The sequence below is a fragment of the Sturnira hondurensis genome, unplaced genomic scaffold (genome assembly GCF_014824575.4).
Source record: "Sturnira hondurensis isolate 20B ecotype Veracruz unplaced genomic scaffold, ASM1482457v3 Scaffold0012488, whole genome shotgun sequence".
Taxonomy (NCBI): Eukaryota; Metazoa; Chordata; class Mammalia; order Chiroptera; family Phyllostomidae; genus Sturnira; species Sturnira hondurensis.
The window spans coordinates 2,281,251-2,353,339 of NW_028085119.1; positions in this window are offsets into that span (position 1 = coordinate 2,281,251).

A 72,089-nucleotide genomic window follows, 5' to 3' on the forward strand; every position below is an offset into this window, starting at 1 on the left:
GCCCATTTTTAAAAATCTTTATAATTATGGCTATTCACAAAATTAATCCTCATTAATTCTGTTCTATTTTATGTATACCTTTTTGTACATTAAAACCCATCTACATCAACAATTTAACCATGGGAATAATTTAGGGTCTATATCTGTAGTCAAGTTCCATCTCCTGAATTTCAGTCCTGGATGATCTACTGGCCATTTTACCTGGTTGGCTCCCCTTGACCTCAACCTCAGAATATTTCAATTAGAATTCACTTTCTTCCCCTAGCCCTTAAACTGGATCATCCCTATTTCTATATTTCTGCCAGTATTTTTTTTATCAGTTTGCTTGGTGCACAGGCTATCTAACCCCACAGATATTTGTGTGTCTCTCTTTCTCTGCCAACATCAACTGGGTATCTTCCCTTCCAGTCATATGACTTCCATTAGAGTTCATTCACAGATTGGTTCTCCATGCCTGGGTTATTGCCATAGGCACCTAAGCAAGAAGTGGGTACTCTTCCACTTCTCTCAATATCACAAACTGAGAAGATTCTCATTTTCTTAAAAATAACACTTTGTCCCAGAACCAGCTCTTTTTAAAAGAATGTATGATTTCTTTATTTCCTGTACAAGAGGGACCTAGTGTGAAGGACCTTGAGTTACAAGATAAAATATATTAGAAGACCTTTAAGGTTATTAATTAGGGAACTATCTATAAAGGTAATAAAGAAGAATAAAGAAAATTAATTTGCTTTAATTATACTGTAGTGGACAAGTTAGTAGAATTGAGACTGGAGGCATCAATACCATTTTGCAGTTTTTGCAGTAACTGTCAAATGAAATGATGGATAAGAAAGACCTGTATGCAGAAAACTACACAACACTGAAGAAAGAAATCAAGGAAGACACAAACAAATGGAAACATATACCGTGTTCATGAATTGGAAGAATTAACATCATCAAAATGTCCATACTACCCTAAGCAATTTACAGATTCAATGCAATACCTATTAAAGTACCAATGGCATATTTTACAGACATAGAACAAACACTTCAAAAATTTATATGGAACCATAAAAGACCCCGAATAGCAGCTGCAATTCTGAGAAAGAAGAACAAAGTAGGGGGCATCACAATACCTGATATCAAACTGTATTACAAGGCCACTGTAATCAGAACAGCCTGGTACTGGCATAAAAACAGGCACATAGACCAATGGAACAGAATAGAGAACCCAGAAATAAATCCAACTCTCTACAGTCAATTAATATTCGACAAAGGGGGCAGTAACATAAAATGGAGTAAAGATAGCCTCTTCAACAAATGGTGTTGGGAGAACTGGACAGCTACGTGCAAAAAAATGAAACTTGAGCACCAACTTACACCATACACCAAAATTAATTCAAGGTGGATAAAAGACTTAAATATAAGCCTGGAAACCATTAAAGTCCTAGAGGAGAACATTGGCAGGAAAATCTCAGATATTTCACGCAGCAACATTTTTACTGACATGTCCCCTAGAGCAAGGGACATAAAGGAAAGAATAAACAAATGGGATCTCATCAAAATTAAAAGCTTCTGCATGGCTAGGGAAAACAGTATTAAGATACAAAGAGAACCAACTGTTTGGGAAAGCATATTTGCCAAAGATACCTCAGACAAAGGTTTAATCTCCAAAATATACAAAGAACTCACATAACTCCACTCTAAGAAAACAAGCAACCCAATTAAAAAATGGGCAAAGGACTTGAACAGACACTTCTACAAGGAGGACATACAGAGGATCCAGAGATACATGAAAAGATGCTCAATATCGCTAGCGATCAGAGAGATGCAAATTGAAACCACAATGAAATACCACTTTACACCAGTCAGAATGGCTATCATAAACAAAGCAACAAACAACAAATGTTGGAGAGGTTGTGGGGAAAAGGGAACCCTAGTTCACTAGGGTTGGTGGGATTGCAGACTGGTGCAACCACTATGAAAAACAGTATGGAATTTTCTAAGAAAACTAAAAATGAACATGACTTTTGACCCAGCAATTCCACTGTTAGGAGTATATCCTAAGAACCCTGAAACACCAATCCAAAAGAACCTATGCACCCCAATGTTCATAGAAGCACAATTTACAATAGCCAAGAGTTGGAAGCAACCTAGGTGCCCATCAGTAAATGACTGGATCAAAAAACTATGGTACATATACACAATGGAATTCTATGCAGCATAAAGAAACAAGGAGCTCCTGCCCTTTGCAACAGCATGGATGGAAATGGAAAACATTATGCTAAGTAAAATAAGCCAGGTGTTGAAGGACAAATACCATATGATCTCACCTTTAACAGGAAGATAAACAACAAAACAAACAAGCAAGCAAAATATAACCAAAGACACTGAAATACAGAACAGGCTGACAGGGACCAGAAGGGAGAGGGGAGAGAATTTCAGAGGAAAAGAGGAAGGATTCACAAGAACAAGTATAAAGGACACATGGATAAAAACTAAGGGGGGTGTAAATGGAAGGGAGGTGAGGACACTGGGGGTGGCCTGGGATGGGAGTAAAAGACAGAAAACTGTACTTGAACCATAATTAAATTTTTAATAAAAGCTGTAGTACATTTACACATTGGAACACTACTCAGCTGTAAACAAACAAAGAAACAAACAAACAAAAAACAAATCTTTTTGTGACAGCATGCATGGGCCTTGAGAACATGATGGTAAGCAAAAGAAGCCAAATAGGCAAATAGACAAAGACCATGATTTCACTTACATGTGGAATCTAATGAACAAAATAAACTGACAAACAAAATAAATAAAGAGGCATGGATACATGGAACAAACTGACAGTTGCCCGAAGGGAAGGGGGTTGTGGACTAGATGAAATAAAGTGGAGGGATTAATAAAAAAGATAGATAGATAGATAGATAGACAGACAGACAGACAGATAGATAATGTAGACACACACGACAATGTGGTAATAGCCAGAAGGAAGGAGGGGCTAGGTGGAGGTGGGCAAACTGGGGGGAAATGGGGAAAGAAAGAGACTTTGCTTGAGGCAATGGGTGCACATGCAGTGTGAAGATGGTATTTTATCGTGTTATATACTTGCATCCTGTACGGTTTTTTGAACCAAAGTCACCCCAATAAATTCAATTTTAAAAAGTAAAATTTAGACCATTTTATACCTGCCCAACTCAAGCAGACTGGTTTCTATCTAGACCATCAGATCATTTCAGCCCCAAATCTAGACAAATAAAACTGTTAGAAATCTGATACAAGTACCTGATAGAAATTTAAGGTAGATCAGAAGAAAGTAAGGGCCAGGACCCAGGGTTTTATGCTAGTGTAACCATGCCACTGTACAGGAAACTTGCAAGCAGAAACCTATGGTTTAGACCTGAGTCCCACGAGTCTGGTCTTTCAGCCTAGGACTCAATGTCTAGGATCGACTGAGACTCATACGTAGAATTCTAAGACTCAAACATGTTCACTTCTAGGATCTGCCTATGAGCAGCAAAACTTTGAAGGATTTCAACGTCCCAAAGAGCATCAGTAAAGCCATCACATATTTCACTGCCCAAAGCAGGGTTCCCAACAAGAATGAGTTTTTTTGTTCACCAACCCCTTTGCCCAATGTCATTTGGAGACTTATCCTATGCACATGTTTGTCAATGGAGATATAGACACATGTGTGATCCCACACCTCACACATGGTATTTTCCACTTGCTTCCAGCACCGGCCTTACTTTTCTATTGTTTCTATAGTCTGCTTTCTGACTATGTAGAGATAGAGCATTTTGCATCTTATAGTACATTAAGGATAAAGATGAAAGAATTAATATGGCTCAACAGAAGTCATACTTCAATCTATACCAGTTCATCCAAATGTCCAAAGAGGAGAAAACATTCTGGAAATGCAAGTAATGTCATCTTTCAGCATAAGGTACAATTCTGCCTACTGCTCTGGGCCTGTCTTCAACAAGAATGAATATTATGCCAACCTCCCAAACATTTTCCTTTGTCAAAACTTATCCATTCTTTGTTCCAGCTCTCCAACTGCAACAAACCTAATAATTAAATAGCCCTAAGATATTCATAGCTAAAAATAATGTTATATTGATTCTTTGAAAACCTTCTTTCTCAATTTTAATAGAAGATCTCATCTCTTAATGAGGTGAGTAATATAGATGTTTGGGTGATTGCAAAAGATGTTTAGGTGCAAAGACCTTAAATGACTTTACAACTTAGTCAAAAACTCCTTCTAGAACAGTTTTATAAATATTATTGATCATGTTAAAGAACTGTCTTTTAGTTTCATTGATTTTTTTATCGTGTTTGTTTTTTATTTTATTGATATCAGCTCTGTTCTTTAAATACAGGTGTCCTCCTCACCTACATATAAGTGAGGCCTCACATTTGAAATTCTCTTATTCTCTTAAATTTTCCTGCTCCCCAATTCTAGGCTACAATCTGATGTGAAATATGTATACAAATACGAATATAAATATTGATAAAATGTAATGGATAAAACAGCACCAAAGCAACTACATTGTTCAGCCTCTCAGTGCCTTTCAATCTCCTTTCCTTAACTTTTCCTCTAACAAACCAGGGAGCTTTCAAATATGTCCATGAAAGATGACAGACTGTCTTACCTCTTTTCCCAGAGGTTATGCAAAAAGAATGTTATTGTGCACAATTAAGAAAATGGGTTTCTGCACATTCTTTCCTGAGCCTGTGTTACTGACAGTGAAATCTACAGTGGAAGTGGAGGTAACATGGAATAACTATGGTCTTACCTCACCCCTTGGACAGCCACCAGGATTTCAAATTACAGCAAGGCTTTTTCAGCATTAAGTTATCCCTCATTTCAAATTTAGCTGCAGATCTTTTTTTTATTACAATTGAATGAATGGAAAAAATTGACACTTCAGGCTATCTCTTGGCAGCTTTTTAAAAACAAACACTAATTACATATGAATTATGTGTCAGGTACTGCCCAACAATATGCATTATTTCCTCCACTTTTACAACTTTGGTGTGGGGAGGTTGAGTCATCAGAACCCACGTTTCATTGTCAAGGCCATTTGTGATCTTAGTAATTGAAAAGAAAGAGACCAATGTACCTGGAAATAACTAGGAAGGCTTTATTTCCTTTGAATAGCCAAAGAACCACCAGGGAGTCTGTAATGTTTTAGGTTTTAATAAGACTTAGGGACCACAAAACCTCTTTTGATAACAGTATTATGGAGGACTTTTGTTCTAATTGTAATTTCTGATATAGCTGAATTTCTTTTGTGTTTCCTATTTATCACATCTCTTCGTTCCTTTCATTTGGCATAATGATCAAGTTTTCCATCTGCCTTTGGTAAGCTGCATCCTAACAATGATAAGTCTAGATGTGGATCTATTTTTATTCATCATACTCGTCAATGTGAAGTTTCATGTCAGCCTCCAATTCTAGAAAACAATCATTTCCTGTTTGCCCCATTGCTCTATTCTGTCTTTGGGTAACGACTATCAGACTCATGTTGGGGCTTCTTACTCGGTCCTCCATGACTCTTAATCATCCGAACCATGGGAGTGCATTCTGCATAATATCCTCCAATATATGTTTCAAGTCATCAATTTTATAACTGTATCTCATCCATATTTACGTTTCTCTTTTTCAATGACTATTAACACCTAGCATTCTACATGTTCTTATGTACAAACCTCATTTGTCAAAGTGTCCTTGTCTATTATTGTAATGTCAATTTCTTAATGTCCTAAGTATTTTAAAAGTCCTTAAGTCTCTTTCAGATTATTTTTTCAAGTCCTTGGGATGTTAATTTTCTTGTTTGTTTTCAACTTGTCTGTGTCTGAGGGAATCCTTTGTTCTCAGGTTTACAGAAATGTCCCAACACAATGGTTTTACCTATGCTTCTGTCAGTGGCCCCAGAAAGTTCATTGATCCAGGACCCCTTACAGGTTAATTTCACAGCTTGAAATTCCTGAAATGTGAGGTCACTATAAATTCACACTTCACATCAGCCTAGGGGATTTCAATTCTGAGGGCACACTGACATCTTTTAAAAATATTTTAAAACATGTTATTTATTTACTTTTAGAGAGAAAGGAAAGGAGGAAGGAAGAGATGGAAAGGAAAAGCTGTTAAAAAGCTGTAAGTTGGTGAAACAGAGCCTCAGGGGATCTCCACAGTGGGGAAACAGGGTCAGCCAGGTTGATGGAGTCTCAGATATGGCACCACCCTGCCAACTCTGTGGCTCAGTGAGGGGAGGGTTCAGAAACAGGAAAATGGCCTCAGCCCGCCTCTCTGTCTGGGAGAAAACTGTCCCCCTGCTCTTGCCTTGATTTCAGACACTTCAGTTCCTTCCTGTATGCCACTGGTGCCTTTCACGCTGTTCCCCCAGTGCTAGACCTCAGAGGGAGTGAATCTCAGTAAGTTTGTGGGTTCTTTAAGAGAAACTGCTTGGGACTCCAGAAGTTTCTTCTACCTATACAATGCCCACTGGTTTTGCCAAAACTTATGGGGACTTATTCTCCTGGCACTGTAACCCTAGACTTGGGCACCTATTGGGGGGCTGGGATTCCTCACTCCCGAGCTGTCCCTCCTGAATTTTTATCCACCAAACATGGATGGGGGACCAACCCATTCTGTGTCTCCACCCCTTTAACCAGTCTGAACGGATGATATTTCTTTAATACCATAGTTGTCAGGCTTCTATTTAGCTCAATTTCTGACACTTCTGTGTGATGGTCATTCTATAATTTAGTTGTAATTTTGATGTGGTTGTTTGAAGAAGTAAGCTATGTTTACCTATGCTGCCATCTTGATCTTGTAAATTTTTATTTCTTAACATAGTCACATAGTTTTGTGATTTACCTTTCACCCCCAAATTAATTTTGTGATTATCCATAATGGTAACCATAGATTACTTTTGTCTTTTTTTTTTAACCATTGGCTGGTACATTTAAAATTTTATTTATTTATTTATTTATTTATTTAAATTTATTTATAGACAAAGGGGAAGGGAAGGAGAGAAACATTGATGTGTGAGAAACATCAATGGATTGTCTCTCACACTCCCCACCCCAAATGGGGACTGGCCCACAAAACACAGGCATGTGCCCTAATCAGGAGTCAAATCTGTGATCTTTTGCTTTGTGGGATGATGCTCAACAAATTGAGACATGTTGGTCAGGGCTGCTTTTGTCTTTTTAATGGCTGCATAATATCCCAATGTAAAAACATAAAATAATTCATATAACCACACATGGACTATTTCCAACAGCTTTTTAAAACAAAACCGTGCTTTTATTGAACTACATGTGGAAAAGATAAAACACATTGGTGCATATGTCTCTATCTCTTTTTCTTTCATACACTGAATTTTTTGTAAACTTATTGTATTATCTGACGAATTAAACTATCTTTTAAAAATAGTGAACGTATTTTATATCTTTAAATATTTTTTACTAACTACTATGACTATATATTAGTGCATTTTAAGTATACATAAATATTTAAACATATCATATTTAGACATTTGAGTTGTTCCAAACTATTCACTAATAAAATATCATGATATGCATTCTCACATGTCTAAATGTGAGAATGTAAATATAAATATTTTATATCTTTATTATTGCTAATTTAGAATTACTATAAATGATATAAGTTCAAAGGTATATTTTTATGACTTTTGATATGGATTTAAAAATGCCTTCTAAAATCATATTGCAAATTATTTAAAATCTTTCTTTTTGATATTTTCAGATTTTAAAGTTTTTGCAAATATGGTAGGCAAAATGTTGGCATTTTATTGTTTTAATTTACTTTTTCTTTAGTGAATCCAGGGAATTATTCATATGTTTACTTTTAGTTCTTCTATAAGTTGTCCATTTATCCCTTTTCCCATTTTTTGTTGGAATAACTTCCTTTGTCATACTCATTATTTGGTTGTCTATAATATACCATATTTTCTGGAAAGTTACATAGGCATTTCATTACAAACCCTTATAGGCCTTAGAATATCTTGCTATTTTTTATTATTCCTGATAGCTGACTAGGCATAGAATTCTTACATCTAACAGTGAAGCAAAAGTTCGTCCAGACCTGGGCCTTCCCACTTGGCAGACAATGGTGCGTTCCCTGAATACCCTCACAGTACACCCATCATGGTTATGATCAACCTTCAAGTCTTAAATTCCCAGGTTTATTAATGTAATTTTCAGTTTAATCACCACTCAGCCTGTGTGACTATGAATAACACCTATGGTATGCGAGCCCCAAGCAGAGGAGCATCACTGAGCAATTTTCCTTCCATGATTGTTACCAAACAAAACTGTTGGGCTGGTACTCAAATTTTCCCTGGACCTCCACAGTACCACTTCCCCACCTTCACTCACATGGTGCTTTGCCTACTTATGTCATGGTGTCTTCATGCACAGTGGACTTTCTGTGGGTCATTGCCATGGAAACAAGAATTCTCCACATGGGTGCTGTAGAATACAACTTACCCAAAGTGATAGGTGGGATTTCACACCCTACACTCTTGGATGTCAGCTTGTCTCCATGTCGGTGGGTATTAATGAGACTATGCTGTGACCTTTTTGCCTCCTTGCTTACCTCCTTGCTAATATTGTACTGCTTCTCTAGATGCTGAGAAACCTCTTTAATATCTAATGATTCTTATTTTCACACTATCTCACAAAAAAATCCTAGGAATTTTTGGCATAGGAATAAAATGCTTTTAGTTCTTCTTCACTCCTTTGGGCATTTGCTTCGGGATTTGAGAGGATGAAGTAGAAGTCAGATAACTGTAAATGTTATTATCTCACCAAGAAGTTCACTCTTTGATATTTTGAAAAGAAGCAATGTGGTTGCTACTGTGGTGTACAAACCTAGTTGTGTATAAAAGTTATTGAAGTAACTGTGTACAAGGGAGACACCAACATCATACCTCCAGAGATTCAGATTCAATAACTCCAACATATGCTAAATAGTCTATATTCCTAACAAGCAACACCTCTCCTAGGTGATTCTCATATAGGTCCCACTACATAACCAAAAATCCTAATGTAAAAAAAAAAACAAAGAAATCTAAATTAGTGTTTCTCTATATTTTCTATGTGTGGCCCAAGACTGCTGAGTAGAGCCCATAAATCAGAACTTGTTTAAAAGGCAAAATTTTGAGCCTCAACCTGGACCTACTGAATAAGAAACTCTGGGGGTGGTGCCCAGCAATCTATAATTTAACAAGCCCTGCAGAAATTTCTGATACATCCTCCAATTTGAGAACTGCTGAACTGGGGGGTGAGTCAGAATCCCACATTCTAATCTGAGCTCTGTCACCAGACAGCTCAGTGACCAGAGGAATGCTATTCACTCCCCCATAACTTTAACTTCTCTATTTATGATATAAGGATGAGAGACTATATCTCCAAGTGTTTTAAAGGCTTAATCTCAAACTATTAATCGTATCTTCCATGCTATATTGTATCTTTTCATAAAAGAAATTGCATTTGGTTGAGCCTTGAATACCCTTGTTTGTATTTCATAGGGATGCCCCAGGATCCAACAGTCAATATTTCTATGGAGCTAATCACTCAAACCCAGAACAATTTAAAGTATATGAATAAATGTTACCAGTAATCCTGAGTGTGGATCACCTATAAATCCTCTGAGTCATCCATTGGTAAACAGTTTTTTCTTTTTGTTTTTCAATAGAAAAAGGCTAAGCTCTATGGGCATGTGGTTCACCCAGCTCATCTTCTTCATCTGGCTCATCTGATCTTAATTGCTAGGGCTAGTTCTTGAATTGCAGCAGCTTGCTTTAAGGAGCGTATGGCAGAAGGTGCTAAGCACAGGCAGCAGACAATGTGTTACTAAAAGGAGAAGAAATTTTCTTTTACATAAGAAGCCATATGCAGCCCAAATTTATCCATACTGTATCACTGAAATGTGTATTTTAAAACTTAATCTATAATGTTTCACAGGTATTGGTTTCATCTTTTGCCTATTCAATACATGATCTTCAGAAAGACAAAACAAACAAACAAAAAACAGGCAAAGGCTTTAAGAGCCTATTTCAAAATATTCCCATACTATTCCTTTCAGTAACATTAGGGGCCACCATCCCTTGTCTCCTCTTGGAAGATTTCACTGAAAACTTAACACCCTTTTAGGGTGTCCTTCTCCTCAGTGTTCTCATCTCCCAAGGTCTTCGTGTCAAGGTGCTCTTCCCTTGAAAGCAACGAAACAGTGAAAGTTGCTACACTCCTGCTTTATGAGACAGGAAAGCACAGTTTGCTTTATCTCTGTCCTGCCTCCTTTGTCTCTCTCCTTGAGATATAGTGGGTCTCTGGAGCTTCTCCTTCTACAGCTTAGAGAACACCTGGGAAGCATCACAGCCATGAAATGTGGCACAGTGCCAGCCATCTGGACGTGGCCTTTTGCAAACTGTCTTCATCAACACACTTCTTTGAAATCTTGTCTTAAACTCCACATGCCTTTCCCCTCACCTGGCTTTATTTCCTGTCACCCTTTTTTAGCAGCAGGCCTCTGAGAGCACATGTTAGACACTCTCTCTTTACTGAGATTCTTCTCTTTTACAGAACTGCTTTGTCTCTTCATCCTTGGAACTTCAGATTCCCAACTGTGGCACCTCCAAAATCTAATTGCTTGGCACCGCATTTCTGACATCACAGTCTGTTACCATGGAAAGTGCCACCAATTCGGCATGATGACTTCCCTGCCAGAAGGAGAGGATGCACTGACAGGGAGACAACATTCGTTTAAGCATAAGTATCTTCGCTATTTAATAAAGAGGCAAGACACTATACAGAAGACAAGGGGCAAAGCAGAAATTCCAATCTATATGATGCTTTGCTTTGGGGGATCCTCTTTGGTAAAAATCAAGCACTCAACTTTCTCCAGGTCTGTGTATGATACAATTTCAGGGTGATAATTTGTTGACTTTTGGGTTCATTAGGAATAGTATTTGAGTTCAAAAGCATTTAGAGTTTGTGAAGCAGAATGTCCCTTCAAATGCCACATCTGCTTTTTCATGTTGCTATTGGGTGATTATCTTGGTGGAAAGATGAGCAGCAGCCGTTCTAAAAAGAATTGCTCATCTCAGCACAGCCTTTCCAATGAAGCCAGTTTACAGACAATTTAAGCTAGCTTCTCCCTCCTGCACTTTCACTAAGACTCCAACCCCCACCTCTGCCAGGAATAAACCCTCCTAATACTGCCCACTGCTGAATTCACAGGGTTTGTATGGACAGTTTTTGCAAGGGTCTCGCCAAACCTCAAAATTTGCTCTTATCATATGGCTGCAACTAATAAATAAAAAGTTGAAGACATTAAAAAATTACAGAAGTTCTAGTCCACATTTTACTGTGACCTAAAGGAAACTTGTAATTTGCTACTTAGGATTCTGGATAAAAAAGCAAATTTGAATGAATGTGTCTAACCCTTTTCCTACTCCCTTTTCTAAATTCCTATTAAAATGGAATTTTAAAGAAGAGAATAAAACTGTATTCTTTGCTAATTACTAGATACTCCAACTCTATACCAGGAGCTTGGAGAAATTTCTGCAAATGTAATTGGATCAAAGATTGAGACTATACTGAGCATCTACTATTTGCATGACAAGCAACAACTTGCCCAGGAAGCCCTGTGGTTGAACTCCACTGACACCCATTAGGTTAGACAAGCAAAGATTGCACATGGGTGTGGACCATGGGTCAATTAGGAAGTTCCTCGGAGTGTCACCAGGCCTGGGAAATGCAACAGGCACCTGTGGATACCTAAGAGGAAATCCAAATGATGATTACTCAATTTTTTTTGAATCTCCACTTGAGGATATGCTTACTGATTTTAGAGAGTGGTAAAGAGAGAGGGAGCAAGGGAGCAAGGGAGAGAGGGAGACACTGATGTTAGAAACATTGATCAGTTGCTTCCTGTATGCTCCCCAACAAGGGAACCAAGTCACAACCCAAGGCATGTGCCCTGACTAAGGATCATGCATGCAACCTTTTGGTGTATGGGATAATGCTCCAACCAACTGAACCACCCAGCCAGGACTACTACTCATTTTTTTTGGGTAGTAGAGACTCGTACTAGAGCGCTATAGTGGCCCTGAAAGAGGCAAGTGGGTTGAATGAAGATTGTCAGCTACCACATCAAATGTAGAAAAGGAAAACTTGAGCAGAGAAATGGAATCTTGGTTACAAACCTCTGTTCTCATGTCCCAATTTTCTCTGAAAGTTTCTGGATATCCTAATTGTAACACAACATAAAATGAACCCATAGGTCCTCTCTGTCATGGTCTACTAGGTGTGAAGTACTAGAACAAGGACCACAAGTTCTAAGAAAAACAATGTTGGCTGGCAGTACTAATCATGGATATATGTTAACCCAACAAGGATTAGAGAAAGAGATCACAGGGTATGTGAAAAGGTACTGATGTTAAAATGCAAGAAAACACTCTGAGGAATCCACACAAATGTCTTCTATTACATCATTAATACAGGGAGCAGGAAAAAAAATTAGATGTTTTCCAAATTAACTTTCCTAAGAAAATCCAGGAGAACTATTCACCTACTGCCAGGCAATGTAGAGGAGTAGTTAAGACTGGGCTTGGACAAGTTCAAGTCACAGCTTTGCTCATATGGGCTACTCATGATCATTGTTCAATTACCAAGACTATCTCATCTCAATCTTTCCATTTGCAAAATTGAATGGTATAGAATTTGCCTTATAGTGTTATTGCATATTTTAAATAAAACAAATCACTTATGCACTGGAAAATATATGTGGTACATATTAAGTATGCAATAAAAAAGTACTAAAAGCAATCAGACAATAATAAATAATAAGCAATCTAAAATTAGTAAAGACATCAGAAGATTTTTAAAAAATTATTGCTGTATTAAAAAATAAAGAAAAAGGCAAGAAACAGACTAGTGCAGTTGTGAATTAGTTGTGAATACAAAGTGATAAAATTCCTTCCAGAAGTCAGAGTAAAGGAATAAAAACAGATAAATGATGAGAATATTTAAATGATCATGAAAAAGGTGATATAAATTCAAATTTATCATATAGTAATGATTCCAATAAATAGCAAGTAGAAAAACAAACCCTAGTCAAAGAAATTACAAAATAAAAATAATTAATTTCTGGTTAGGGTTATGCACTGATTTTATGCTATATGCACTCCCCCAAATAAAGATAAAACAATAAATTTTAAAAAATAAGATAAAACCTAAAAGATAATATAGAAATAAAAATCTAGAAAATATCTAAATAAACACCAAATGGAGCAGAAATACTAAGTGGTGAGTAGCTTCTAGGTTGGAAGCAGGAAGTGGAAGCTGAGAGTTCAGCTTCTGAAGTATAAAGGTAAATAGATATATTCTATTAAAAATAGAGAACAGCCATTCTTTCAACCCATTTATATTGCAATGACACTTTTGGAATAATTGGGGACTCAGCAATGAACCAAACAAACCCCTCTTTGTTGGAGCTGACCTTCTACTGAAGAGACAGGGTCATTATAGGAAATCACAAGCTGAGTGCAATTTACCAGCTGCCCAGTGCACATGAGGGGACTTTATGGCTAAATAATAGGAAGGAAGAGTAAGAAGATGCTAATGGGTGGGTTCAGTATGTGAATACAAGACAAAAGTAGACAGCATCTGCTCTATTGAAGCTGTTGTCTTATTACGGTGAGGTATCATCTTAAACTCAATATCCATTAAGAGAGGCATCATCTTCCAGGATGCAATATGTCTTCCAGATAAAGGATTTTGTTTTGATTCTATGTCCCCAGTAGTTAGAAAGTACGGGTTAAGGAACAAAGAAGTGAAATGTGTAGTAGTTCAGTTTATCATCACTTCTAGTCCTATGCAGGAATTTGGACTTCCTTCTCCTGCAACTGTGGCCTCTGCATCGACAGAGGACCTGATTCTCAAAGGAAGACCCTGCTTCTCTTAAAGTGACAACTGAAATCTCACTGTGTTTAACATTACAACAGCTACCAGGGCACTTTAGATCTTTCACACCAAGATGTAATTGGCAAGAAGTTAAAATTTTATCAGCAATAACTGACTGAAATCATCAGAAAATCTTTGATGAAGTAAAACAAAGAAAAGGGTGTAAACGCGCACACACATCAGTAACAACAATATAAATGGATTAAATGAATCTGTTTTAAGACAGCTTCTCAGGATACATTTAAAAGCAAAACAGTTATCTGTTGTCCTTAGGAGGTACACCTAAAAGAAAACTACAGCCAAAAGTTTAAATACATGAAAATTGGTAAGACAGGGCAATTACTGTTAAGCAGTTTAAATCTTCTGAAAAGATACATAACTGAAAAATATCAAAATGACAAATTAAGTCTTACAAAGATTATTTAAAGTTATAGCATTCTCAACAATGTAAAAAAAAACCCCAAGATTAAAAGAAAAACCTATACATAACCTTTTCAATTTGAAACAATCCAATTAAAAAATGGGCAAAGGACCTGAATAGACACTGCTCAGAGGAGGACATACCAAAGGCTCATAGACATATGAAAAAATGCTCAACATCACTCACAGAGAGATGCAAATTAAAAGCACAATGAAATACCACCTTACACCTACTAAAATGACTATCGTTAATAAATAAACAAAAAACAACTGCTGGAGAGGATGTGGAGAAAAGTAAAACCTAGTGCACTGTCGGTGGGAATGCAGTCTGGTGCAACCACTCTGGAAAACAGAATGAAGTTTCCTCAGAATATTAAAAATGGGTCTGCCTTTTGAGCCAAAGATTCTACTTCTGGGGATATGCCCTAAGAATCCGGAAGCACCAGTTCAGAAGACCTTATACACCCCTATGTTTACAGCAGCATTGTTTACAATGGCCAAGATTGCAAACAGCTCAAGTGCTCACCAGTAGATGAGTAGATAAAAAAGCTGTGGTACATTTACATAATGGAATACTACTCATCAGTAAGAAAGAAGGAATTCTTACCATTTTTGACCCCATGGATGTGACTAGAGACTATTATGCTAAGTGAAATAAGCCAGGTGGTAAAAGACAAGTACCATATGGTCTCACATATAACTGGAATCTAAGGAACAAAGTAAACTACGAAGAAAAATAGAATCAGAGGCACAGAAACAAGGAACAGACTTGTAGCTATAAGAATGGGGAGGGAGGTTGGGATTACTTGAAAGAAGGTAAAGGAACTAGATTAAGAGCATATAAGTACCATCCATGCACCTGAACAAGAGTTTGGAGATTGACTCTAGGAAGAGGAGGCTGGGGAGAGGGGGAAAAGGGAGAAAATTGCAACACCTGTAATAGCATAAATAATAAAAATTTTTAAATACAATTTTTGTCATTGTCCAAGTACAGCTGTCTCTATTTCCCCCCACCACTTTCCCACACTCCACCCCCTCTCCCACCCTCAATTGTACATCCCCTTTGGCTTTGTCCATGGGTCCTTTGTACACATTCTTTGATGACCCTTCTCTTTCTTTCCACCATTACCTCTTCCCCTCTGGTTACTGTCAGTTTGTTCTTTATTTCTATGTTTCTGGTTATATTTTTCTTGATTGTTTATTTTGTTGATTAAGTTCCACTTATAGGTAAGATCATATGGTATTTGTCTTTCATTACCTGGCTTATTTCACTTAGCATAATGCTTTCCAGATCTATCCATGTTGTCACAAAAAGCAGGAGCTCCTTCTTTCTTTCTGCTGTGTAGTAATCCATTGTGTAAGTGTACCATAGTTTTTTGATCCATTTACTGATGGGCACTTAGCTTGCTTCCAGCACTTGGTTGCTGTAAAAGTTGTGCTGCTATGAAGACTTCATACCAATCAGAATGGCCACCAAAAACAATTCAACAAACAGTAAGTGCTAGTGAGGTTGTGAAGAAAGGTGTCTAACCTATGCACCTAAATAGTAAACTTTTTAAAATAAAATAAAAAAAAAAACCTAGAAATTTTTGTCTTGTTCTCTTCATTCTAAAATGTTATCATAAAAATACATACTTCATAGTTACTCTGAGATGTTAAATGTTTTCATTTTTTTAAAGATTTTATTTATTTATTTACTTTTAGAGAGGGGAGAAGAGAGGGTGAGAAGCATCAATGTGTAGTTGCCTTTCACGTGGCCCCCACTGGGGACCTGGCCCACAACCCAGGCATGGGCCCTGACCAGGAATCAAACCAGCAATCCTTTGATTTGCAGCCCATACTCAATCCACTGAGCTACACCAGTCAGGGCTTAAATGTATTTATATAATTTGAGAACATAGAATAGTGTCCAGCACATAGTAAGAACTATGAGGGACCAGTTCCTTAATAACATTACTATTGGAGATCACCATGCCAAGTACAAGGAACTTCACTTTGTACAAAACCTAGAGAAGCTCTCACACCTGTGCACCAGAGACTTGTGAATGAATATTCATTGCTACATTATTCACACTGGTGAGCAATTAGAAACTACCTAAATGCCCATCAACATAAAAATGGATAAATGAATGGTGGTTATAGTTATATAGTGGAATGAGACAGCACATTAACATGAATAAAAGAGTTGTAGTTACCTTCGTCTAAAAAGCTCAAAAATATAATGTAGGTTGGAAAAAAGTGTGATTCAGAAATACATATGCAATGATTTCATTGCAATTAAAATTGAAAAGGTGCAAAATAATAACATTTTTGAACTCATGTATATATAGTACAGGGATCTGTATATAAAAGACAAGTAGACACAGAAATGAGAATAATGTTTACATTTATGTTTGAAAGGAAAATGTGGTAGTGGAAGAATGCATAAGAAATTTTAATTATGGCTGTAGAATTCAGTTTGTTATAAATTATTTGTGCCATATATGGCAAACTATTATAGTTACTGAAACTGAGTGGCAGATATATGGACATGCTTTATGAAGATTTAATTCTCTCCATGTGTTTTAAATACTTAATAAAAAGAATTTTCCGACTGGAAAAAATACTTGAGTATTAAAATTGAAACAGGTCAAGAATTACAAAATTAATGAGAGGAGACAAATATCTAAACATGCGTTTATGAAATTTTTGAATTTCAAGAATAAAATGTATTAGAACCACCCAGTTAGAAAAAAATCTACTTTCCAGGGGGAACTATTTTAAGGTATCAGAAACATCTCTGCAACACTAGGTGATAAAAGCCACGGGGCAAAGTCTACAGAGTTCTGAAGGGAGACTGAATACAGGAATGTTGTGCTTCAGTCTGTTGGTGATTGTACGGGGAGGCAACAAGGGTATTCTAGTCATTAAAGGACTCAGAAATTTTACCAACTTTGAACTGTTTCTGAAATACATTTTAGATGAACAATATTACCTGTAAAATGTAGAGTTAAACCCAAATAATAGTGAATGACTTAATATACGTTAATAATAAAATTTTACAAATAAATTTGTTTTCCAATAATTCAATAACACTATCAATCTAAACTCACAGTATGAATAAACTAAAATATTTTAAAAGTGGAAGGAGAGAGATAGAAAATATTTTGAGTTTCTCATATAGTAGGGAAACAAGGGAAACTTATTTGGGGTCAGTTGTAATTTTTAATTAAATTTTAATTCTCAGTAGATAGAATGACAAAATAAAACCAGGACTTCTGTTTCCAACTCCAATATGTAAAGATTTTAGAAGTTCATTACTCCCACCCTTACAAAAAAAGTTGAACAAAATGAAAGTTAATGACTTTTCTTTGACCCATTAGAGAACTGAGTTTGTAGAGCAGACTGATACTTTAAAATCTGGAGAGACAGGTGTATCCAGAATCAAAATATGTTTCAAAATATGTAAAATATATTTAAATGGAATACTAATTTTTGCCTGGAGCTGAAGGCAGTAGAGTTACAAACTGGTAGGAGCACTTGAATGGTCATTGGGATGAATTACTGAAGGTGGAGCTCAACAAGCTTGAGTGTAAGAAGCTCCTGAGAGCTTCAGTCTAAGAAAGACAACCACATTTCCCGGGATCCTCCTTCAGGAACCCCACTGGACAGGGAAGACCTGAGAATGATCCTGTCATGGCTCTGTTAGGGGAAAGGAGCAGCAAAACTTATGACATATGTCTACAATTTCTCCAAAAGAAAGGCCTGTTCTCCAGGATGAAGGAATTTACTAGGGCCTTGTTCAAGAGCCATGGGGGAGGACATCCCTCTTGTTCCAATTCCTTCTATCCCTTCTGTCTCGCCCAGGAGTAAGCAGGAATGACCTACATGTTATGGGCTGACTTATGCTCCCCCCATTCATATGCTGAAGTGCTAAACCACAATGCCTCAGAATGTGGCAGCATTTGGAGATAGGGGTATTAAAGAGCTGATTAAGTTAAAATGACTTTATTACAGTGGCTCCTAATTCAATATGACTGGAATCCTCCTAAGAAGAGGAGATTAGGATGCAGACACACAAAGGGAAGATGCAGGAAAGACAGCTGTCTACAAGTTAAGGAGCAAGGCCACATGAGAAACCAATCCTGAAGACACCTTGATCTCAGATTTCCGGCCCTCAGAATTACAATAAAATAAATTTCTACTGTTGAAAACCTCCAGTCTGTGGTACTTTATTATGGCAGCCCTAGAAAACTAATACATTACACAAAAAGAAACACTTGTGGACTTCACAGGCCAGAAACATCGGCTGACTAGAAGGTTGAGATTTAAGTGGAAGATCATAGGATAAGCCTCTGCTTTCATACCTTACCCTCACAGCCACAGGCTCCATTTAATAATAGCAAATTACAGCTCAGAGTCATAAGAAAGATTCACTCTGGGGAAGGATGCAGGTATAGCCCAGAGATACTGTGGGTTTGGCTTCAGACCACTGCAACAAAGTGAGTATCTCAATAAAGCAAGGTATCATCTTTTTTGTTGGTGGAGAGTCTTGCCTTCAGTTTATAAAAAACAACATCTGTGAGGCACAACAAAGCAAGGTGCAATAAACTGAGGTATGCCTCTACTTAGGAATGTCCACAGCTGAGGAGGGAAAAATGACCCTAGAGGAGTCTAAAATATCTGTTAGATAGAGCTACAAAAAACACAAGACTCCTAACTAGAAGAACATAAATCTCACACTGGAGATCTATTTACCTCAATTCCTGTTACAAAATATATGTTCATGTTCCGACCAAAAATTTTAAAGACATGCCAAAAGGAAATAAAAAACAGTCTAAGGAGAAAAGGCAAGCAACAAAACTGGACATAGATGTGAAGCAAATTTCGCAGTTATCAGTTAGGAAATTAAAAATAACTATGATTAGTATGCTAAGAGCTCTAATAGAAAGAGTGGACAACAGGCAACAACATACAAGTAACATAATCAGAGAGATAAATTTTCTAAGAAAGAGTCAAAAGAAAACAATAGGAATGAAAAACACTGTAGCTGAAGTGACGAATGCCTTTTAAAGGGTCTCTGGTACATTTAACGGGCTGAGGAAAGAATTAGTGAGCTTGAAGACAGGGCAATAGAAACTTCCAAACGAAATGCAAAGGGAAATAGAAGTAAAAAATGAACTACTAGATGTAAGAAAAATACAGTTTCAAAACATGTAACATGCATAATTGTGATATCAGAAGAAGAAAGATAGAATGGAGCAACACAAGTATTTGAGGTAATAATAGCTGAGAACTTTCCAAAATTAGTTATGGTCGTCAAACCTCAGATCCAAAACTATTTAAGAAAAAATATATACCTAAGTATATTATATTCTAAAATCAGGAGAGTAAAGTCAAAAATAAAATCTTGAATAAAGCTGGAGGAAAAATATACTTTGCCTATAGAAGATTCAGCAGGCTGAGGAAAGAATTAGTGAGCTTGAAGACAGGGCAATAGATACTTCTAAACTATACTTTGCTTATAGAGGAATAGGTTTACAGATTTCTTTTCAGAAACCATGAAAGCACAAAGACAATAGAATAAATACTAAAGTGTTGAAAGAAAAAACCAAAAACACCAAACTAGAATTCTAGCAAAATTGTCCTTCGAAAGTGAAGGTGATGTAAAGACTTTCTCCGACATTCAGAAACAAAGAATTCACAACCTGTAGGCTCACCTTGGAATAAATGATAAAAGATTTCCTTCATATAAAAGAAAAATAATATATATAAAAAATTTTGTTATACATAAGAAAAGAAGAACATCAGGGAAGAAATAAACATAAAATAAAACATTTCACTTTTCTTATTACTAAGTGATATAAAGTATACAGTAGTCTCCCCTCCGCCTAATAGTCTGTGTTCCAAGATCCCCAGTGTAAACCTGAAACTACAAATAGCATTGAACCCCATGTACAGTATAATAAACTTTAATTTATATGTCAGGCACAGTAGAGATGAACAATAATAACTAACAATAAAATAAGACAGGACAATGTACTGTAATAAAAGTTATGTGAATACATTCTATCTCTCAAAATATCTTATTGTACTATACTCACCCTTTTTCTTGTGATGATATGAAATGATACAAGGCCTACATGATGAGATGGAGTGAAACGAAGGACGTAGGCATTATGATGTAATGTTAGGCTACTCCGAGGGTGAGTTGAACACCAGTTCTGCTATACAGCAACAATTGATCTGATCACAGGTGGCTATCAAGTGACTAATAGGTGAAGAGCCTATACAGAGTAGATTGTTGGACAGAGACGGTGCATGTCCCAGGCAGCATGAAGCAAGACAGCATGAGATTTCATCACACTAAGAATGGTGTGCAGTTTAAAATTTTCAGCCCTGGCTAGTGTAGTTCAGTGGATTAAGCGCGGGCCTGAGAACCAAAGGATCGAGGTTCAGTTTCTAATCAGGGCACATGCCTGGGTTGCAGGCCATTTCCCAGCAGGGGATGCATAAGAGGCAACCACACATTGGTATTTCTCTCCCTCTCTCCTTCCATTCCCCTCTAAAAGATAAATAAATAAAATCTTTAAAAAAACTTAAAATAAAATATTCAAATTGTTTATTTCTGAAATTTTCCATTTATTACTTTCAGATTGCTGATAACCACAGGTCACTGAATCTGAAGACAGCAAAACTGATGATAAGGGTAGCCAACTGTAACTGTATAAAGTAATAATAGTAATGATGCTTTTGGTTATTATACCATCTTGCTAAGTGAAATGAATGACAGCAGTGTCACAGGAAACAGAAGAGAGGGATTAAGACTGCACTATTCTAAGGCACCTGGAGTACTCTTGAAGCAGAACAGTGTCATTTGAAAGTGATCTTATATTAGATAAAATTAAACATTTTAGACTCCACCTGGCTGGTGTGGCTCAGCAGATTGAGTGTGGGCCACAAACCAAAGGGTCGCCTATTCGATTCCCAGTCAGGGCACATGCCTGGGATGTGGGCCAAGTCTCCAGTGGGGGCCACATGAGAGGAAACCACACAATGATATTTCTCTCCCTCTCTTCCTCCCTCCCCTCCCCCTCTCTAAAATTAAATAAATAAAATCTTAAATGATAAATGTTAAATTCTAGAAAAACCATGAAAACATTTTAATGTGATTAATATGCTCAAAGAGGAGATAAAAATAATATCATGGTTAATATCATATGAAAATGCTCATATAAAACCAGAAAAGACAGAAAAAGAAGCATCTGTCAATAGTTACAAAATTATAACATGATTGTTTTTAATTCAAATATATCAATAATTATTTTAAGTATGAACAATGTAAATAGACTAAATAAAAATATTGTTGAAGTGGTTTAAAATAACAAGAATAAGACATGATCCAATGTTAGTTTTTAAGAAACCTAGTTTAAATATAGACAGGTTTAAAGCAAAGGAAAGAGTAAGATATATCATGTTATCATTAATGAATAGAAAGCTGGAGTAGCCATATTAATTTCACACAAAGTAGATGTAACAATCCTAACTGTGTTTGTACATAACAATAGAGTATCAAAATAAATGAACAGAAACTGGTAGAACTCAGAAAAGAAATAGACATATTTGCTATTAAAGGTGGAGACTTCAATATCTCCTGTCACTAGCTGCTGGACTAAAAAAGGGAGAAAAACAATGAAGCCATACTTGACCTGAACAGAACTATTTGTTTGAATGGACAATTTTAGAATACTCCTTTAAAAAAAAAACTGTGGTGATAATTTTGCAATATGTACAAATATCAAATCATTTTGTTGCATGCCTGAAACTAATATCATGTAATACGTCAACTATATATCAATAAAATTAGTAAATCAAGTATCTACACCTCCCCACAAAAGGCAGAATGAACACTTCTTCTTGAAGTTCTCATGGAATAACATGGAACTTCTTCTTCTCATGGAACTTCTTCTTGAGTTCTCATGGGATAACACCTAGACAGAGCATGCTCTGGAGCACAGAGCACATCTTTACAAATGTAAAAGATAGAAATATAAAATATGTTCTCAGATCACAATAATCTTGGTTTCAAGTTTATTATAGGTCTACAATAATCAAGATAGTGTTGTGCTGGTAAAAGAAGAGACCTTCAGATACATACAACAGAATACAGAGCCCATAATAGACTCATATAAACAATGATTTGAGAAAGGAGCAAGGCAAATTCATGGAGAAATCATAGTCTTCTCAACAAAAGTAGTAGAACAGCTAAATGTCCATATGTGGTGGGGAGACTCTAGACACAGACCTTATACTTTGTCCACAAGTAACTCAATGTCATAGACCTGAATGTAAAGTGCCAAACTATAGAACCTGTGAAAGAAAATATGAAGAAAATCTACATGACTTTACATTTGGTGATAAATTTTTAAATATGACTCCAACAGCACTTGTGAATAAAAAAAATCAATGGCTAAGAGATACTGGAATCTAGGACTCTCCTTGTTGCAGAGGGAGATTACAGAGAGGCAAGGAGAGTAGGCTAGAATGTCCATGCGCTAATGGATTAGAGGAGGAGACATCAGAAGGAACTCATGTTTACTTAACACAGACACAGATGGTTACATAAAGAAATACTCACAGATCTATGTACAAGCATAGGAAATACACACACATGTATTTCCTTGCTCTGTCAGCTGGAAGGGTTTAAAAGTAAGACTATCCCAGGAAAAATGAGCACAACTAGCAGGCAAATTGTGGTTTCTAAATCCCATTCTCTAGACAAAGAGATGTCTGATTTGAGAACTGAGGGAGGAAATGTACGAGATGAACCTGAAGCTTTTTGTAATGCCAAACATAAAGAAACATTAACAACAAACACACATATGGTGCAATAGAGGTGGCACAGGAGCCAACGGAGAGAGTTCCCAATAGCTAAAATTGGAACAATTTAGCAGCAAAATAAAAAATTGTATTAGATTATAACCCAAAGTATACAATAAATGTCTATGCACCAACACTGATATAATTAAATAAATAAGCAGACAAATGAATAAGAGATAACAGACAAATAAACTATGCAGAAGAATTTTTTAAAAAGAGGAACTTTATAGTGGAAAAAACAGGCAAATACTACCTCAAGCCAGGTGATCAGAATTAACCTCAACAGTGATATCATAGTGATAGCTTGTATTCCTTATGCAATGAGAATGGCCTTTTACTTTTGTGGTCTTCCTCCCCAAACACATAGCCCCAACTTAATCGTGAGAAAACCATAAGGCAAATCCTAACTGAGGAACATCCTACAAAATACCACTACTTCTGAAAATTTTCAAAGTCATCAAAAACAGAGAAAGTCAGAGAAGTCATAACAGCCAAGAGGAGCCTAAGAAAATAAGACTAATAAATATAATAATGTGGTACCACTGAATGGGATCCTGAAACAAAAAATGGACATTAGGGAGAAACTGAGAAGATGTAAATAAAATATGGGCTGCAATTTATTTAATCATAATGTGTCAATATTGATTAATTGTGGCAAATGTACCATAATAATGTAAGATGTTAATAATGGAGAAGGCTAGGAGTAGGATATTTGGGAAGTCTCTGTACTACTGAAATAGTTCTATAAATCTAAAATTATTTCAAAATTAAAAGTTTATTTACAATATATAAAAATATATAACATTTCTTTCAATAATCCAAGCATGTTTTTGTGTTTTTTAAAAGACTGGTAACAGTCCACCCTGGTGAGGAGCACTCACTCATACCTTGTTGATAAAAATGTGATATGGTACTTTATCCAGTGATGCTACTCTTACATAATTTTTCTAGAAGTGAAGAAACCATGTAACTACAAAAATGCATGTACAAGAATGTTCATAGCAGCTACTATTCATAATAGCCAATAGCTGAAAAGAGTCAAATGCCCATCAACAGGAAAATAAATAATGCACGTTATATTTATACAACAGGATATATTTAGCATTAAAAGCCATAAACTACTTATATTCTCAACAACAGGGATGAATCTTGAGACACGTGTTGAAAGAAAGGAGCCAGACACAAAATGGTACAGAGCATAAAATTCCATTTATGTGGAGTTTTAAAACAGGAAAAAGGATTGTTTAGTGAAAGATTCAGAAAAGTTTTGTGAGTGAGGAGGGGTTGACTGAGAAAAGCCCAAGGGAAATTTCTTGGAGGATGGAAATGTCCTATATATTAATAGGGTTGGATGAGAATATGCATTTGTCAAAATCATCGAATTGTATGCTTATGATTTGTGCATGTTACTGTATGTAACATTTACCTTTAGAAGAAACTGTAAAAACAACAAAACAAAGAAAAAGCAATGTCAATGTACTCATTTTGGCTCAGCCCTTGAAACAACAATGCTTAAAATATGTTTTTGTTGTCTCATTAATGTAATACTTACTTTCAAACATAATTACTTAAGATGAGGTATAAATGAAAAGAATGACCTAAAATTCAATAATTACCATTTTTTAGTGTTTGCTATGAACCATTACTATAGCAGAAAACCTATAAAATAGGAATTATTGCCACACTTTACAGATGAGTAAATTAGGGCACAGAAAAAAAAGGATTTGTTCATGATTACTCAAAAAAGAGAGAGCTAGAATTCCCACTAATTACATTGGCTACTGATATCTTTGGAGCTTGCTGTGTACCAGTTGGGGTGTTGGGGAAATACAAGGACACTTACAAAGACAATAATGCAATTGAATAATTCAGCTCTGAGTTTTCAGAAATCCAATGCAAGAGGGACACAACTATGCATTTTTATTGCTTGATATAAGGAGTTGTATAAACTTGTCAGGAGGACGAAGCATTTTTCTGACACTAAATTAAAATTGTGCAGAACTTAGTCCACAAGTTCTTGTATAAGAGCCATGCCACAATATCATGCACACCGTACTAAGCAGCTGTTTTACATATATGCAGACATGTTCTTGATCTGACCCTTTCTCACCCTAAGGTTCCATAAAAACTGAAGACCTGCTGCAACTACCTTACTGTTGATGTGGCCTTCCACGAGCTCATTTCCAACAAACCCTATTGCATTTATTGTAGCCTGCATTAATCAGGCTATTAGCCATCATGCTAATTGAACTATTTGTTATGAATTCAATCTGATTTTCTCCCTAGGAAAATAAACATCTTGGTTTATCCATGACATGTGTTCTCAAGAAATGCTTCACTTAGCACCCAGCTGTAAATCTGAATAAAATTGAGAAGAGAAATTTCCATAGACAAATGTTTTGGCTAACTCTCTCATTTGGCATTTCAACTGAAATCTTCTCTTTAAAAAATATAGCTGCCACTTGAACCAAGATTTCTTTCATTTATTTTATTTCCAATTAGTGGCTTCCAATTTGTGTTGGCATTTCTGTTTTAGCAGCTGTAGTGGGATTATTGGGCCCAATGCTGCCTCCCTTTTTTGCCTACATGCCGCTTTCACTGATGTACACAGGCAGAGCATAAGTACCAGGGGCCAACGCTTCTCAGAATATCTCCTGTCCTATTTATTAATACCTCAATCAGCCAATGACAGCAGTAAAAACCTGTCCAAAGTTTTCTGAAGAATATAAAAAACCCTGTTTATGGCATAAATAATGATCCTACTTGCAAGCAAAAGGTTGCTAAAAGCAATGATACAATTACAGCTAGAGGGGGAAGATATTCTGTCTCTACTCCTAGCATAGAAAATCATATCTCACAATAAAAGTAGTTATAATTTAAGGAAATCTGAAGACTCCCTTTTAGAACATATGTTGAACCTATTTAGTAAGCATCTTGAACTAGAGGCTCAGCACTGTGTTGGTCCTGCATGCATTAATAAAAAAACCCCAGCGGTTATTCTTTCTCCTTCTGTAGTGATGCTAGAAATATATGCTATGACTAGATTTAGAAAAAGAAATGAAGAAAAGATCTAAAGAGTAAACGGCATGGCTTTGGCCACTGGTCTGTCCTTCAGATGCCTTTCTTTCCCACTTGAGCGTCTAAGGTTCATTTCAGAAGGTTGAGTTAATGTCCACAGAATAATACTCCTCTAATGTTAGGGTAGGGAGAGGTGGAACACTTTTCTCTCTTAGGATGTGACATTACATGAGTACCTATAGTAAGTAACCACAACCCTCCACTGCATTGTCCAATATGGTAGACATTAGCCTCATGTAGTTTAATTAAAATTTTTAAAAAAACCTAAATTCACTGGAAGCCCTACTAAAAAACTCTGTTCCAATCAACTGAAAAGACCCCCAAGGCCTGGTTACAGACCATTCTGGTATTATTAAATTCAAAGTTCCCTCATTATAGAAGGCCTTGATATGTGATAGAGGCTTTTGATCTGGCTGCAAAATCACTGATACTCAACTGGGGTGAGGTCCTCATAGTCACAATACCAATGAGACCATACGCGCCATCACACTGTAAAGCAGGTGCATACTAAAAACCCAAATCTTCATTGCAGGAAGCTTACAACTTGAGACATTTGTCATGTTCTTGCCTTTCTTCTCTATTCCCTTTCTCCACGTACTGGTCTTTATCACCCTCTTTCTCCGATTATCTTTTCTGTTGCCTGCTCACCAATGAAATGACTCTCTGCTCATTTATACCTCCATAAGTAAATGATTCACTATGAGAAGACCTGTTGCTAGGTTTGAAGACAAAAGTTTTCACACCATAAGCTTGCTCTTGAATAACTTCTTTGCTTATTGTTATGAAAATATTTCTATTTCCCTTCTGGGAACTAATGGCATCTACCAAGAAACAGTAAAATCTTTGGGTCTGCTGCAATGTCCTGACTGATGAAGGAACTGGTAACTGTCCAAGCTTATCAAAATGCTGTTGTGATGTCAAGACAGCTGCAAGACTGGAAAGCTGCTTCTGGAAAGCCCAATTACAGTGGCTGGGAGATGAGCTTGAAGGATAAAATGCTGTCCCTATGTAAGATAAGCAAGTGGAACTTTACAAATGTATATTTCTGTCCTCTTTGTCTCCTCTGTTGCCAACAGGCAGCCAAGAAGCCAGCAGGGTTCTTTCAAAGGCTGTCTCTCCATTACAACTTCAATAGCATTGGCAATGAAAGGTGAGACAGAAGGGTATGCCAAATGGAGCCGAATGCCGCCCTGGAACCAAGTTTGTTCTGCTGAGAGTGTACTTGTTGCTATGCTAATGGGACTGGATTATATTTCTCTGACTATTTAAAATTTTCCAGGACAAATGAGGCAGTGTAGCTGGGCTGTTACATCATGCAGCTTTCTGAAAGGGCTGGTGGCTCCTGTCCATTTACACCTCCTCCTCTTGCACATGGACCCTTTCCTGGTGAGAAGATGCTTTTACTTTCTACAAAGTGGTCTCATTTGCTTGGAAAGCATCATGAGACTCAATTAGGATTTATAATAGCCAGATTTCATCAGGACTCCATAAAGGTAAAGATGTCTTGGCCATATTCCAAAAATGTTCAAGTCCTCACCCCATAGTTGCTCCATCAACCCAAGGAGAAAAGAAAAAGGACCATCCAGCATCCTAGTTTGAAAGGTTTGGCTCAGCCCTTTTTTTTTTAAACTCCAAGTTAAATTGAGTTCCACTGTGTAGAAAGATGACAGCAAATGAAGATAAAGCTAGAGACAGTGAAAGAGGAAGAAAGGGTTTGAGAAGTTCATTATTTATTGAGAATGAGTTTAAGAGTAAATGGTAAACATATATACCTGAAACAAAGAATAACTCAAACTAACACATATGCCTTTATGCTTCTCAAATCTGTCCACATTTCTTAACTGCTACCAACCCTAACTAACATAAGCTAGCATTTTCTTACAACCAGATTCCACAGTCTTCTTCCAAACAACTGGCAACTGCTCCAACTGCTCTTACCCTGCTTCAGTTAATTCATTCTCCTCTCTGCAGGGCAAGTGACATTTAACTTCTGCATAAATCTCTTCAATAGTCTTTAGTGATTCGTATAACAAAGACAATCTTCCCTAACACAGTTTACTAGCTCTGTAAATCCCAGCCCTGCTCTACCTCTCTGAGAAGCTTTAACTAGTAGTACCATGGTCATACCTATCTCAGCCATGGCCTTCTCTCTGTTTCTCTTAGGTATTATACTCCATCCAGTTTCAAGATATTTGTGCATGCCTACCTGCTCTGTCTAGAACCCTTTCTTCTCTCTTCACCTATTTAACTCTAATTCAACCTTAAGATCTCAACCCAAGATACTTCAGATACTTCAGCAGACAAACTTCCCTAACATAATTAGACAAATCCTCTATTACATTCTATGTTTTCTTTGTATCTTGATCTCACCTTTCCTGTTATCAAGGTTTCATTTGAACATTCATTGTAAAAATATTTGATCAATGTCTCTTCTTCCTACCTAGCCCCACCCCCAGCTTCATAAGGTCAGGGAACATGTCTTTTGTGCTTGGAATTATATTCTTAGGGTCTATTTACCACCTGGCACTTAGTAGAACCTCAAAAATATTTGAGGAGGTAGAAAGACAAAAAAAAAGGAAAGGAAGGAAGGAAGGGAGTAAAGGAAGAAGGAAGGGAGGAAGGCAAAGGGGAAAGGGACAGGGAGAGGGAGGGAGGGGAGAGACAGAGTGAGAGAGGGAGGAAGACAAGGTGGGTGGGAGAAGGAATTTACCAGACATAATATGACATGATCCAGCCCATGACTCTGTAGTAACTTCTCCATAAATAATTATTGCTTAATCAAAAGCAGTGAGCAAAGATTAACTGACAGAGGAAAGTGGTGACTGCAGTAGAAAAAGGCTTCCTGGGTACAGCAGAGGATGCATCTAAGAAAGGAGAAGTACACCCCGAAGCGCGTTAGTGGAGGTCTAGGCTGAACGTGGCTTTTCCCGATTTGGTGGATTTTAGCAGAGATGAGCCAGACTGGATGCGTTCTAAGACACATGGCCAGAACCAGTTGCAAGATCTTTCCTCTAAACAGACAGATCTTGCTGAGCTTGGTTTCGTCAGATACTGAAAACAAAAGGGTGGGCTCCATGGCGTCTGCCGAGTTCTAATGCTCCCAATTAAAACATTCAAATGCTGCCAGTGAGCTCACTGTGGGGGAAGTTCAAGAGTGTTAGAAGTCACACTACCTAAAAATTGGACAAAATATGATGTTTACTCTATTGTTATTTTCCCAAATAGAGAAAATTTTAGCTCACCAAATAAGGAAAGCAATGTTAAATTAAAGAGCCTAATATACTGCCTGGTGTGTATTATTACATGGTAATGATTTAATCAGTATTTAAGCTCATTCATGTTAAGTAATTGTGGATGAAAAGGGGGTTCTGTAATAAATCTGACTCCAAGTTTTACCCTGTGAGGTGATAAAATCATAAATTCCTAACTTGGAGGAAGGTCATGGTGGGTAGTCACATCCCAGGCCTACAAAAAGGTTTATCTTTGCCTTAAGCAAGACCTATGCATTGTTCTTGCACATCCAAGTTAACATATCTTTGAAATGCCAGAGCAAGCCTGTATTTTAGACCCCTGGCTGCCCTCCAGGGAGCACATAATATCATTAACTATGCCGCATCATCCTTTATTTCACCTTTATAATTGCGATTATAATTATAATCTTCCTTATGTCCCCCCCTTAATTCCAAATGTATTTTTAAAAACTGCAAAACTGTCATCCTCCAAAGGATTTGAGATCTTCCTTCCTGGCATGTTGTCAGTTTGGGTCAAACTCGTATGAAAATTCTCTACAGCTTTGGATGTTTTGTATCTTGACATAATGGTATTTTATTTGGTATTTGCTGAATCTAAATGATAGTAGCTCCAAGACATTAATGTAAGGTCAGCCTGGATCTCCACCCAAACACAGTGTCCCCTTGGTATCACTCAATGAGTATTTTGGATGCATGCTCCTATGTATACCTCTGCTATACACAGGCCGCTTCAGCAACCCTGAGCTCCTAATAAGGTAGATGTTAATTTGCACTACCTAGATACTGTGCTCACATTACATCTCTGCACTTTCAAGTGTTGTTTCTAAAGTGTAGGAATCTTACAAAGATCAAGAATATCTAAACATACAATATTAAATTCATTATTAGGATTTCCGCCAAGATGGAGGCATAGGTGGAAACGCTGTGCCTTCTCCCACAACCAAGTTTGAATACAACAAAGGTTTGGAAAACAAACACACAGCCAAAGAACAGAAAATTGAATTATACGGAAGTCCAACAACTACGAACCGTTCAACAGGGACGGTAAGAGAGGCGGAGCCAGCAGCGGAGCATGGTCGGGCAGGAAAGATCCCCTGACCTAGGCATGCAGGCAGCCTGGACACAGTCAGGGTGCGGGGCAGACTGACCGAGGTCGCACATTCGCGCACAGTGAGACGGACCACGCAGGCCCCAGTGGGTGAACCCAGTGGTGGAGGGCTGATGGCAGTGGCACACTCACGTGCAGTGGGACGAAACACACAGGCCCCGGTGATGGTGGCAGCTGCGGCACCTGTGGTGGTGGTGGTGGTGGCGGCGAGAGGCGGCAGAACGGGACCGCCATTGCTCCTCTTTGGCCCCGCCCCCACATACAGCGTCACAACCCAGCGACTGAGTGGCCCTGCTCTGGTGAACACCTAGGGCTCAGATCCTGATACATAACAGGCACAAACAGTTCAAAAGATGGCTCAAGAAGAACTCAAAGCCCCAGAGCCCATCACTCTAAGCAACCAAGAGATTGCCAGCCTCTCAGATGCACAGTTCAAGACACTGTTTATCAGGATGCTCACAGAACTGGTTGATTATAGTCATAAATTAGAGGAACATATGAAGGCTAAACTAACTGAAATGAAGGGAGATGTCCAGGAAACCTGGAATAGATATGGAAAGAAAACTGGGACTCAAATCAATGGAATGGACCAGAAGGAAGAACGAAACATCCAACCAGAAAGGAATGAAGAAATGAGAATTCAAAAAAATGAGGAGAGGCTTAGGAACCTCCAGGACATCTTTAAACATTCCAACATCCGGATTATAGGGGTACCAGAAGGGGGAAAGAAACAGCCACGAGTGGAAAACTTATTTGAACAAATAATAAAGGAGAACTTCCCCAGTCTGGCAAAGGAAATAGACTTCCAGGAAATCCAGGAAGCTCAGAGAGTCCCAGAGAACTTGGACCCAAGAAGGAACACACCAAGGCACATCATAATTACATTAGCCAAGATTAAAATGAAGGAGAGAATCCTGGAAGCAGCAAGAGATAAGGGGAAAGTCACCTACAAAGGAGTACCCATCAGACTGTCAGCGGATCTCTCAAAAGAGACCTTCCAGGCAAGAAGGGGCTGGAAAGAAGTATTCCAAGTCATGAAATCCAAAGACCTACAGCCAAGATTGCTTTATCCAGCAAAACTTTCATTTAGAATGGAAGGACAGATAAAGTGCTTCTCAGATAAGGTCAAGTTCAAGGAGTTCATCATCACCAAGCCCTTATTATATGAAATGCTAAAGGGACTTATCTAAGAAAAAGAAGATGAAAAATATGAACAGTGAAAGGACAGCAAACTCACAGTTATTAACAACCACACCTAAAACAAAAGCAAACCAAGAGGACAGCTAGATCAGGAGTGGAGCCATAGAATTGAAGAACACATGGAGGGTTAGCAACAGGGGAGTGGGAGGAGGAGAAGGGGGGAGAAGATACAGAAAATAGCATAGACAGTAGGTAGAAAATAGATAGGGGGGAGGGCAAGAATAGCAGGGGAAATATAGAATCTAAAGAACTTGAGACACATGGTTATAAACTAAGGGGGGGAGAATGGTGGGGGAGGGAGTGTGTGGGTGGAGGGGAATGAAGGGGGGAATAGAACAACTGTAATGGTATAACTAATAAAATATATATTAAAAAATAAATAAACAAATAAATAAATTCATTATTAACCTTCATCATTGCAATCAGTAGCTAAGGCAAAAAATAAGTATAGAAAAGTTAAGGTTTAAAAAATGAATGCTATATGTTCCATTTAAGTTCTAACTTTCAGGTAAACCATAAACATGAATTTAATGAATGATTTTGTAAGTAAGTTAACTTTAATTTTTTAAGTTAAACTTAAAAAAATTAAATATAAAAATACAAAAATACATTTTAAAAATATTTTTAAAATATAAAATTGTTTATATTTTATATGAAATAAATATAAAATTTTTGTGTTTTATATAAAATAAATATAAAATATATTTTATATAAAATATTAAAAGTATAAAATATAACTATATATATTTTAAAATAGAAAATATATTTTCTATTTTAAAATATAAAAATATATAAAAATAAAAGGATGTTCAAATTTGTTTACATCCTTCTGAAGTAGTTAATTATAGTATAAACACCATAATTTTGTACTGAAATAGACAAAAAATATCTTGAGAGACATGTTTAATCATTTGGATCTGGTAGCGCAGTGTTTATTCATTCATTTTTGGTCCATTAGAGTGTAAATTAGATTCAATTTGCTTTCTCTGATTGGCTTAATTGCCCCAGTTACAGCTGAAGTACAAATAAGATTGTAATAAATTGAACAGATGTTTAACCTACTCTACCAAGATCTTAATAGTCAATTCTAATTGCAATTTACATTCAGCAATTTAACAAGGCCCTTAGGAAACATATTTGATTATTAAAACAAGCTGTTTGTTTCTGTCTATGATGGAAACAAGACCATTGTGTCACATACTTTGGCCTGTTGTGAATTTTTTTGTATTTAATATTGTTTATCTCATTAGGAAAAAATACACACACGTGCAATGAATGCATGGCTGTAGAAAGGGAGTTTGCCAGCTTAAAATAGGGACATCACATCCAAGTTCCTACTATAAGGGAAATTTCCAAAATGATGAAACATTTTGTTTAAAAAAAATCCTATTACATTTTTCACAAACATCTTTACTAAAAGCCTTTTTACAGCCCATAAGAGAAATTCACCTTAATTAAAGCATCAATTAGAAAACAAAACAACCACTTCCGTTTTTCAGATTCAGCCAGTCATTCACACACAACCTATGTAGAAAAACATATTCTTATAAAACATGACATGACGTAGCACTGAATGCTACAGTGCTGTCACTTTAATTTCACGTGGCTGTTAAGATACTGCATAACTTCCGTGTGATTTCTTCTTAGGAATGCTTGGCAGAAACTGACACGTGGCATCTCTTGTGCTTCCCCAAAAAGGGATTTAGGACAGATTTTATGTCTACTTCTATAAATTTATAATGTGAACTTCCAAAGAGATTCCCGGTTTTTATACACTGAGGCCATGTAATGGGAAAGTTAGGTAATATGAAAGTTAGTTTACCAAAAAAGTTAAACTTGTTATATGGATAGAGAGTTGCTGAATTGAAAATCAAATAGACTTTAAGAATTAGCTAATTCTAGAGCCCAAACTTAAATGTATGCCACAATCAGGGGAATAGCCTAAATGAGTGAAGTGAATACTTCAAATTTTTAAAAAAATTTTGCATATTAAATAGCAACAACAAGTACACATAAGCCAAGCACATTCTCAATTTATAGATTGTTGTGTTCTCAGGGATCTGTTTAATCCCCACATTGTACAGGTGATGACAGTGAGGCCCCAAACTTACCTGACAGTTCAGGTGACCATTATGTCTCAGTGGTGTAAACCATACACTAGAACTCAGAAGACTACAGTAAGAACCTCACTTCCCATAAGTTAGGGGACCTTAGCCATACAGGATTTCCGCTACCCAATCTCATCGGCTTTGAAACAGACAACACACAAAGAACTAGTCATCCAGAAGGAAATCTCTTCTTTTCTCACTAGATGCTTGTGTTTACCATTATGAGACAAAGTGAAAAATAAAATAAAAAGTTTTAAGCTAATTGTTCATTTAGAAACTGTTCCATTCAATAAATCCTTTTACTCCCTAGGAGTCCATGGTGACTTGACGCTTATTCAACCTGCCTTTATTATGGAGGGCTGTTTTTGAAGTCATTATGTAAATTTGCCATATATAAACTACAGAAACCCCGGAACTTAGTTCCCTATATACCACTCTAGTCAACGGAAAGAAAAACTAAATATTTAAAACTGGAACATCAAATATAGCCTTTTTGTTATTCTCTGAACAATCAAGAAAGAGGGGATTTGAGCCACTGTGAACAAAACTGGTGAAACAAGAAAAATAAGGAAGATGTTGGAATAGCATATGGTGTAACTCTTGTTTCTGAGAGTCGCTGTTAGGTATTCAGCTCAGCACAGACTGTGGCGTGACCCAGGCCAAAGAGACTAAGGTCATGTACAAAGGTTAAAACAGGGGGATTTAAAAAAGAAGTTCATGTTTTCTCATTTTTTAAAATTATTCCCGAAAAACTGCAGCACTTTTGCACATAACTCCCTATGCTCTTTAAGAAAACATTTTCTATGATGCAAGTAAGTTGCTTTTTTTGGTTTTATCACATAATAAACATCAGGTTTACTATGCAATAAACATGAACCAATAAATCAATAAACACCATGTAAATGATAAGGTTAGAGTTTTTGGCATTATGTGTGATAGGTAACTTCCCAGAAAGGCCCTGTTGCCTCGCATTAATGAGGAAACCTATGTTCTCCTGGTAACCCATAAGGAATAGTCAAAATATGTATAAAGCGATAGAAGAGAATAAGAACCCTAAGAAAACAAAATAAAAATTAATGCAATTTTTTCCTTAAATAGTCTTTGAGGCAAGAGTTGAATTTTGAAAGCTACAGTTATTTTATGATATCGAGAGATAAAATTCCCATGAAATAACTGAATTGTCATCTCTTTGGAAAAATAGAAGTCCCAACCTACCTAAATTTCATATCAGTGGAAATAGTGCCAAATACCATGGAATTGTGCTCAGTATTTTTGGTACCTTCTGCATACAGAAGAGCCCATTCAGGACAGACCTTTGGAATGGGAGTGTTTTTGTGGTAACAAGGAGATTCCATAAAACTGTCTCTTTGGATTCAGGGCAACAGTCTGGCATCTGCTGGTCTTTTCCTAATTCCTGCCATAGTGGCTGAAGCATGCGTGGTCAAGTATGTTCCTCTCAGGTTCCATTAACCATGTATATCTAAAAATCCTAACAAATCACTAACAAACCCTCTTAAAGTATTCTCTGCCTTTTAGTTCTGAATGCGCTCTCATTCATTCTATTTCCATTCCTCTCCTTTTGACACACTGTTTTCTACTTCAACTCCTGAAATATGGAAACTAAAGAGTAACAGAAAATATTCTGCCTCTGTGGCTAAGGAGCTTGTTTGAAGACTCTCAGATATCCCCACCTTGACCCTGAAATGTTGCATTCCTGCTCCTCCCAAGGTCCATTCCAGATAGTGTGGTATCCTTAGACAAAACCTCTTAAACCTAGAGTTTGATGAAAAGGCAACAAGGGGCAATTGTGAAGGTGTTGGCCCGAATGCCTTGAATAAGTTGCTACCCAGTTCTCAGAAAACCATTTTAAAATGTTCCATTTCTCACAAATTAAGGAGCTGCTTTTTCAATTCCTTCCAACTTAGGTGAGTTTGTAAAAATGTGAATTAGCTACTGGACTGCAAGAATTCCCTAAGGCACCTTAGAGGGATACTCTGTAGAGGGTTACTGGATAGGCCAATGTGTGCATATGGATGTGTGTGAGCATATGAGCTTTCTCACAAAACACTAGGCAGGGTGGTTGGGTCCAGCACTCATTCTCAAGTTAATGTATTCACATATCATGTTAGCATATTAATAACGATTGACCTGCCCTATGGGGAGAGAATAGGCTCTAAAACTATAGTTTCCTATTACAGCTGTAACAAATTACCTCAAACTTAGCAGCTTTAACCAACACAGATTTACTCTTATAATTCTGTAGCCAGAAGTCTCACTGCCCTGAAACCAAGGGCTGTATTCCTTCTGGAGACTCCAGAGATGTTACTGACAGACAGGCGTCTGCTCAGGCGTCTGCTAGTGTGGCTCAGATGGTTGGGCGTTGTTGTCCCACAAAGCACATGGTTGCTGGTTTAAGGCGAGTGCCAGAGGTGACCAATCCACATTTCCCTCTCACCTGGATATTTCTCTCCCTCTCTCCCCCATCTCTAAAAATAAATCTAAAAAATATTTTTAAAAATAAAAAATGAGAAAAAAAGTGTATCTGCCCCAAACCCATATGTTAGAGCCCTAACCCCCAATGTGACTGTATTTGGAAAGATGGCCTTTAAGGAGGTAATTAAGGTTGAACAAGTCCATAAGAGTAAGGCCCAAATCTGATAAGACTGGTGTCCTTTTAAGAAGAGAAAGAAGCACTAAAGATAGTTATCCCTCAACACAGGAACAGAGGGAAGAGTGAGAAAGTAAGTGTCTACAAGCCAGGAAAAATGGCCTCATCAGAAATCAACCTCTACTCCCAGCCGCCTGAGGGCAGGGGGAAATGGTTGTCTAAACCACCAACCTGTAGTGTTCTGTTATGGCAGCCCGAGCAGACTACAAAGGGAGAAGCTATTTCCTTCCATTTTCCAACGTCTACAGGCTGCCTGCACTCCTTCTGTTGTGGCCCCTTCTGCCATCTGCAAAGCCAGGAGCATAGCATCTTCACATCTCTCTTCTTCGTCTAAGAACTCTGGTGATTGCATTGGGCTCCCTGCCCCCCAGATAATCTAGAATAATCTATCCATTTCAAGAGCCTTAATTTAATCAGAACCACCAGGTCCTTATATCCATGCGAGGCAAAATGTCCCTGGGTGTAGAGGATTCAGATCAGGACACCTTCCAAGATTTGTGACTTCTCATTGAAACACACCACCACCAACTCTGCAGCCAGAAGTCATCCTTCTGAAGCAGCTCCCCCACCAAAGAAAGCGAGCAAGCCATGCTACAAAGAAAAGACCAGGATGATGTCACAGCTAGTCTCTTCACTTTGAACTCAGTTCAGTTCAGGCTGATATTGGGGTTGGTTGGCATCAAGAAAATCTTCTCCAGGATATAAACTGAAAAAGCCCCAACTCTTGCCCAGACCTGAGAAGTCTAGGCTGTGTCCATGTCAGGGTCCATCCTTTTACAGCTTTGCTCAAGGGAGAGGATGGCCTCTCACACAAAAGCTCCCCTATGTTGATTGGACCTTCAGCATAGAGGATAAGGTCATTTAACAGGTACACAATCTTTAGAACTTGAACTGAACTGTACCTAACCCAGTCTTAGTACATAAGAGTTAACGGTTTCCTTCTAGAAATGTCTTGGTAGTGCTGTTGCTGCTCCACATTCTTTTCAAGGCACATGAACCAGGGTGTTAAAGTTCTTCTATAGTTTAGGTCATTGTATTTTGGTCAATATTTCTTCTTAGGTCCTGTACTCCAACTCAATTATACATTTTTATATTCTCCTCTGAGCCACTGCCTACCTGTCTGCTTCTCTTTTCACTATAAGTTGTAGAAAATAGGAACCACAATAGGCTGTCATTCTTCTACTGAAATTATTTCACTGAGCTCTTTTCAATGAGTATTTGTAATTAGTAGAATGGAATTATAATTATTCATCATATTTAGGTCCCTTTTTTCAAATCTATACATTGTTTACTAGAGATAGAGGTGAATTTAATGGTCATGGGGTGAAACACAGAGAGACTAAACCAATCACATTGACCTTCCTTGCAAAATGCCCCACCCTTGTGCACCACGGTTGAGTATGGTTAGCTTCCAAATAGTAAAAAATGACTTTACAATTCTTGATGAATTCCACCATTAATATAGTCCATAGATGGAGAGTTGAGGCTCTTTGAGAGGGAGCTAGTCTTGACAGATAGGACTTCAAAAATCATGTGGAAAACTTTTGAGAAGATAGTTCTGATAATACTTTCCTGTTGCAAAAGCTTTTGAGCACACCTTTAGAGAAAACATCACTGTGCAGAGACAACTGCACAGAAACGAGGTCCTGATGCAGCTGATAAAAACTCAAAACAAATTTCTTTGCTGTTCATTTTCATCTCATTTTATTTTTTCTGCTATAGAAAACAGGTCTCAGGAGCTTTTTTTTTTTCCTTAAAATAAAACTTGAATTTAAATATAAAAAAAATCTGATATATTGCCTCATATTTTCCTTATTGTGGGTGTGTCTCTGTTATGGAAGACAGGAAACCCTGGTACACTGCAGCCACTATGAAAAACAGTGTTGAGTTTCCTCAAAAAAATTAAAGATAGCACTGCCGTATGACCCAGCAATTCCACTTCTGAATATTTATCTGAAGAAAACAAAAACACTAATTTGAAAAGCTATATGTACCCCTATGTTCATTGCAGCATTATTTATAATAGCCAGCTATGAAAACAATTTACATGTCCATTGACAGATGAATAAAGAAAATATACCATACAGGAATACATAGAAATAAATTCTTGCCATTTGTGACAATGTAGATAGACCTTGAGGATATTATGCTAAGTGAAATGAGTCAAAAACAAATACCATAAAATTTCACTTACATGTTGGATCTAAAAAACAAAATATAGATACAGAGAACAGATTGGTGGTTGCCAGAGGGGAGGGGCAGTGGGGGATGGGTAAATGGGTGACGAGGATCAAGAGGTAGAAACTTCCAGGTATTGATATAAGATAAATCATGGGGGTGTAAGGTACAAAAGGGAGAAAAAGTAAGTAAAAGAAAACATGGCCTGATTCAAGGTCGTGAAAATACATGCCCATGTTCTCTTCTAAGGTTTTATGAGGAAGAGATTCAACTTCATTCTTTTGTGGGAATATCCAGTTATCCCAGCACCAGTTATTGAAAAAGGTATATTCTTCCTCACATTGAATTTGTCTTGGCACCCCACTTAAAAATCAATTAATTATAAACATGAGAGTCCATTTTCTGGCTCAATTCCATTCCATTGATCTATAAGTCTATTCTTATGCCATAGTTAGTGATTATTAAAAAGTGTGTCTTTCACGGAAATTATGGAGTTAAGTATGTTACATTAACAGCCGTACACACAGAGAGCAAGAAAGATTGCCATAATCCCTACTTTATAGAGCCATGAATGGCTTGGAGATGTTAAGCAATTGCTGAGATACTGAAAACAGTGAAACTACAACAAGAAACAACTCAGTAAGTTGCTAAATCTGAGCTATAAGATCTGAAGATAACGAACTCTAGTTGGCATGGAAGGTATTTTTACTTAATTATCATAGCCAATTACTCTTGGTCATTAAATAAATCATTACTTATAGTAAACTAGGCAAAAACATCAACAAAATCTAAATTCAAATACATAGGGAACAGTACAAATTCAGGAGCATATTATATCCCAAGAATCAATAAAAAATAACTAGCATTTGTATAAAACAGACACTTTACTTACATCGCTGCATTTAATCCTTAGAATAAACTCAGATTAGAAGGAATAACTCAATTTATGGAAGATAAAGTGAGGGTAAGGAAAGTTAAATAGTTTCTCAACATCACAGGTATTAGGGGACAAGCAGGACTTGAACCTGGATTCATTTAAACTCATGAGAATTGATAAATACCGCACTTCTTTCTCAAGTCCAGCTGTCCCAGAGTGCCAACATTGTTCAACCCCAGCGCTGAAACCTCACAGAATAGTTATAAATGAATTCCTATTGTTATTTTAACTGAATCATCACAGCAAATTTTTCTTAGTCATTGTAATCATTTAACACATGTTATCTAGGAAAATAACAATAAGTAAAAATAAAATCTGGGCTAGATGATGATTTACAGAGCTTCCTGACTGGTAGCTGAGAGCCCGTCTAGTCCAGCCCTTGGTTGTACACACACAGGAACTGAGACTCAGAGGAATTAAATGACTTCTTCAAGAGCCCAAGTGCTACTTAGGATTCACTGGTGAATCCCAGCATAGATTTCAAATATCACAGCTGTTTCAACCACTGATTCCACTGTAATAAGCATGTTATCAATTACTGTTTGGTATAATTCTGAGTCACGGGCTTTAGAACCTAACACCTTCCAGAATACGCTTTCTCTTGAACTTTTGCTTCAGAGCAGCTACCACAGACACTGACTGACACTAACACTCACCAACCCTAACACAGCTTTGCATGATCTTATCCAACCTTCTCAGCTCCAAAGCTTTTCTCCTCACCACTCAGCAATGTAGCATTTTCCCTTCCATTCTTTTACTAAATCACCATTCCAACCCAACCTACTTCCTGGGGCTTGCGTGCTAAATAGATCTTTGACCTCTTCTGTTTCACTTACCTCTTTGGCTACAACACAAAAGATAAACACCATCGAAGGTGATACTGAGTTGCCATCATACTTCTTCTATCCCCAGCTGTATGTATGTAGTCTCTCCCTGCCTTTAGCTCTAAAGGTAAAAGCTCATTTTTTAAGCTTTGTTCAATGCATATTAAAATTGCTACTTTAAACAAAGTTTTTGTATTCTTGAGCCTCTTTTGTTTTATTCAGTTTTGGGTGGATAAAAAAAATTTGCTTAAGAGTCTAGGTGTCTGTGCTTATGGATGATCCATGTAAATTTAGAACCAAACACAAAGGCTAGTACTTCTTTTCTTAATTTTTTTATTTATCGATTTTGAGAGAGAGGGGGAGAGAGAGAGAGAAACATTGATTAGTTGTCCCACTTATTTATGCATTCATTAGTTCCTGTATGTGCCCTGACCAGAGATTGCATCTGCAACCTGGGTGTACTGGGACGGAACTCTAACCAACTGACTCATAAATCATAGTGTTTCCCTATCAACACACATAATCTCACACAAAATCTAAACCTTCATTATTGTTGCCTCTCTTGTAAACAAGATAGCAAAGAATTAAATTGTTTGTTAATCATTAATTTTTTGTGCAGATTATTTTAAGCCACTTTTGTATCAGAGCCAAAACAAAGGGCATGAAACTAGCTGGTAATTTACTTTGTCAGTTGCCTTCTCAAAGTTATGTGTGTTGTTCTAAAATCTTCTGCATCCCAGGTAATATCACTTTAAAAGAAGCCAGCATTTTATTAAAGTGAGATTCCTCCACATGGGGAGCAACATGAAAAGCTGTGATCTGAGACGACAGTTGGTTTACTCTTACCATTTGATCACAAAATTTCCATGCCATCTGTGGGAAGCCACACAGGCAAATGTGTCATCACATCTAATAATGAAAAGAAAAAACAGACAGAACGTGCTGGAGAAACAGACTGCTTTAATTACCCCCTCACAATGCTCCTTGAGAATTTGGAAGAAAAGCATTGTGCATGCAAATTATGTACACAAAGAAGGCGGCCACTGCTGAAGACTTTTTTTAAAAGTCAGGAGGAATGCCCTTGTAACTCCAGTATGTCCGGTTGGGAGTGGAAACAGATGTGTGAGAAAGGCTGAGGGGGAAATCTCGTATAAAAAAAAAAAAGACCTACTACAGAAAAACATAGTATCATTATGGTCTATAGTCCACTACTGATAAGCTGGAATCTCAAAATTACATTCTTTAAGTTAGAATATAACCTGCCCCACAATCCTGCAGTGGGAATGTAGGAAGAGGCTGGAGGTATGTAAGCAGCCCTAAGACACAGGAGTCTGCCCTGCCCCACAGTCCATGACAACCCCCTCCCCCCGAAATTACTCTTCTTTCAAGCCTAGACGAGTGACCCATGTTGTAACTGTGGTCTTAATCTCCCCGACATAGCTGTTCTCAGAAAGGTCTGAGAACACTGATGCCTTTTCCTTTCTTTAAGAATAATATGAGTGATGTCTTAAGCAGCTAAAAACAGATGGGAAAGATACAGTGACTCATGACTTATTTCTCATCAGTATAACTACCGTGACTCAAGACAATTATAATCACTTTCCTCCCTTCACTCTGAGATTGCTACAAGTTATATACTTTCTCAACTGAAAAAAAAATCCACTTCTCTATCTGCTCACTTTCTATTCTGTTTCTCTTCATTTCCCATTTTATTTGTGCACCTTTACCCCAGCTGTCTCTATACCTCCACTAACCACCTACCCCTCTCTCTCAGCAGTCCGGTAAGTGCCACCCTCAGCAACTGTCAACCTTCCCTGACCATCTCTTCGATTGACATGGAGACTACTGAGTTGAAGTGACTATGGCAGAGGAAACAGGAGACTGAGAAAGTGACTAATGAGTGGTCTCTGGGTGCAGCGACTGGCACTCACAGGTCCCTAGGTCAGGTTTACAGCGAGAGGGTTATACAGCATGGCCTCGTGTCTCTGTGTCACGGGGATTCATCCTCACACTAAATGTGCTGGCCTCCCTCTGAGATTTTATCACCTACTCAGGCACTAACCGCTTTTGGACACCAATATGACCTAAGTCTAGCAGCACTAGGGAGACAAAAGAAAAAAACAAACGAGTTAAGTATCGCTGACCACCAAAAGTCACAGTCCAGATGAAGAAAATCAAGCATTGCAATACAGCACTTTCCCTAGAATTTTTCCCATTTAAACACCTTGGAAAGTATTATCCAATACTACACCCCCGCCCCCTGTAAATATGATACAATATAAAAATGTAAAAAATGGCAGACAATGTACAAATGTGTTCGAGGGAAAAGTGTTTCCTTCTAGACTGATACATTTTTAAATGCTCATCAGAACTTATCTCATAATTCTTTTTTCCAAAACATTCTCAGAGTGCCTGCTGAGTGCCAGCACAGCACTTCCAACGGGCACGACCCCGTCCTCCTGGAGCTCAGGTTCTAGTGAGGGAGGGAGGTAGTCAGCAGAATTTATTTGAAAATAAAATCTACAGTAGTTAAGAGAGTGTAAAGCGCTAAGGCAAAACTAGACCAGGGAAGGAAGATTTAGAGAGCGAAGATAGGAGATGTCTTCCAGCTTAAAACTGCAAGCTCAGGCCCTGGCTGGTGCAGCTAAGTGGATTGAAGGCCAGCCTGTGAATCAAAGGGTCACTGATTCAATTCCCAGGCAGGGATTGAACACTCCTGGCTCCCTGGTGTGGGTCGTGTAAGAGGCAACCATACCTTGATGTTTCTCTCCCTCTTTTCTTCCTCCCTTCACCTCTGTCTAAATTAAAAAAACAAAAAAACAAAAAAAAACAAAGGGAGACCAAGGTGAAAGGAGACCAAGGTGTGGTGATTATTAAGGTGTGGTGATTATTAAGGTGTGCTGATTATTAGAGGAAAGGGAGGGGGGCAGGTAGGAGAGGGTAGAGGGGCAGTAAGTGATGATGGAAGGAGACTCAGGGTAGTGCACAGACGATGTGTTTTCATACCCTGGAAACCTATATAATTATAACCAATGTCATTCCAATAAGTTCAACCAAAACAATTGAGAGTCCAGAAAAGGCCTCACTACAATTGAGTTTGGAGTGAAGAACTGAAGTAAATGACTTCATGAATCACGTAGCTAGCTGGAACAAGAGCACTAATGATATCCAAACTAAAAACAGATAAATTTTGACTTGTTTTCCATTTAACACATGCCACAAGTGTTTCATTTTATTTTAAGTATCATAAGAAAAAGCATAAATTGTCAACATATAAACTTAATTATGACATGTTTGGTCTGAGAATTAAACTTACATTAAGATGTAACGTAAAATTTAACTACATGTTAAATGCAATTTAAAAAGGCAAAAACTGTTTTCAGCATCTGATACTCAGTCATTTTTCATATTGTGCTTAAAAAAATCAAAAAGCTTCACATTTCTATTTGCAAGTACATTTCTGTAAATAACATATTGTGAGTGGGGATAGTCTTAATTTCCAAAAAGTGAAAAAAAATCAAACTGGAAATAATTGTCAGTATGGCTTCTCCTTTTAAACAGTGGATTTTGAAGTACCAGCTTTAGCTTGAAGTTCAACATGAGACATTTGATCACATTAGTGTGATCAAAGGCTCTTAAGAAGTTCAAATTCAGGTGAATTTGTACACTTAGCATTCATATCTCCCTATTAATTTATTAAATTTCAAAACCAAAATTTTCTGTACTGCATAAAATTTATCAAGCCTATTATGAATTTAAATTAAATAATAAATGCCCTGTGCAAATAAAAACATACTAGTTAAAGCCACACAATGGTGACATCCACAAAATAGGTAGTAAGGTTTGGCCAAAAAAAATAAAACATCTTAATTATTGACTCTGGATCATGGTTACTGATATTCAAGATTCACCTCTCATGATCATCAATCCACACTTGCAAACTCTCCACTGAGTCCCTTTTCAGGGGAAGAAAAGGCTTAGGTAATTATTTTATTGCTTGACAGCTTAAATAATTATTTTATTGCTGGATGGACACCATTGCTCTCTAACATTATAAGCTGCCTGGAGCGTTATGGGAAAACTCAAGTTGGGAAATACTGCAATTCAGCAACTAGATGACAAAGGAGGAGCTATAGCAGAAGAGGGCACTGAGCTCCGTGGGGACAGAGAGGAAAGACCCAGGGTCAGGGAAGCTTTCCCAGACCAGTCCTACTGAAAGACAAGTAGGCAATGGTGGAAGAAGGGGCAGGAGCTTCCACACAAAGGCACAGAGACGTAAAGGGTCTCAGTAGGTTTGGGGAACTGCACATGGTTCAACGTGGTGAGTCCAAACATGAATCAGAGGAAGGGGCAGAAATAGAGAAGAGAAGACAGCAGATCATGAAGGGCCTCATACGCCATGCAAATAAGTTTGGGCTTCATCCCGAGGTGGTAAGAAGCCATCAAAGTGTTTTTACCATGTAAAGTATTTTGATCGGTGTGTTAGGAAGATCATTGGGCCTGTGGGAGGATAAGGACTAGATACCAACAGTGGATTATTCTTATTCTTACACCTATGTGATATGAATTACAAAATGTAAGGAGATCTAGAGAAGCTTGTGTATCCCAGTTAGATGAAGGCATGGTCTTCATGCATTCTAAGTTAAAAATCACAAAACTCTCAAAAATGAAACAACGAGAACAATCAGCCTTCATTATTTTTTATTACACTATTTTTCTCCTAGAGTAAAGAGAAGCCAGTAAGGTAGATGGGAGGGACAATTTTCATGGGCTTGGTCTTGAGTAGCCCATCTGGGTAAATGAGAAGTCTTTAGTAGTCAGGAGAAAACAGGTGCTCCAGAACCTCTGGGGGCACTAACTAGACTGTGAATGAAGACCATCAGGCAGGATGGCCTGATCATGCTAAAGTGGGAAGAGTACAGGCATGAGAGTTCAGAATTCTGAGTTCTAGTTCTGACTGCCAGTGGATGTCAAGAACAATGAAGGCTCTGAGATTTTACTTTACATGCAAGAAAATAAGTTAGCCCGCCAGTTTCAAAACCTGTGAAAGACAAGGAAGGCCTAGTCATCAGAGGAGGTTTTCTAGAGTCCAGAGACCCTGAAAAAATATATGCTAACAGTTCATCTACCAAAACTACTAATAACAGATAATAAGATCAGACAGATTGATCCTATTATGAATAGATCCTAGTAAACAACAGATTACTAGGATCAGAGCTGCCTGAGCCAAACCATAGTGGAGCTGAGTTCATATCATTTATCATGCCCACCCCTCCGAATTCTACAAAGCCTTGTGGTCCCTGCCCCTTACTCTCGGTTACCTTCTTGAAAGAGCAAGAACAATAGGGAATCTGAAACACTCAACAGTTGTTCGAAGTAGCAAGTTACATCTGAAGAAAAGATGAAATTGTTTGTTTCATATCACACCAGGCTAAGCTGTTTTGTTTTGTTTTTCTTCTGTACCCAATAGGTAGACACTTGACAAGAAAGATCAGATCAAATACAGAGAAATAAAGGAGGTACCTTATCCCTGTACATTCAATTACTGTGTGTGTAAATTTGTGACATCACTACATATTCTTGAGCTATTCAAACACTTTGCATTATTACTGGGAGAGGAAGCAGATGGAGGAGCCCCCACAGTGAGAAAGGAACAATCTTGAGATTTAACTTTTTTAGGATTTCAGACTCCAATATTGTGTTATTTTTTTTCATAAAACACCATCTATAATAGCTATATAAATTGCTTACTAAAGCTGATTACTTTTTTAATGCCAGTTAAACTTTAGAGAGTAGAGAACAACCCAGCCAAAAATCTGCAACTGATGTCCTTACTCTGAGTAGAAAGCCTTTAGCCTGCCAACCACTCACATTAACCTCATCCAAATCAGGTCGGTAAAAAACTGGGTCTGACTTATGGGTGATGCAAAGCATGGCTCTTGGAAAAACAGAAAGGTTTGTAGTTATTTAAAACCTGGTCATCTGAAAACCTGATTGTAAGGTAAAGTATAAAGAGGCTCTAGGAAAGGTCAATCCGTGTCATGCAAATAGTGGAGCAGTTGGGGAAGAGCTGCGATCAAATAAAATTTTCTCTAAGGTGCGCCATTTTATTTTTGTGCACGGGGAAGCAGGATACTGTGACAGTTAAGGGCACAGGTCTGGAAGCCAGGCTGCGTGGTCTTGAATCGGTACTTCCCCTTAATAATCTTCACCATGTTGAGCACTATGTTGCTCACCCTCATAGTGCCCGGGCTTTCTCCTTCATGAATGGGGTAATAATAGTACTGGCGCAATGGTTGCTGAGAGTTAAGTGCTAGTGTGTGTCAAATGCCTAGGTTGTGGCAATAGTGTATAGGTGTTAGCCATTACTATCACTGTTGTTACTAACAACATTACCATAGCAACCACCACTGGTGTGTATGAGGCACTGGTTATACCACCAGGAACAGCATTGCCAGGACTTCAGCACTCAGAGTTACAGTCTAACAGCTTGGTATCCATTAGAGGGAACAGCCTTTGGGGTTTTGCGGTTAACAGATCAATAAGTTATAACATGAATATGAATTGCATTTCAGAGGCAAAATTCAACAAGTGTTGAGAAATTTGAAACCATTAGGTAGTTTTCAAACCGTCTCCTGAGAAGCCTTGGAGTTGGAATAATGGTTCTTCGAAGGACAGAGCCAGATAGGGTAAAGAAAGAAGATAAGGGAAGGAGACAGTGGAGTTCAGTACATCTTTGAAAAACCTCTTTTAAAGATCAGTGTCTTTTCAAAGACTGGCAATCACCATGTAAGACATTTGGGTAAACAGCTCGAACACAATAAATCAAACTGTGTCCAATGTGCTTGAAAAAAATTAAGAATCTTAAGTAGGTTAGCATTTTTTTCACTTTTGCTATTAACACAATTAACAGATCATTGAGATCTTTAACAACCCATTTAAATCCTAAGAAAACACAAGAAAAAGGTGAAACTGACCCTTCTCTGTATTATTACAAATCTCTGAGGTCATATTATGTTTGACTCAATAGCAGTTACCCTGAAATATATCTTCTGAGAGCTAGGTTGTGGTTATTCTGTTTTTCCAGAAAATCAAGATTTGGTGGTCACTGCTTGATTCACAGAGGGAAAAATATAACAAATTTGTGAATAGAAACCTCTCACATAAATTTTCTTTAGCATTTGGTGCTTCTGACCATCAGTCTGATAACAAGTCGTAACAAGAATTAAATTAATAAATAAGCAGTGAATGAACATTAATACAAACCTGGAAACTGACCAGGCTCAACTTGTGCCCCTTCATGGACACTTAGACTACGGCTTCGTAGAGCACGCGTGCTGCACTGTTCGATTTTTGTTCCCAGTCCACTCGGCAGAACATCATCGAGTCCCACACCCCATCAATTTCAGAAGCTCACACATCCGAAGGAGCCTGAAACCACCCCAGTACACACTCTCAGAGCTTTAGCACAACTTCACACAGAACCTGTTTTCTGGCCCAAGAACTCTCCTGCCAACTTTGCAGGCTATTTGAGAAACGGCAGGGTGATGAGCAACCATTAGCATCAGCTGTGCTATTTGTGACCAGGGAGACTCAGCCACAGGGAACGGGACTAAGAAAGAACACTATTTCTTATAACACTGCATCCTCACGCCTGAAGAGAAGAGCAGTTTGATTTGGTGGCAAAGCACAGTGAGAGAACTTGGAAAGCACGATGTAGCTCTAATTCCATGGGGTTTACCACCTTTCCAACATCCGTTTAATTAGTTGGAAGGACTTCCCAAAGTTGTAGGAGTGATCATGTGGCACCTGGCACCTGGAGTGAGAAGGCTGGCGTTCCACATCTGCACTGTCACCTTGAGAAAATCACATCGGATAAAACCATACTCGGTGAAACGCTAGGGGATTTGACAATGATGCCTTTCCCAAACATACTGCAGGGGGACTGGGGGGAAAACAAGGAATTTACAGCTATACTAAAAATCTCCAGCCTCAACATCCCATGATGACAAAACAAGGTTAGAAGTCTTAATTTCCAGAGATATGCCCACCTGAAAGAGACCCCAGAGGTCTCTGGAACATTTCCCAGGGACCTTCCTCTCTTCTACTCAGGGACCAGCCGCTCAGAGCTCTTCAATTCTACTGCCTCTTGCTGTTGACTTGCAAGTGACTGTCCCCTACTCTTCAGGCTATGAGCCACGAATGACCCAACAACAGGGCGGAGACCAAGCTAGGACTTTCAAGAACTGACGACAGTCAGGGAGTAACATAAAATCTCTGAGAACCTGCTACTCAGAGAACCTGCAAACCCAAACCCACTTCGTGCTGTTCAGATCTCACTCAGTGGTTCCAGCTGCTCTGCTTTCTCCCAGCTTGTTTTTTTCCTTCTGCTTAACTGGGAGTCAATGGAGCCTCTAACTTGCCAGAGTTATCAGAGGTTTCAGAAACTGGCAATCTTACATTATGCACTACAAAAACAAAATTAATTGGACATGTACTTTACTGACACATGCATTTTGGAGTCTGAGAGGAAAAAAAGAGAGAGAATGATAGACCTGTACCTATTTCCAAACAGTATCCTTCCCTTAATATGTTTGGCACATTCAAGAACCTTCAGAGATGTCTGCTATCCTGCTCAGACTTCTCATAAAGTTCCAATCTTGAACAGTCTTTCAAAGGACATAGCTGTGTGAAGGTAGATTCTGGGTCTGAAACTCAAGGCCAATTTACATGAAGTGACAAATCTGCAGGTCAACATTCAGAGAGTGATATGAGAAAAAGGAAAGATTTCTAATGTGTTGAGTTCCTTCGTAGCACTTTTGCATTTTACTTGTTTATTATATGTCTTACAGTAGACTATAAACTCTGCTAAGGGCAGAAAATACAAGATTGTCTGGGAAAAGTACAATCATTATTAACATAATAAGAATCATTTGCACATCAATGTAATCTGGCAGCCAAGGAGAGTGAACTGGAGTGTGCATGTGTGAACAATGATGACTTCACTGTACTAGTCAGTGGGGGCGGTAGACGCTGTTGTGTGAGCATGTGTACTGTGCGGCCATTGCATTCAAAGTGACTGAGTGAATAGAGCAATGAATCTGCATCCAATTTTACATTAAGCCTGAACATTCATCCACGGAAACTATTCAGGAGATTCAGAAGGCTGCAGCTATGGGCAACTGGTGACTGGCAGCTTCATCAGGACAACACACCTGGTCACACATCATGTCTCGTGCAGAGTTTTTCAGTGAAACGTCAAATCACCCAGATGACTCAGCCCCCCTCTGCCCAGATTTGGTGTCCTGTGACTTCTAGCTTTTCCCAAATCTAAAATCATTTTTGGAAGGGAAGAGATTTCAAACTGTTGATGAGTTTCAGGAAAATATAGCAGGGCAGCTGATGGTGACTAGGAGAACTGTGTGAGGTTCCCAAGTGCCTACTTTGAAGGGGACTGAGGCATCGTTATCCTGTGTACAATGTTTCTTGTATCTTCTCCAATAAATGTCTCTATTTTTCATATTACATGGCTGAATACCTTCTGGACAGACCTCATACAATGTTTTGCTTATTAATTTATACCTAGAAGTTAGGTCTAGCACATAACTGGCACCCCCCAAAATATTATGGAAATAACTGACCGAAATAATCTGGGAAGAAGTGAATGGGAAGAGAAATGAATCTACCTGGTGACCTAGGGGAAGATACTAAACCAGCTGGTGGACTGGCAAGAACAAAGGCAGGTCCTCATTCTGTGACCAATCTGCCTTGTAACAACGTAATGCTAGGGGAGTGGAGGTCAGAGAACTTGGACCCGAGGAACAAGTGGGAATTGAGGAAATTTTTGAGTGAAAGGAACAGGAGATTAACTTAGTGACTTTTCAGTGCTCACAAAGACAATTGAGAGGACAATCCAGACTTCTAACTCCTGGTTTTCAGTGTGACATTCTCTGAGGCAGGGGCTGAAAGCACAGAGGTGTGAATGTCAGGATATGCTGGAGCTATTTAGACCATTGACTACCAGCCTTCTTTCTTCTACAGACACAGTGGCCCCCTGGTCCAAAGACTTCATTTCAGGGATGAGAAGGAGCAAAATTTGCAGTGTTGATCGCTGAGCTGAATAGAGGTGAGAAATGAGGGAACCTGGGGTTGGATGCTGGTGAAGGCAGAGCAAACACAGGGTGTGCTGTTGCCAGGCTGGCTTTGAGAAAGCATACACGGGGAGGGGTGTGTGCTGCACTGTCCCAGCTGCAGCTGGGGAGGGGGGAAGCATGGAAGAGATCACGGGGAAGGGGGGGCGCTTTGTGCCTTTGATCTTCAAACCCTTGACTGCTCAGCAGGGTGGTCAGTCACCAGGCCACAGGGCCCCCACCAGACTCTCACACCTTAGACCCCAGTTTCAGTGCCTTAGGACCCTGTGGCTATTCCTGCCTTCTCTCCAGCCAGAAGCTGGTCTTCTAAGGGGCCTTTCACCCAGCTTTATCAGCTTTAAAACTGGAGCACCTGTTCACCTTATTTAATTTTTAACTCCAGAAGTTTAAGGGCATCACAGCCTCTGCTGCTTCCAGTCTAACAGTCACTTCTTAACCTACAAGGAGAAATGCAGAATTTCCCTTAGGTTTTAAAAAATGAAACTCTAACATAAGTCTATGAAATATAAGGGTGAGCAAAGGGAACGCTGCTACCAACTTAGCTTATACTTGTCCTGTGACAGAATGATCCTGCTCATCTAACCTTTAAGCTATAATATCTGCTGGCAAATAGATGGTGACAGTTCAGAAATGCAGCTGAACTTGCGGTCATCCCTAGGCTACTGAGCGGCTGTTTCCATGCACGCACTAGATCTCTGGCTTTTAATCTATTTCATAAACGGTGTCAGAACAGTCTCCAATAGCATCCCGGATTTATCCAGCAACATCCTTCAGAAAAACCTTGAGATGCTTTTCACGAATGTCATTTCTTCCTTCTTTTAGGACTTTCATTGACAAGATTCTTAGAAGCCAGCATAAAATAAAAAATCCATTCTTTCCTTCCAGATAGCTCTATTACGTGTTTCCTATTTCAGTGAGACTTCCCACTGTGGTTTTTCTCTTGTTTTTTCCCTGCACCCACGATTCCAAGCCTATCTCTTTTTGGCTCCCTGGATCCCACGACCATAGCCTTGGCCACGTCCCTGTTCTGTTCCTTTGCCTGAACAAAATTGAGTGAAGGTTTCATCAAATATTCTCTCCTTCTTTTCTTTTCTCTTTCACTTTTTGAAAACCAAAATATGAAACTGTAATTCTAAAGAGAAATTATGAACTAATTTTCAAAGCTAAGCACAGTCAGATGGTTCAACATTTTACACATTTCACCAAAAAGCAAATGCTGTAACTTCAGTTGGGATGGCACATAGTTGCTTTGCATAATATTTAAAATTAGACTGAAAACTCTTTGATGAGTCAAATGTTGGGCTACATGGGCCTATGTTATTTTTCTTTAAAATAATTTTTTAATTTTTCAATTATAGGTAACAGCTATTGGTTTCAGGTGTACAATGTAATGTTTAGACATTTAAGCAAGTGATAAAGCGATCGCCTCAGTAAATATAGTAGCCGTCTGGCACTGCACATAGTTGTTACAATATTGTTGGCTATAAACCCTATGCTGTACTTCACATCCAGTGACTGCTTTTATAACTGGCTATTTGAAAACTTCCCTTTTACAAAAAGTTTACAATCGAGTCAGCTACATCCAACCTCTAGGGAAGCCCTACCCTTTTTTCTTTCTCAATAAATTTACTTGCATCATTCTTTGTATTTACCTAACAAAAGAACATTTGTTAGTACCAATTGTACTCAAGGAAGGCACTGAAGGCTGGTGAGCTGGTGAGCAAAGCCATTGAACCTTTCTGTTTCCCGGTGGGGACCACATCTACAATTCACACTCTCAAGTCTAAAACTACACGCTGAGAGAAGTGCTCAAAAAGCAAGAGACAGGGCTCACACTGTGAGACCCTGGCACAAGGGGACGAGACCTAGAATGGGAACAGGTAGGAAAGAGAGGAAATGTCACCAAGGACTAACAGTGGGCTAAAATCACTCTGCTGCGTATTAGCTCTCCAGAACTTCCTTCTCTTCTAGTTGCAAGGTCATCCCCTTTAACGACATCTCTCCTATTCTATCCCCTGCCACAACCCCCTATCCCTTTTTTATCCTCTTTCTTAGATCTCACATATAAATCTTTGTCTTTCTCTGTACTGTGCATGATACCCTCAAGCTCCTTCTCTTTTGCTGCAAAGGGCAGGATTTCCTCCTTTCTCATGGCTGAATGATCTTCTGTTGCATACAAACACCAAACCCTTACCCCTTCACTTGTTGACAGGCATTTAGGTTGTTTTCAAATTTTGGCTATTGTGAAAGCTTGCCAAAATGATCGCGTGGGAGTGCAGATAATCTTCCTGACATCCTGTGTTAATTTCCCTTGGACATACAAGTACAGCAGGAGTGGGATTGCTGGGTCACATGGCAGTTGTATTTTCTATGGAACCTCCATACCATTTTCCATAGTGCCCAACCAATTTAATTCTCAGCATTGGCGCGTGAGCGTTTTCTTCTCTCCACATCCTTGCCAGCACTTGTTATCTGTCTTCCTGTTTTTATTACTTAGACATTTTTGAATTACAGTAGACAATCAATGTATTAGTTTCAGTTGTAGAGCATAGTGGTTAGACATTTATACAGCTTATGCAATTATCCCCCACAATAAGTTTAGGAGCCCCTGACGCCACACGTTGTTTTCACAACGTTATTGACTGTATTCCTTATGTTGTACTTTATATCCCTGTGACTATTTTGAAAATTCAAATTTGTACTTTTTAATTCCTTCACCTTTCTCACCCCTGTCTTCTTGATAATAGCCATTCTAACATGGATGAGGGGAGATATCTCATTGTGATTTTAATCTGCATTTCCTTAATGATTAGTGATGTTGAGCATCTTTTCATATACCTACTGACCATTTGTATTTCTTCTATGGAAAAATGTCTATTCACTATTTCTAAGGAACTTGTCCTTAAATGTTTCATCATATCACAATATATAAATACATCCAATCAACACATTGTATACCTTAAACTTATACAGTGTTAAATTTAATTATATCTCAATAGACTACATGCAAATAAATTATTGTTAAATTGCATATTATGTCCAATACTTATTATTTGGCTCCAATACTAGAAAATAAACTTCATGAGGGCAGGAGTCTTAAGTTACAAGTACTAATAAGAGTGTCTAACACTTAGTAGTTGCACAGTAAATATTTGTTGAATGGACAAATAAGCTCTTTGGATTATCAAGCATTTATTAAGTCCCTACTATTAGCAGTGCACTGGTACTTTCCTGGGTGAGGGTATGGTCTAAATGGAGACACAGACTTGCACACATTGGAGAATATTGGAAGAATCACAAAACAACAAGGCAATCTACCTGCACCTCACTCAATGAGACTATGACATGACCTGCCAGAGAGAGTAAGAAAAAGAGAAGGGTGGCATGAATTCCAGGAATCTTTCACCAGGGGCAGACAAAATGAAGGCCAGAGAAATAATAAAGCAGGAGCACACAGCTGTAACACATGGTGCAGTGCAGCAGTTCCCAAAGTCCCGGGTTTCAATAGTGAGTCTGTGAGAACCATGGGCAAATGAATCCATGGAACGATGAGCTACCCAAAGTTCAAAGTTTTCCTTACAGCAGTGTTTTTAAACCCCTTTCCAATTGGTTTTATAACTAAGGGGAGATTTGATGAAAGCACTTCGTGTGTGAGTGCATGCACACACAGAATTTCAGTGGACATGTATTACATAAAATATACTCAGAAAACTGTCGATCCAAGCACATGCGTTGTGACAGGGAGCTCTGAGGCGAGGCCTCAGCTTTCTGGACTGCTGGCAGCTCAGAACTAGAGGGTGCCGCTGGTCATTTTGCACTGGACAATCTGATGGAACCATTTTCACTATGCATCTAGTTGTTAGTTAAGGACCCACCCCAATTGCTCTTAGAGCACCAGAACAACACAGGATTCAATCAGGTTTGGCAAGTATTGAGAATATTGTGAGAAAGTGCTTCTCCACACAGATTGTTAGGATGTTAATGTCTGTTTCGGGTTCCCTTCAGGAAATTTCAGCTACACAAAGTTGTAGGGAAGTGGGGATTAGAAGTAAGAAAATATGATACTTAGAACTGTAGGGAGTATTCCATTATGTAAATGTAATAGAGCAACAACAACAAAAAGAACTCTTGGGGAAACAAAGCCTCCAGCAAAATGGTGGCCTTCCCATTCACGGCACCATTCGCGCACTTTGGGCTTAGCTCAAACCTCCGCTCATTTATGATTTTTCTCTGACTCACCTACAGTTAGGAACATGCTGTCTAGTTAGGGAGATATGAAGTACACATGCATAACAGTACTACAGTGCAGTATGTCAGTCTCAAACCTGATTAATGTACAGATGTCAAATTACAAGGGGAACATTTTTACCTAAGTTCCATGGGAAAGCAGCACACCCTTACAGATGTAGTTTGATAAACATTAACTCGGAAAACTGAACTCTTAGAAGTGACATCAGCAAGATGATGGGATAGGAGTTTTCAGCTATCATCTTCCAGCAGAAACATCAATTTTGACAGCCACCCACAGATTAGAGTACCTTATGGGATCCTGGGAGACCCGTGAAGAAGCCCCAGCACCCCACTGGAGCAAAAAAATCTGAGAATGTCTTATTAAAGAGAATAAGAATAACATTTTCACTTTACCTACATCTCTGCTCCTCCAAGGTAGCACAGCTCAGTGCCAAGAGGCACCTCCTCTGGCTCCAGTTTCTCCCACAAAGAAAGTGAGAGCATGTGGGTAAGCACCCAGTTTTTCTAGAAGTGTGGGACACAGCCCAGAAAGATCCACTTTATTCTAAAGAGAAAGGAATTAAACTGATTACTACCAAAAAATAAATGTTAAAAAGGAAGACAGCAAAAGAGGAAGCAAGAAACTACAAAATAGTCAGGAAACCATGAACAAAATGGTAATATTAAGTCCTCACATATCAATCAATACTTTAAATGTACATAGAATAAATTCTCCAATCAAAAGACTCAGAGTCACTGATTGGTCAAAAACAGGTTCAGGTGCTCTCCCTTCAGGAGCATGCTGGAAACTTTCCTCCCCCCTCCCCTTCTACCCCCTGGGCCATTTCCCTGGCCTCCTTTCTCCTAAGCTCCAAGTGCCCTTATTTTGCCTCTGTAACTTATTTTCTGAGCCCATTTCTTATACCACTCACTTCTTGTACCTCTGTGACTTTCCAAATACTTTTCTCTTATTAAAAAAACAAAATAACAGTTTCAGCAATGTGTTGCCTACAAGAGACTTACTTTAGCTTTAAAGAAACACCTAAGTTGAAAGTAAAGAAATGAAAAAAGATATTCAATGCAAAAAATAACCAAAAGAGAGTAGTGGCTCTCCTAATTTCAGACAAAATAGGCCCCATGTCAGAAATGTCACAAGAGACAAGAGGGTTGTTACTCTGTAATGATAATGGGATCTATTCATCAAGAGCCTATGACAATTGCAAGTATATATTCACTCAATATCAGAGCAGCTAAAGATATGAAGCAAATATTAACAGAATTAAAAAGAGAAATATAGCAAGCAATGCAATAATGATAGGTGACTTCAATATCCCCTTTCAACAATGGACAGATCCTCTACACAAAAAAATCAGTAACACTTTAGACTAACTGTCCTAACATACATATCCAGAACATTCTATCCAACAGCAGCAGAATGCATATTCTTCTCAAGTCCACAGGAAACACTCACAAGGACAGAAAATATGTTAGGCCACAAAACAAATCTTAATAAATTTAGAAATACTGATCACATCAAGTTATCTTTCTCAACTACAGTAATAAAAAACTAGAAATCAATAAGAACAGGAGAAAAATTGGCAACTTCACAAATATGTGAAATTAAATAATATGTTTCTAAACAAGCAATGGATTAAACAATAAACCAAAATGGAAGGAAAAAATACTCTGACAAATGAAAGTAAAAACATGACGCACTAAAACTTATGGGATGCAGCTAAGGCAGTTCTAAGAGGAAAGCTGATAGCAATAAAAGCCTAGATTGAGAAAAAAAATAAAGATCCCAAATCAACACATTAACTTTACACTTCAAGGAATAGAATAAAGTGCACATTTAGCAGAAGGACAACAATAGTAAATATTAGAGCAGAAATAAATAAAATAGAGAATAGAAAAACAATAGAAGTGATGAGTGAAACTAAGAATGGGTCTTTTTAAAGACAAACAAAAGTAACAAATATTTAGCTAAACTAAGAAAAAAGATTTAAATCATAAATGAAAGGAGAAACATTACCACTGAAATCACAGAACTACAAAGGATCATAAAAAATGTTATGAACAATTATGTAACACCATACTGGATAACCTAGACTAAATGGATTGATTCTTAGAAACATACAACCTACCAAGATTTAGTAATGAATAAATACCCTGATACTAAAGTCAGACATGGACATTACAAGAAAAGAAATTTAAAGCCAATATAACTGACAAATATAGATCCAAAAATTCTCAACTATTAGTAAACTGAGTTCATCAACACATTAAAATAATCATATACTATAATCAAGTAGAATTCATCCTTTTAATTCAAGGAAGGTTCAACATATACAAATCAATAAATGTAAAATACCACATTAACAGAATAAAGAACAAAAATCACGTATTTTTTTCTATAGATACAGAAAAATTATTAACAAAAATTCAACATGCATCCATAATAAAAACTTTCAACAAAGTAGGTATAAAAGGAATAATGACATAATAAGGGCCATATATGACAAGTTCACAGCTAATATTACACTTACTGGTGAAAAGCTGAAAGCTTTTTCTCTGAGATCAGTAATAAGACAAGGACACCCACTCTTGGCACTGTTATATCAACCTGTTACTAGAAGTCTCACCCAAAGTAATTAGGCAGAGGGAGAGGGAGAGGGGGAGAGAGAGAAAGAGAGAAAGAGAGAGAGAAAGAGAAGAAGAAGAAGAAGAAGAAGAAGAAGAAGAACAGCAACAACATGAGGGGGAGAAAGGGGAAGGAGGAGAAAAAGAAGAGAGAGTAGAAAAGGAAAAAAGAGGAAGAAAATGCATCCAAGTCAGAAAAAAAGAAGTAAAATTGCCCTTATTTTCAGATGACATAATATTATATATAGAAAATCTAAAAGATTCCTCGCAAAAAAACTATTGGAACTAATAAACAATTTCAGTAAATTTGCAGGATACAAAATCAACATACCAAGATCAGTTGCATTTCTATATACTAACAATAACCTGAAATATAAATTATCCTATTTATAATAGCATAAAAAAGAATAAAATACTTAGGAATATATTTAACCATGGAAGTGAAAAATCTGTACACTGAAAAGCATCAAACACTGATGAAAGAAATTGAAGAAGATACAAATGAGTGAAAAGCTATCCAACGTTCATGGGTTGGAGGTATTAATATTGTTAAAATATTCATATTACCCAAAGAGATCTACAGACTCAATGCAATCCCTATTAAAATTCCAATGGCACATTTTACAGAAGTTGAAACAATCCTAAAATGTATGAAACCACACACACCAAAAAAAAAAAAAAACTACCAAAGAACCATAACTATCTTGAGCAAGAACAAAGCTGGGGCATCATGTTCCTTATTTTAAAACTAGAGTAACTGAAACAGTATGATGGTATTGGCATGAATACTGACATACATATCATGGAACAGAATAGTCAGCTCAGAAAAAAAGTTACACATAGTCTATAGTCAACTGATCTTCATCAAGGTTTCTAAAACCACATAATGTGGAAATGATCATCTCAATAAAGCATTCTAAGAAAATATTCACATGAAGAATAAGATTGGATCTTTATCTCACACCATATTCAAAAATTAATTCAGAATGGATTAAAGACTTAAACATAAGATCTGTCCAAAAATGTAAACCTACTGGAAGAAATTAAAGGTGGATAGTTTCTTGACATTGGTCTAGGCAGTTATTTTTTGGATATGACCCCAAAAGCACAGGCAACAAAGCAAAACATAGACAAGTGGGATTGCACCACAGTAAAGCTTCTGCACAGCAAGGAAAACAATCAGTATAGTGAAGAGATAACCTACAGAACAGAAGAAAATATTTTCAAACTCTACATTAATAAGAGGTTAATATTCAAAACATATAAGGATGTTGGCAACAATAACAAAATAACCCAATTAAAGAAGAGAGAAAGGATTTGAATAAATATTTCTCAAAGAATAAAAAAACCAAACCAATGGCCAATAGGTATATGAAAGGTACTCAATATAATTAGTTACTGGGGAAGTGCAAATTAAAGCCACAGTGAGATAATTACCTCACCTTTTAGAATGGCTATCTCAAAAACACAAAGGGTAAGAGTCAGTGAGGGTGTGAAGAGGGGAATGCTCACTGTTCTTGGGAATGTAAATTGGTACAGCATGTGGAATGCAGTATGGAAGTTCCTCAAAATCTTAAAAATAGGAGCATCATAGAATCCAGCAATCCTACCTCTGGGTATATCTCCAAAGGAAAAAAAATTAAGATCTTGGAGAGATATCTATATTCTTATGTATATATCGGCCTTTTTTTAAAAAAGGGAATTCTCCAAATATATAATGAGAGAAGATGATTTGACTTTGGGCGACTGATTGGCAAACGATGCAGTGTACAGATCGTGTGTCATGGAGATGTACACTTGAAACCTACATGACCCTGTTCATCAAATCACCCCAATAAATTTAATTTTAAAAAAGAAGAAATTTCTGCCATTTGCATAACATGATGCACCTGGAAGATACTGAGCTGAGTAACAAGCCCCAGTAAGAAAGGCAAATAAAGCATAATCTCACTTATATGTGAAATCTAAAATAGTCGAACTCATGAAAGCAGATATTAGATTGGTGGCTGCCAGAGTCAGCAAGGGAGAGGGATGAAGGGATGTTGGTCGAATGCTGCACAGTTTCAGTTATGAAAAATGAGTAAGTTGTGGAAATCTAATGCATGATGAGTATAGTTAACAATACTGAACTGTGTATTTGAAATTTGCTGATAGACTTGAACTTCAGTGTTTTTACCACAAAAACAAAACAAATGTACTAGCTGTGAGGTGATACATGTTAGTTAGCATAATCATGGTAGTCATTTCACAGAGTATATGTTTATCAAAACATCATGTTGTACATCTTAAATATATACAATATTTATTTGTCAGTTGCATCTCAATAAAGTAGAAAATAAAGAATATAATTGGTTCTATCTTTCTAAAGCAGTGCCTTTTATGCAGTAGGAACTTAATATGTTTATTAAATAAATGACAATACTACTAATAATTATGGTTCTATTCATTAAAGATTTATAACCAAACATAGTTTAAGAATTATATGTAAAAATTCATTTAAAATTCAACAATTTTTAAAAATTAAAAAGAAAAATAATTCTCTTTATTTAGTTTTCAATTACATTTTACATTTAATACTATTTTGTATTAGTTTCAGGTGTATGGCATGGTGGTTAGATAATTGTATACTTTACAAAGCAGGCCCCCTCCCAGATAGTTGAAGTACCCACCTAGCACCATACATGATTATTACAGTATTACTGACTATATTCCCTATTCTGTACTTTACATCCCTGGGACTATTTTTATATTAACAAGTCGGTCAAAGCAAATCAAAAGATCAGGTCAGTTTCGAGGAGAGAAGGAATGGACTGTACCCTTTATGGGAAGAATAGCATAGTCACAGTGCAAAGAGGCTTCTGTAGAGTAATGGGAGGAGTTATTGCACCCATCCTGCAAGCCCTCTATCAGACATGTGTTGGCCTTAATTGTCAGGTTAGTGGGCTTAATGTGCTGTTCCCACCTATGGAATCTAGGGCTGGTCCAAGTCATATTTCCCCAGTGATTTTTTTCTGAACTCCTTTCTCAGTCTGAAGTTATAGACTGGAAGTCTCTCCCTAGGAAGAGAGATTGCTTGCTTGTTCTTTTTTGTTGTGTTTTGTTTTATTTTAACCTTATTTTATTTTTTCCGTTACCATTTAGTCTTCTTATATACACCCCCCTGCAGCATTCACCACACTGTTGCTCATGTCCATGAGTCCTTTCTTCTTTTTGTTCAATCCCTCCAGCCCCTAACCCCACTTCAGCTGTCATCTTGCTCTCCATCTATGAGTCTGTCCCCATTTTCCTTGTTAATTCAGTTTGTTCATTAGATTCCACATAAGAGTAAAATCATATGGTGTTTGTCTTTCTCTGACTGGCTTATTTCACTGGCAACTGTTTTCTCCAGGTCCATCCATACTGTCACAAAAGGTAAAAGTTTCTTCTTTTCTATAGCTACCTAGTATTCCATTATGAAAATGTCCCATCGTTATTTTATCCACTTATCTATTGATGGACACTTGAGCTGCATTCATATCTTGGCAATTATAAATGATGCTACAATGAACATAGGGGGTTTATTTCTTTCAAATTAGTGTTTTAGGTTCCTTCAGATATAATTCCAAAAGTGGGATGGCTGGATTGAAAGGCAGATCCATTGTTATTTTTTTTGAGGTATCTCTATAAAGCTTTCCACAGTGGATGCATCAATCTGCATTCCCACCAACAGTGCACAAGGGTTCTCCTTTCTTCACATCCTCACCAGCACTTGCTTATTGATGACAGCCATTCTGACAGGTGTAAGCTGGTATCTCATTGTGGTTTTAATTTGCATTTCTCTGAGAATTAGTGGTTTTGAGCATTTTTTTGTTGTTTATTGGCCATCTGTATGTCCTTGGAGAAGTAGCCATTCAGGTCCTTTGCCCATTTTTAATGGGTTGTTTGGTTTGGTTTTTTTTTAGGGGGGTGTCGAGATTTGTAAGTACTTAGAATACAAAATTAATATCTAGAAATTAATTATGCCAATAACAAACTAACATAGAAGGCAATTAAGGAAAAAATCCCATTTATAATTGCTTCAAAAAGAATAAAGTACCTAGAAATAACCTAACCAAGATGTAAAAGACCTGCACTCTGAAAATTATAAGACACTGAAGAAAGAAATTGAAGAAGATATGAATAAGTGGAAGCACATACTGAGTTCATGGATAAGAAGAGTTAATATCATTAAAATGTCCATACTACCCAAAGCAATATATTGATTCAACACAATTCCTATCAAGAATTCAATGAGATATTTCTGAAAAAAAGAAAAAATATTTCAAAAATTTGTATGGAACCACAAAAGGCCCCTCATGGCAACATTGATCCTGAGAAAGAAGAGAAAAGTGGAGGAATCATACTACCTAATACTAAACTATACCATTAAGCCACAGTAATCAAAACAGCATAGTATTGGCATAAAAACAGACACATAGATCAATGGAACAGAATAGAGAGCTCAGAAATAAACCCACACCTTTATAATCAATTAATATTTGACAAAGAAAGCAAGTACATACAATGGGCTAAAGATAGTTTCTTCAATAAATGGTATTGGGAAAATTGGACAGATATATGTACAAAAATGAAATTAGACCACCTTTTTACACTATACACAAGAATGAATTAGAAATGGATCAAAGACTTCAATGTTAGACCCCAAATCATAAAATATCCTAGAAGAAAACATAGGCAGCACATCTTGGACATTTCTTATAGCAAATTTGTATTGGTTATATCTCCTCAGTCAAGGGAAACAACAAAAAAATAAACAAATGGGACTATATTAAACTCAAAAGATTTTGCACAGCAAAGGAAATCATCAACAAAAGTAAAAGACAACCTACAGAATGGGAGAACATATTTGCTGATACATCTGATAAGGGGCTAATATCCAAAATTTATAAAGTGCTTGTTTTTATTCACTTTTATATCATCAGCACTTAGAACAGTGCATGTAACATAAATAGCCACTGGATAAACTTTGTTGAATTATAGAATAAATAAATGAATGCATATTAAAGTTATGACAGAAGTAATATGTGAGCTGTTCCTTGAATGATAAGTTTGACAGCACTAGGCAGAGAAGAGTCATATGGGTTAGTATACTCATTCATAGTCATATTAACTCATATAAAAGAATCGACATGCATAGCACTAAATGGCTAAGATTTTAACATGAATTCTAAGACAAAGGTCTTTAAAAATGATAATTGAGAACAATAATTTGAACATTTTAATATAGTATGCTAGAACTAACACAAATGTATTAAACAAAAGTATATAACCTTTTAAAATATGAAATTATCAAGTTTTAGTGATGAATATGTATGCAGAAAAAGATAATATAATATTTTCACACACTCATGGAATATAATATTAGATACTATATATAAATGAACAAATTGAAATATACATTTTAAAATATAAGCATATATCAAAGAGGGAATCTATCATACAAATAAAAAATTATCTTATTAAAATGTATTATGGAAAATATCTTTAGAAAATACATAAAGACCAGCACAAATTATACCATTACTTATCAATATATTTGTAAGAAGTAGGAAGGAAGGAAGAAGTAGCAAATACTGCTATGCATCAGGAACTTACATAAATCACAAATTACATAAAAGAGTAGCTATTGTCCCTATTTTGCAGATAAGGAATAGGTAACATATAGAAGTAACTTCCTAAATTCAAAGAACTGGTAAGTGGCAGAGACCAATCTAGAACCCAGATAAAACCTCAAAGCTCATGCCCTTTCCACCACATTTCTATCAGACCCAATGTTCTTTTTTTATAATAAATATTTCAATATCTCTTTTATTGTCCTGTAATGAAATTCATGAAGAATATATATTTGCATATATAAGTGGAGAAAAATTGTCAGTAAAATTGCAGCTACCTCATGTAGCAATATTATTGCTGATATTCCCTTTAGGGCAAGGGAAATAAAGGGGGAAAAAAGAAATGGGATTACATCAAATTCAAAAGCTTCTGCACAGCTACAGAAACCATCATCAAATGAAAAGGGAACCAATTGCATGGGGGAAGATATTTGCCAAAGATACATTGGATAAGGATTTAATCTCCAAAACAGAGGGTATGGCATAAATAATGCCTCTTTATATCATAAAAATTTTTATTACAAAAATTTTAATTACAAAATCATAAGCATGCAATTTTGTAACATGACTATTGCACTCCAGCCCACCATATGACATTCTAGGTGAAATGTTCAAATTAAAACTATAAATTATTACACCCATATTATTACCCTACCAACCACACTTGAGCAGTCATTACATCTGCCATACTCTGTATATAAATAGCTTATATAACTTAACATCAGGAAGACAAACAATCTGATTAAAAAACAGACAAAGAACCTGAACAGACAATTCTCCAAGGAGAACATATAGAAAGGAGAACATATAGGAGAACATATAGATGGCCAACAGACATATGAAAAAAATGCTCAACATCACTAGCCATCAGAGAGATGCATATTAAAACCACAATGAGATACCACTTCGTGCCTTCCAAATGGCTATCATTAATAAATTTACAAACAACAAGTGCTGGTGAGGATGTGGGGGAAAAAAATTCTACTGCATTCTACTGGTGGGAACGCAGATGGGTTCAGCCACTGTGGAAAACAGTATGGAATTTCCTCAAAAAACTAAAAATTAAACTTCCTTTTAACCCAGAGATTCCACTGTTGGGAATATAGTAGAAGAATCCCAAAACACCAATTCAAAAGAACCTATGCACCCTAATGTTGATGTCAGCGTTATTTATAATAGCCAAGTGCTGGAAACAGTCTAAGTGCCCATCAGTAGATGAGTGGATACAAAAACTGTGGTAAATTTACATAATGGAATTCTATGTGGCAGAGAAAAAGAAGGAACTCCTACCTTTTGCAACAGCATGGAGGGAACTGGAGAGCATTATGCTAAGTGAAATAAGCCAGTCGGTGAGACAGATGCCATATGATCTCACTTATAAGAGGAATCTAGTGAACAAAATAAACTAATGAGCAAAACAAAACCAGAGATATAGAATCATGACACAGACTGATAGCTGTAAGAGGGGAGGAGGGAAATGGGGACTAATTGAAAGAAGGTGAAGGTATCAGTCAAAGAACATACATGAAAGACCCATGGACACAGACCATGGTGTGGGGATCAACTGTGGGAGCAGGGGGCAGATTGGGTGGAATGGGACAGAGGGGGAAAAATTAAGATAACTGTAATAGCATAAATAATAAAATATTCTTTAAAAAAGCCATTTGTAGATTACATCAGGAATAAATATACAAATGTAATAATAATTGAAATATGTAAAACTGACTAGTTTTGAAAGAAATAAAATGATTTACTTATGTTAAAAAAGGAAAGTCACTATAATTAAAATTGTGGGAAAATACTGGTCACAGAATGCTTTTTGATTGTATAGAACTCGCTCCCACTCACTAAATGCTGCCTGCTATTATTCAACAAACAAAAACTCCTCACAAGCTTCCAAAATTCCACAGAGAGGGCAGTGGGATTACCCAGGGAAGCTCTGCTTTCCTGGTGCTCAGTAAAAGGCTAGGAGAGCCCAAGAGAGAGATTTCAATTTGACCTTGCCCAGTCTGGGCTTCCTAGGTCAGCACAGGCTTCACAGTAAGGCAAAATGAGAGCCCAGGCTTGTCAACCCAGGACTTTCCCATGCTAAGACCCAGGAGCCCTGACCCATAGGACAGCCACCTGCAGGAAAATGTTGAGATAGACTGTTCCCACACCCAGCCTCACTGATTAGAACCAGAATAGGATGCAAGACTCCATGCTATTGTCAGATTTGGGGGGGGAATGTAGTTGTTGATTTGAATAATTTTTAGTGACCTCAGAAGGAACTAGTGAAGTCAGGTTCTTATGCCAGATCTCTACAAAGATTTTAGCAAGTGTTTAACATACACACTGGGTGTTGTTATTTAAAAGTCTTTCCATAAACCTCTTCAGTGATACAGGGTGTCAGTAAAATTGTGAGCACCCAGCATATTAGGCTACAGGCTACAGATTTGGAAGAAAAAACCTGATTGACTAGGCACATGAAGTCTGGTTTTTCCCTATGAGCTGGATTCTGAGTCTCTCTTGCTTATGGAATACAGTTTTGGTTCTTCGATACCTTGGGCATAACTTAATTGTGATGCTATGCTTAATAAGTGTCTCTGTTTGATTTGAAGACTCATCTACTGTATTGAACCAACAGAGCCCTGCATTTGTGCCTGCATGTGTTGGAGATGCTGTTCAAGCATCTGTCCAAATTAGCGCACTTAGCTTCATTTCCTGCCTTGAGGGAATCCTGTAATTTTTCTTACTCTAGAGTTTTTAGTGCGGCCCTAATTGTTTATATTCCTTGTTGTGGATGAGTCCCTTGGAGCTGTTAACAAATGACTCATAACAAATTGGGATAGATTATCTCAAAATGCCCTCCCAGTTCCAATTTTCTATGATTTTGTAAGTGGTACATTAATTTCCCTAATTTCTAGAGAACTCCAATGTCACAGGCAGATATCGGGCATAAAACATGGCTCTTGATGAAGGGTCATGTGCTTGCACAGTTGGACTATGAGGTGCCCTGGGAGGACGTTAAGGAACTGCTCAGGTGCTTACGGTCATTAGATCTGGATGGTGTTCGAAAAGATGTGTCAGAGGAGGATCATCTCCTAAACATTTGGAGCTGGGAAGAATATCATGTATTGGCAAAAAGGCTCTAGGAAAGTCTACTGAAAACATGGAATGATCCAAAAGAGAAAGAGAGAGTACAAAACACAGATATGTGAGAGGTGAAGTTACAAATTTACAACTTCACAATAGAGATTGGGACTGAAACAAACTACAAAGGGTTGAGATAATCCTCTAGGTCCCCAGAATGAATTAGCTGCCACTAAGTCCATCAGCGACCTTGCAGCCGCCATCAAGGGAGGACTTGGCTGATCTACAACAAAGGATGCTGGTATCTGGGGAAAGGCACTGCTGTTGTACAATTTTGCGATTTTCAGTTTCAATTTTCACGAACATATACACCGACCTCAGTCACTTTGACTTTTTTTCTTGTTACTGGAAAATAGAGGAGAACAATTTGTATCTTTTTGTCTTAATGCATATGTATTAGAACATATCCATTGCTGGTTTCAAAGAGCTCTCTACCCTCATTTCTGAGACCTTCATTTTTACTGGCTCATTCATTCTAAAGTGAATGAATGATGAAAATTCACATCTAATCTTTTAATGACGGTATTACTCTCCTATCAGTTTTACCAATCTTCATTGGATTGCTGCATCAGCTTTGTTTCTAGCTGCATTTCCAGTTTCCTTTTTGCTGGGTTCATCTTCTCTGTACTTCTCCCTGAGATTTTCTTAAGGAGACATTAGTTCCTTCTGTTTCTTATGTTGTCACTCACCTAAAACAATCTCCTTTTCCACACCTTCATTATTTTCATAAGCATTCAGTGTGCCCAGGTTTGGACTGCTGCCTCTTCCACTTGATCTTTCCATATCAGCCACATCTCTTCTCTGTCCTTTTGCGCCAAACTGTTTCATTCATGAAGATTTTCATGTCATTTGAGTTTATTCAGTTGTTTCTTTTTCGATACTCTTTTGCTGCTGTTATTTTTTGATGCTCATTCATTTTCTCTCTCTCTCTTGCACACAAACATAAACAGGCTGCCACTACCCCAGGTTCCCCTTTGTCATTCCCTTCATCACTCAGTCTTGTTTGCTATCCTAACATCGAAAGTGTAAGTCCTTTATTCTTCCTCCAATCCTCCAACTTAACTCTCATCTCCCCTTTTGTCCTCTCACCCAACCCCACACCACTATACAGCTATCCATTTTTATATCTTTTTCCAGGCAGGAGACATGTCAGTCATGTTGATAAGAACAGACTGTTTATTTACCACTTCAGTAGAAACCCCCCTAAACTTTTTACAAACATCAAGACACAGAATTGACTAGAACCTACTGCTTCATTTAACAAATATGTGTTGAACTAGCTCCTCCTTTGGGGAAGAGAATTATCAGACTTGACACCTACCCTCAAGGAACTCTCTACTTCTTCAGAAAGCATAAAGTCACAAACTAAATGTGACTGCTCTCAAACGTCAGAAATTGGGGAGCTCACCAGCCAAGAGGTCTTAGATTTCTGTCTGATAAGCCTTATGAATGTGAAAATATTTAAGACAAGATGGGGCTTAGCAAAGGGGCAGTTTTACTAAAGATACAAATATGTTATGGACTCCTGAATGAAGTCTCTGCAGATCAAAAAGAAATAAAATGAAATGTATCCAGGTAGTATGCTATGGTGAAATAATGTAGCTTTTAGGAAAAAATAAAACTAAAACCTAAACCATACCTGGGAGTTGTAGGAGATAGACCAACATACCCAGAAGGTACTGATTTAGGCCAAACAGGAGACTCAGTGATTACAGGTGAAGAGGCTTTGAGCAAAACTTTTCGCTGAAACCTAAAAGCTTGTCACACCTCTTCGTTGCTATTCCTCCCATATCTTCAGAGGCTCCACCAAAGAAAAAGTGTTTTCACTATGATTAGCTTCTAAAGGGTCACTGTAGCCTATCAGAACCACCAACAATTCACTATTATATTTTCCCTTCTTCCTACATGACTGCAATCCACGTACAAACTGAAGTTTTATTAGTAAAGTCATATCTGGAGACAAAGGTGACATCATTTTTAAAATAAATAACTTCAGAGTAGTCACTTGAAAGTGTCTAAACCCGGTATCCGAAGTTTTCAGAGGCAGAACCCCATAACATATGAGTGAGACTGCTAGCTCTGATCTGCTCGCAGACTAACCGGGTGTCTTGGAAGACGGAATGCCCTCGGTCAGCGGAAGGTTTCAAGCACTTGTGAAATGACTGCTCAGCAGGAATGCTGGAGAAGGAAATCTGACCTTAGCTAAACTGTTAAATTAAAGGGCATCTTCTGGAAATTGTAGATTATATTCTTTTATGCTGGGAATGCAGCATTTCATCTTTTACAGAATGAATTTAAGTAAGTTAGCATATAGAGAAATATTGTCTTACCTTCCTGAAAACTCATTTTGCTTATCTGTGGAGTTATAATACTTATAGGTTGTTTATGGATTAAACATTACATGGATTAATGAGTAAGTCACAATCAACAATGGTTAATTGGCCCTTTATCACTCTGATATTTGTGTGGTTCTCATATATGAAGTAAAAGACATTTTCCATGAGATAAAACTCTGTGCTTCAATAGAATTCTCAATAGAACTCACTTGGTGAAACACAGTTATGCTGCATGCCTGACATGAAGACCAAATAAAACTGAAAATTGGCTATAAAAAGGGGATTTCTAGTGAAACACAGAGCTAATCCTAAAGAGAAAATTTTCTGTCCCAGAATTCCCATGGCTCTAGATCTCTCCCACTTGTTTTTATTGCTGTTACTGAAAAATTTCCTTAACAAGCCATCAATCATAAGGCCTTATAGGAAGATTCTCACAATAAAAAGGAATCTGTGGGCAGAAGTTCTACTGTGTTCACATTTTTCCATTGCAATTGAGAACATAGGAAGGAAACGAAATCTATGAAAATAAGCTGGAATATCAAAAATTAGAACATTACACTAAGATGAAAAGAAAAAACACATTTAAAATATTTATGATAGAAAATGAAAGCAAACAGCATTTGATATGTCTTTTCCAAAAAAAAATAAAAGCCATGAGTATAAAGCAAGAGATAAAATAGGCAAAGATAAGATAATAGCAATGAGGGGAAGAAAAATGATTGTGAAGCCAGGAGAAATAAAAAGGAAGCAGAATGAAACAAGAAGAAAAGTGTGACAGGCTTGAGTCCCTCACTCAGAATGCAGCAGAAAAAACAGTGAACTCTATATGACAATAACACACTTTTAATTACTGTAACCTTAGAACAAGCTTCAATGTTTGGTTGAGTTATTCACCTTTCAATACTTTTAAAGACTTAAAATATTTTATACTTTCTTCTTTTTGATAAAACTTTTAAGATCTAGCAAATAAAAATACCACTGTAATTTTATGCAAAGAAAATACATATTGATTCGAAGAGAATTTATATTTTTACTCGCATAGTCAACCTGGTATGTGTTTCCATCTAAATCTTGTTTTTGTCCATTGACTAAATTGTCAGTGTAGGCATGATACATTTTTATTCAATTTATTTCTATATACTGTAGTTGTTTAACTTTCAGATAGGACCCTAAAAAGCTCCACTCTCTAAAAGGTAAACACTAGGGCTAGTATGTCAGGATGATCTCATCACCTTTACAGTGAGCATTGTTTTACACATTTTATCCAATAAACTAAGATTTATAAAAAGCAATCAAGTATAAATATTTGAAGTAAGAAAAAATATAATAATGAGGAGAGTCTTGAATTTCTACCGTCAAGAAAACCAACTCAGCCTTACTACAATGTAAGAGTTTTTTAATGTGGTAAGTTGCAATAACCAAATAAAATTAAAGATGCGAAGTACCTGGGAAAAATAACAATGTTTAATTTTGTTAATTTGTTAATATTATTTTCTGACCTGCTTGATAGCACACATTCAGGAGAATGCCTCTATGACTCTATGTGGCTAACGGAGGAAGTGATGGGCCATAGGCCATGTACATTTCAGCTTCACCAGAATTGCCAAATGGCTTAACAATTTATACTCCCACCAGTAGTTTTTTGTGTATTTGAAACAAAGCCATTTGCATGCTAATTTTCAAGGTCATATTACAGTGCTCCAAAAAGTGAGATGCAACTTTCTGCTTTTCTAGCAGCTAACCAATACTTTAATAGAATTCTCTATTTATTATTTATTTATTTATTTATTTATTTATTTATTTATTTTTAAAGATTCTATTTATCTTTAGAGGGGAAGGGAAGGAGAGAGGGAGAGAAATATCAATGTATGGTTGCCTCTTGTGTGTCCCCTGCTGAGAACTGACCTGCAACCCAGGCATGTGCCCTGACTGGGAATCGGACCATGATCCTTTGGTTCACAGGCCTGCGCTCAATCCACTGAGCTACACCAACCAGGGCTAATCATAATTTTTGAACAGAAAGGTTACATTAACTGCTCTTTTCTATGAGAGATGAAAATTTATCAGTATCCAAAATAACTCAAGGGAACAATAATAACCAAAAAAATACTAAAACTCATACATTTTCTTGTTGAGTCCATCAAAATTCATATCAGAACATATTGAGTTCTATAGAGATGTAAGACTATACAAAGTTTTTTCTTATTTTCACATGCTTTGCTCACTTATTAGCTGAATAAAAATTAAAGATAAAGGCTTAGAATTGTTATAACAATTACGTAGAGAGAGAAAATATAGGAACAAATAGAAAGGGATGACTTATAAGGCAACTAAGAGGGGAGAAGAACATCCTTCCCATCAATATTTCAGTGATGAAATTACAAACACTATAAAAGCAATGTAGTAATGCAACATGGAAAGTCCTAGCCCAGCAGTTGATTAAAATGTTAGTAAGTCCCAAACTTTGTAAGCAATTTAAGTTAAATCACAGTCCACTCATCTAAAGGACAGCAGATGGTAATCCTCTTTTTTCCAAAAATGGAAGAAAGTTAATTTCAATTTCTTCCAGAAATGCTTTGGGTTTTGCTATCTAGAATCTCAGAATTAGAACAGATTAATGTGAAATTGTACTTATGACCTACAGCAATTATATAGAGTGTTTATCCTAGAAACTTTCCACACTTGAATACTGTTTCTCTCTACACTTGAAGCAAACAGTGTACTCATGTATCAGGAGGCATAAGTGGCCAGTGGGGAAGGACAGAGTCTGGGAGAAAAAGTCTGGGAACTAATGGTCTGGGTCATACTACCTTCCACACATACTCCATGTTTGGAAAATAATATGAAGGTAAATTGGGGAACAGGGGAGGTCCTCAGTTACTTAGAAGCAGAGCCCAGATCAGAACCTATGTCCCCAGTTTCAACCATGGTGCTTTTTCAGGTACACATTTGAAGTCAGGATTAGTGAATAGTTGGATGTGGAGTCTGAGCAAAAAGAGAATCAAAGATGATTCTGAAATCTGAGAACCATGATATTGCTGTCTTAATTGTGAATGCCAGGAGGAAGCCCTTGCTACAGTTCCTTGGTAAGAAGGTCTAGCTTTCATTAGGGAATAAGAAGGCTCAGAATTTAGAAAAGGGATTTGTCTGTGTCTGGGCAAGCTATTCATAGAAAACCAAGCTGACTTAAAAGTTCACATATCAGAGTGTAGGGACTGCTGACATGTAAGTTAACCAAGACTGTGCAGGTAGCAATAAGCCCACAGTTGAAAGAATACACAGAAATAGCTGGACTGCTCTGTAATGAGCAAAGTCTGTGAAAGAATCAGAGTGAA